This window comes from Magnolia sinica, chromosome 19, assembly GCF_029962835.1.
Source record: "Magnolia sinica isolate HGM2019 chromosome 19, MsV1, whole genome shotgun sequence".
Classification (NCBI taxonomy): Eukaryota; Viridiplantae; Streptophyta; class Magnoliopsida; order Magnoliales; family Magnoliaceae; genus Magnolia; species Magnolia sinica.
The window spans coordinates 58,542,531-58,614,619 of NC_080591.1; the positions used below are offsets into that span (position 1 = coordinate 58,542,531).

Here is a 72,089-nt window from a genome sequence, read left to right on the forward strand (position 1 = left end):
TTCTAATAGAAGATCCCTTAGCCACTTAGCCTCTTTACCTGTTGCAGTCAAGGCTATGAATTCAGACTCCATAGTCGAGTGTGTTATGCAAGTCTGTTTCTTGGATCCCCAAGATACAGTTGCACCTCTTAGGGTGAATACCTACCCTGTAGTAGACTTGTTGTCCTCTACACTTGATATCCAACTCGCATCGGTATATCCTTCCAATACGGCAGGAAACTCTGAATAAAATAATCCTAAATCTTTGGTTGCTTTTAATTAACCAAGGACTCTATTGATTGCATTTCAGTGTTCAGTACTGGGGTTACTAGTAAACCTGTTAAATTTACTCACAGCATATGCGATATCAGGTCTAGTGCATTGCATAGCATACATAAGACTCCCTATAGCATTCGCATATTTTAATTGTGAAAATTTTCTTCCGGTATTTTCTTTTAGCTTAATACTTGAATTAAATGGTGTCTTTGCTTTTTTTATATTTAGATGGTTAAACTTGTGTAGTATTTTCTCAATATAATGAGATTGACACAAAGCATAACTCCCACAATGTTTTTAACTTTGATACCTAGGATGGTATCAACTTGTCCAAGATCCTTCATTTTAAATTCGGAAGATAAAAACCTCTTTGTTTCAGTCACACCTTCCATTTTATTACTTATTATTAACATGTCATCAACATGCTGACAAATAATAACGATACAATTACTATCTACTTTAAAATACATGCATTTGTCAGTTCATTATGCATGAAACTATGAGATAGTATTTTGGAATCAAACTTCTCATGCCATTATTTAGATTTTTAATCCATACAAATATTTAACTAATCTACATACTTTGTTTTTATTTCCTGGTAAAACGAATCCTTCAGGTTATTCTATGTATACCTCCTCATTGAGGTCACCATTCAGGAATGCAGTCTTTACATCCATTTGGTGGATGTGAAGATGATGTATGGAAGTTAGCGCAAATAATATCCTAATGGATATTATCTTAGCTACAGAAGAGTATATATCAAAGTAATTTATCCTTTCTTTTTGTCTAAAATCCTTAGCTACTAGTCGAGCTTTAAAGGTTTGGATAGTCCCATCAGTGTGATATTTCTTCCTAAATACCCACTTACAACATATGGGTCTAGAAGCTGGGGTAAGTTTACTAGTTCTCATGTTTGATTTGACAGTATGGATTCCATTTCATCGTTTATAGCTTCTTTCCAGAAAGCCGAGTCTCTAGAGGATACAGCCTCTTTATATGTTTTAGGATCATCTTCTATAGTCATTACTATAACTATTTTTCTTATAACATTTTCTCTATCTCCTTCTACAAGATGAAAAATGACGTGTTGTGAGTTTATGTAGTCATCTCCTAGACTCTTCTCTATTCTTGTCCTTTGACTCTTACGTACAAGGTTCAAAAGGAGTTTTTACTATTTGTGGAGCTGTGTTATCTAGTTCTCTATTAGGAGTTTGGATTTCATTATCCTTTGACTCCAAGGATAGTGAATTCTCAAAGAACTCAACGTCTCTTGATTCTATTATTGTATTAGACTCTATGTCTATAAGTCTATAAGCCTTACCATTTTATGCATATCCTACGAAGGCGCACTTAATAGCTCTTGGTCCTGACTTAGTTCTTTTTGGATCAGGGATTCTATAATATGCATGACACCCCCATCCTTTTAAATATCCTAGGTTAGGTTTTCTACCTCTCAATGTTTCATAGGGAGATATTTTATATTTTTTAAACAGAATTCTGTTTAGAATAAGGCACGCTACAAGCAGTGCCTCACCCCATAGATTTAATGGCAACTTTGCTCTTATCATCATTAAGTTGACCATTTCTACTAATGTTCTATTCTTCCTTTCAGCTATTACATTTTGTTGAGGTGTGTATGGCATAATACATTAATGTATTAGTTCATGTTCTTCACGGAAGTTATCGAATTCATTTGAGAAGTATTCTCATCCTCTATCACTATGGAGAATTTTTATTTTCTTATTTAGTTGATTCTTTACTTCTGCTTTATATATTTTAAACATGTTCAATACTTCATCTTTGCTCTTTAATAGGTACACATATACATATCTAGAGCAATCGTCAATAAAAGTTATGAAATACATTTTAGCTCCACGAGTAAGAATGTCGTTTAACTCACAAATATCACTGTGCACAAGATCTAATACTTGAGATGATCTTTCAACACTTGAAAAAGGTTTTTTCGTCATTTTGGATCGTATGCACACTTCACATTTATCGGTTTAATTATCCGTGTATGAGATTAAACCATTCTTAGCCATGAACTTTAAGGTACTATACCCTATATGGGCTAGTTTATCATGCCACAGTCCAGCGGATTCAACCATATACATAGAAGTTCTACTTTCATTTAGAGAAAACTTAATCATCCCGTTACAAGCATATCCCTTTCCAACAAAATTCTCATTCTTTGACAGAATTAGTTTACCTGACTCATACACCATCCTTATACCTGGTTTTCCCAAAAGATCCCCAAAAACTAAGTTTCGTCTCATGTCTGGGACGTGCAGTACATTAGTCAGAATCACTTTCTTCCCAGAGGTGAATATCAGTTCGACAATTCCTTTGTCGATGACTTTCGATCGGACTTCATTACCCATTTAGACTTCTTGACCATCAGTCAATTCCTCATAGGTTTTAAAGGCTGATTTGTCGTAGCACACATGTACTAGCGGCAGTATCATACCACCAACCTAGAACTTTGCCTTAGATGGTATTCACCTCAGTGATCATAGCCACAATGTCGCCTTCTTCTACTGCACTTGCCTCTTTTTTAGATTTGCGATATCTGCATACTCGAGTAAGTGACCAGTTTTTCCACAGATATGGTATGAGCCTTTGAACTTTCCGTTCTTCTTTTGGGCGTTTTTCTTGAATTTTCCTTTATTGGGTTTCAGGGAATCATCCTTCTTAGAATTCTTGTTACTAGTTTCTCTACTGCATGTACCTTGGACGAGGTATTCCCGTTATCATTCTTTCTGTCGCGGTTACAGGATTCTTCCTCAATTCTGAGGTGTTTCTGGATTTGTTCCAATGTGTAGTCCTCAGTTTTATGCAGTAACTTTTTTTTATAGTCTTTCCACATCCGTGGCAATTTAGCGATTATAGCCCCGACTTGGAAGGATTTAGGAAGATTGATTTTGATTGTTTTGATTTTGTTTACTATTAACTGCAGTTCTTGGATTTGGGACAGCAGCGGTTTGTTATCTATCATGTTGAAGTCAAAAATACCTGGCAATGAGAAATTTGTTGGTTCCTTCTTCTTCAGTCTTGTATTTGAACTCCAAAGCGGCCCAGATCTCCTTTGTTGATGACGTCTATTGGTACAGATTGTACAGGCGGTCGGAGAGTGCGTTCAGAATGTGTCCTCGACACAAGAGTTCATCTTCGGCTCATTTGGTGCAAGCAGTTACCTGTTCATGTGCGTCTGTGTTGGATGCTTCAGGTACCACTTGCAGATTTGGATCTAATATATAATAGATCTTCAGCGCCGTCAGAAGAAATTTTAGCTTATCTTGTTATCTCGTAAAATTGGTTCTATCGAACCGATCAAGACGTATCAAGTCCTGATTCATCAACTTGATAGATGAAACACTATCGGCTTCCATTAGAATAACGCTTTAAGATTGTTGAAAATTATACAAAATAAAATATTTCTGTAAAATATAGAAACCGAAAATCATGATGATCAAAACTAAGGACAGACTGAAGCATGTCTGAAAACACTGTCTTTAAAGCGTTATTTGCCCCTACTTAAGTGAATTGAGTATGCTGATAGGTTACAAGCAAACTGCTTCTAGGATACGACGAGCCTCGTGTGGATCTGCGTTCCACCTATTGGAACTCTATTACACTCAGTCTGGCATAAATACAATAAAAGAAAAAAAATCCTAGAAGAAAGAAAGAAAAGAAAATATGTGATTTAGACCACTGCACTGATCAAGTATTCAACCACTGGTTTAGTTAAACCATTCTAGACCACACCGTTTGTCATTTCTTCAAGCAAAGGGTTGAACCCTTGCTGTCTTGCTGGAGTATAGGAGAGGAATAGAGGGTTGTTTCAGTTCGTATGGGTTTGATGGAGCGAGTTGAGAGATGGATTGGAAACCCATCTGGGCCTTCCTTTTATAAGCTATCGTGGCTGGAGGTTATGGTTCAGGGAATTAAATCTCATGACCGTTTTCTAGCTGTTGGAGAAAATTAGCCATTTTATGATCGTTTTCTGATTGTTGTGCATGAGGCCATTAAGCTGCTGCATGCTGACTATTGTGAGACAGCAACTAGTCATTTTCTAGCTGTTGGGCTAGCCATGCAGCAGTTTCTGCTGAACCCTGCACTAATGGCACAGCTGTTACAGATCTGCTGCAACAGATCTTTTTTCAGCTCTCTATGTATACTGGAGGATTCTCATTCAGTCCTCTAGTCTCCCCTTCATCCAGCCATCCGCCTTGGCCACTTAGTTGCACCGCGACTCGCACACGTCTCGCTCAAGGTCGAGAAGGAGTGACCCTCTGTGACACGATGCGGAAGTACAAAGTGCACCACTAGCGCCTCTACAGCCACACTGCTAAACATGCCCACGCCCTCATACCGAGTCCGTGACTAAGCCCGAGCGCGCGGGTGTTCCAGTGCTACACGCAAGTTCCATTCTCCTTTGGACTAAGTGTGTAAGTATTATAATACTCCACATCCTTCATACAAACCACAAAATTTTCTCTTCCCTTTCCAACATGGGATTATTCTTAAAAACTCCCAAAAAAAAGCTTTTTTCAAAACTTTTAATATATTCTATTATATTTTATTTTAAAATATATTTTATAAAATTAATATTTTGTAACAGTTACTGTGGGCTCCACATATCCCTTGCCTGGACCGAGTCTGTAAAGGCGAGGCAGGTCGCGATCCGCTTCCCTATTAACAAAATAAATAAATAATGGGACATGCATCGGAAGCTGTCAAAATTACTAACTACCCCTATTTTAAGCAGGTTTCCTAGGGCAGGCTCTCACGACTAGCTTGAAGAAAGGATAAGATCAGATCCACCCGATTCAACAGGTATGTTGCCATATTTTCAACGTGGATCCTAAATATCAGTACCGTTCAAGACTTAGGTTGGCCACACCATAGTGAAAGGTGAAATATTATGCCCAAAAACTATAAACTCACGTTACGCGGCCTAGTTGAATATTTTAATTTTTGAATTTTTAACTAATACATTCATCATGGTGTATTGCGTCAGATTAGTAGCTTGGATTTCATATAAACACTAGGGTGGACTGCACAAACAAATTGGACGATTTAAACGGTGGAATTTCCCATTTTGACTGTTCCCTGTTATGTATCTCATCTGATTTTTGAATGCTCTGATTGTTTTAGTAACATCTAAAAACATGGTTTTACACCTGATGGACGGTGTGGATCTGATACACATGGAGTCCTACATCCACGTCAGTGAACAGTCACGTCCCCGCACGACTATGAGCGGTTCCGCAAGCGTTTTCAATCTTTTAGTTTCTCGTGCATGTTATGTCTGTAGACTCGGACGTGATTGCGAGTGACCCAACTCTGTGGGCCCCACTATGATATATGCGTATATCTACACCATCCATCCATTTTCCGGATTATTTAAGGGAATGATGTACTGAAAAACGAGGAAGATCCAAAGCTCAAGCACTGACCACCCCACGGGAAACAGAAGGGATTGAACGCCTAACGTTGAAAACTTCTCGGGGCCACAGAAGTTTTGGATCAATCTGATATTTGTTTTTTCCCCTTCATCCAGGTCTTTGTGACCTTATCAACTGATTCGATTGCAAATACACATCTTGGTGGGCCCTAGGAAGGTTTCAACGGTCGGTGCCATTATCTCCACCTTTTCCAATGGTGTGGTCCACTTGAGCTTTGGATCCGCCTCATTTTTCGGATTATTCTCTAAAATTATCTGTAAAATCGGATGGACGGGGTGGATAAAATACATGATCACTGTGGGGCCTAGCAGGTTTTCAAATGTGGAAATCATTATCCCCACTGTTTATTGTGGTATTATCCACTTGGTATTTGGATATATTTAAATTTTCGGCTCACCCCCTTAAATTAGATGGAAAACCGGATGGACGGCGTGGATAGACCACATACATACAAGGCGAGCCCAGCTGAGTAACTCATTACGCAATTCGATCTCTCTCTCTCTCTCTCTCTCTCTCTCTCTCTCTCTCTCTCTCTCTCTCTCTCTCTCTCTCTCTATATATATATATATATATATATCCCATTTTGTCCTTTATATTTAAGGCTGGAGCCTCTTCATGGTCCTAAAATGTATGCAGCCTGCAACAAATGATCAGCCCAAACAACGCTGGTTTTGCATCAGGCTGATTTTTGGTATGCAGCGGGTGAACTAAAGGGTCAACCTTATAGATGGATTGGATGTGATCTCTACAACATAGTGGGCCCCACACACTAGATTGTAGAATAAGCTTGGTACAGGAAGTTGCAGAGAACCGAGAGAATATGATAGAGTATATCAAAATACGGTTAGTCCAAACCATTACCACAGTCCACTACAACATGTAATGTAAGGGCCCGTTTGGCCGGGCGGATTGGAAGGGATTGGAAGTTAAATCTCGAGATTGTCCGGTCGTGCCAAACAAACCGGGGGATCTGATCCCAGGATATAGCAATCCCATGTTTCTTAAGACAATCCACTGACAACACTATCATTACCTTTAAATCCCATCCAATCCACCCTAATCCGTTCAAATTTGCCTGGGACGTGTTTGGTTTGAGGGATTGGAAGGGATGGGAAGGTTTAATCCCAGGATTGGCCGGGCGTGCCAAACGACTTGATGTAGCAATCCCATGGATCTTGCACCACTCCACTGACGCAGCTATCATTACCTTGAAATCTGGGCCATCCACCCTAATACCATTCAATCCCTTCCAATCCACCCGTCCAAATGGGCCCTAAGGGATCTCCCCGGTCCATCAGGTTCTATCTTCAATTACAAGATCTGGGGCAGACAATCAACGAGATACATGACCTTGGTTCGCCCATGCGTTTGTCTATCCTCAATCAGGACTCCTCACAAGTTTCAAAATTAAACTCAAGACTCCCGTTTATTATAAATACTAAACTTATTATTCATAGGCGGTCATGAATTCTATTAGACTAAATGGTTTTCAGCCAAAAATAGTAAGTGTCCTGTTTGGCTTAACGATGTTACACAACTCAAGTGTCCTATTTGGCTTAACAATGTTACACAACTCCTAAAACTTACCAAATATTAAAAAGTTATAATCATGATATGATAGAATCTCGCAAATTCTGCATGGGAAACCTGACATTAGGGGTGTACATCGAGCTAAACCGAGTCAAGTTGGGCTCAGCTCGGCTCGGTTTGGTCACCAAGCTGACCCAGCTCGAACTCGACTCGACTCGGTGACTGAGCCAGCATGTCCAACTCAACTCGGCTCAGTTAGGAATCGGATCAGTTCGAGCCATGTTCGAGTTCGAGCCAAATTCGAGCTTTTGAGCCGAGTTTGAGCTCGAGCGTTCGATTCATGTTCGAGTTCGTTATTCGAGCCGAGTTCGAGCTTTCGAGCTTTCGTAGCCAACTCCAGTTAGTCAACATAAGGCTTAGATGATTATTGCCTGTTTTGCCGATATGAGATTATGATGATTATATTCCACAAATATTTCAACTAATATTATGAAATTATGAAAAAACAATTCTATGTATTAAAAGAGAGAGAAATCATACTGGTTGGACGGACGGATCAGCGAGCCTCTGTTGGTCGAGCAGCAAGACGAGCAGAGAGGCGGAGGTCCTCTGGTGGTTGGACGGATGGACAAGTAGAGAGAGGCGGAGGGCCTCTGCTGGTCGGATGAGAGAGAGAGAGAGAGAGGTGAGAGCCGAGAGGAGCGCTGGACTGTTGGTCGAATGCCACTGCCCGCTGGTCGGACGAGAGAGAGAGAGAGAGAGAGAGAGAGAGAGAGAGAGAGAGGGAGGGAGGGAGGTGAGAGCTGAGAGGGACGAGAGAGAGAGAGAGAGAGATTAGAGAGGTGAGAGCCGAGAGGGACGAGAGAGAGAGAGATTAGAGAGGTGAGAGCCGAGAGGGACGAGAGAGAGAGAGAGAGAGAGAGAGAGAGAGAGAGAGAGAGAGAGAGAGAGAGAGAGGTTTGCTGAGGTTGGGCGAGTTCTCAAAAGGGGAATGGGATTGGGAATTTAGGGTTGTTAAAATTATACACACACACACACACACACACACACACACACACACACACACCATACGGCTGAGTTGGGCCGAGTCGAGCCAAGTTTCGATCTGAGTTAAGTTGAACTGGGGTCAACTCGAGATCGGCTCAAACTCATTTTCGAGCTGTAAAAAAACTGCCCGACTTGGACAAAACTCAGTTCCAAGTCGAGCTTTTTGGGCCAAGTCGAGCGAGCTAACCGATCTAGCTCGGTTCATGTACACCCCTACCTGGCATAGCGAGATTGGGCAGCTAAAGTAGCTTCTCCTCCTACCCAGAATCAGGAAGTCGAATAACTTATTCCGGTTTGCAAGATACCAATGTTTTAAGGTTTTGACAGTCCAAATCACTTCGACCTCTGATCGGGCGTTCTCTGGTCCTTGTTGGACAAAGCGAAAATACAAAAATCAACCTCATCTAAATATAACGCGGGCCACAACATCTGAAATTAGAGGTTTTAGAATCGCTTGGGTGTTTTACATGTAAAACAGTTGTAGACAATTCGGTCTAACCTACTTCCAATCGATAGAAACTCACATCCCAGAGTGAAAGAGCGACCGAGGGAGGGGTTTTGGAGTGGAAGCAGGGAATTGGGCGAACAAAAGGACGATTACATGATCGTGTACAGGAGCTGGACGTGAATTTTTCTATACAGCCCATTTCCTCCCCTCCGTGTACAGGAGTGGATTGGGGTTTCAAGGGTTTCCAAGGAAAAAATGGTTTCAAGAGAGAGAGACAGAGAGAGGTGAGACGAAGCGGATTGCGTACTAAGTGCGCTTAGCGTACTGCGTAAACTGTGGGGCCCACCATTATTTATGTATTTCATCCACTCCGTCCATCCATTTTAAAAAATAATTTTAAGGTTACCAGCCAAAAATGAAGAATATCCAAATCTCAATTGGACCACACGACAAGAAACGGTGTGAATTGAACCTCTACCATTGAAAATTTCTTAGAGGCCACGGAAGTTTTAGATCAAGCTGATATTTATGTTTTCTCTTCATCCATGTCTTTGTGATCTTATGAACAGGTTGGATGATAAATAAAATCACTGTGGCACCTAGGAAGGTTTCAACGGTGGAAATCATTATTCCCACTATTTCCTCTGACATGGTCCACTTTAAATTTCCATATGCTTCTATTTTGAACCCCTAAAAGTAAGGGAAGAAATGGATGGACGGAGCAGAAGAACCAAATACATTCTCAGTGGGCCCAAGTGAGTTTACTTGATACGATAAAAGGTTACCAAAGTAACTAAGCATGCAATTCCATTTGGGACGGTATAACTCATTCATGTTTAGCCAATGGTTGGTGCTCTATGGGCCCTACCATGATGTATGTGTTTTATCCATGCCGTCCATTCATTTCTTAATATCATTTTAGTGATTAATCTAAAAAAATGAGCCAGATCTAAATATCATGTGAAGCACACGATAAGAAATAATAGTGATTGAATGTCCACCATTAGAAACCTTTTAAAGGCCACAAAAGTTTTGGATTAATTTGATCTTTGTAGTTTCCCTTCATCCAACTCTTCTTTACATTATCAACAAGTTGGATTGCAAATAAGCACTATTAAAACCTTACGACGGGCTCTTTATAATTTTTAATGGCGAGGCACTATATTACCACTCTTTCCGATGGTGTGGTCCACTAAAGATTTAAATCTACACTTTTTTTTATACCCCGCCCAAAAATAGACTGGAGAAACATATGGATGGCATGGATATACAACACATCATTAAAATCTCACTTTTGCTATTGAACTTCTCAAAAAAAAAAAAAAAATACAAAATACAAAATCTCAATTTCTTTTTTGAAAGATTTTTTTTTCAAAGTAGTGAAAATTTTCACAAATTTTTTAATATCTTCAATTTTCTTTTTCAAAATATCATTTTTTTTTTTTGGAAATCTAATTATTTTTACAAATTATCAACTTTATTCAAAGTTCTTAATTTTTATTTTTTTTTCAAAATCTAGATTTTTATTAAATCACAGTTTTTTTTTTTTCAAAATCTTAATTTTTTTTAAACTTTGTCAATTGTTTTTCTAAGCTTCTCTACTATTTTTTTTTTCAAATTTATAAATTTTTTAAACTTCTCAAATTTCTTTTTCAAAATGTTAATTATTTATCAGTATCTTGTTTTTTTTTAACTTCATTTCCTAAAATCTCAATTTTTAATAAAATTAAAAGAATGTAGAGTGGGAAACTAATGGAAGGCCTGGATACGTAATACATACATCAAGGTGGCCCCCATGGTAACCCCACGTTAATGCATGCTCTACCTTGCATGAGGGAGTTAGGGCAGTGGAAGGGTAAGCAGTTTTAGGCCTATAAGACAGCTAATGACCGTCTCTAATTCAGACGGTCTTTGACTATGTCAAATGACCATTATAAGATAGTTAAAGACTCTCTAATGCAAACGATCTTTGACCATCTCAGATAACCACTATAAGACGACTAAGGACCATCTCTAATGCAGATGATATCTGAATATCTCAGATGACCATTATAAGATGACTAAGGACCGTCTCTAATGTAGACGGTCTCAGATGGCTGCCTATAAGATAGCTAAGGACTGTCTTTTATTCTAGACGGTCGATAACCGTCTTTTCTCCACAGTTACCGACGGATTTTGATCGTCTTAAATGATTTGTAGACGTTCACCATTTATAAGATAATATTGGTTAATATTATAGATGGTTAAGAGCCGTCTGAAATTTTAGAGACGGTTCATAGCTGTCTTTAAACCAAGGGATTTTAGAGACGGTTCACAACCGTCTCAAAATGTCTTATTTTCCCCTTTTTTACGTAATGGAACATAGTGTAACCCTAATCACCCCAAGAATGTCTCAGTGATAGAAGTTCATGTCACACCGTTTCTATCCACTTCGGGTGCGGATTAGCTAATTACAGGTTGAAGTGATGTCACTATATTTCGTGGGCCCCACCATAATGTATGTTTTGTATCCACACCTTCCATTCATTTGGAGAGATCATTTTAGGGCAATATCCAAAGAATGAGTTAAATCCAAAGCTCCAATGGTCCCCGGCATAGAAAACATGTGGACAATGACACCCACCATTAAAAAACTTCTAAAGGCCACAAAAGTTTTACGTCATTATCCCCACTGTGGGGCCTAGCAGGTTTTCAACTGTGGAAATCATTATCCCCACTGTTTTACTGTAGTATTATCCACTTGGTATTTGGATATATTTAAATTTTCTGCTCACCACCTTAAATTAGATGGAAAACCGGATGGACGGTGTGGATAGACCACATACATCCAAGGCGAGCCCAACTGAGTAACTCATTACGCAATTCTCTCTCTCTCTCTCTCTCTCTCTCTCTCTCTCTCTCTCTCTCTCTCTCTCTCTATATATATATATATATATATATATATATATATATATAGCAAATTTGTTTTGTCCTTTATATTTAAGGCTGGAGCCTCTTCATGGTCCTAAAATGTATGCACAAGCCTGCAACAAATACTTAATGATCAGCCCAAACAACGCTGGTTCTGCATCAGGCTGATTTTTGGCATGCAGCGGGTGAACTAAAGGGTCGACCTTATAGATGGATTGGATGTGATCTCTACAACATAGTGGGCCCCACACACTAGATTGTAGAATAAGCTTGTTACAAGAAGTTGCAGAGAACCGAGAGAATATGATAGAGTATATCAAAATATGGTTAGTCCAAACCCATTACCACAGTCCACTACAACATGTAATGTAAGGGATCTGCTCGGTCCATCAGGTTCTATCTTCAATTACAGGATCTGGGGCAGACAATCAACGAGATACATGACCTTGGTTCACCCATGTGTTTGTCTATCCTCAATCGGGACTCCTCACAAGTTTCAAAATTAAACTCAAAACTCACACTCCCGTGGCTTATTATAAATACTAAACTTATTATTCATAAACGGTCATGAATTCTATTAGACTAAATGGTTTTTAGCCAAAAATAGTAAGTGTCCTGTTTGGCTTAACGATGTTACGCAACTCAAGTGTCCTATTTGGCTTAACAATGTTACACAACTCCTATAACTTACCAAAAATTAAAGAGTTATAATCATGATATGATAGAATCTTGCAAATTCTGTATGGGAAACCTGGCATTAGGGGTGTACATCGAGCCAAACAGAGTCAAGTTGGGCTCAGCTCGGCTCGTTTGGTCACCAGGCTGACCCAGCTCGAACTCGGCTCGGCTCGATGACTAAGCCAGCATGTCCAGCTCAACTTGGCTCGGTCAGGAATCGGATCAGTTCGAGCCGAGTTCGAGCCAGTTCAAGCTTTCGAGCCATGTTCGAGTTTGTTATTTGAGCCGAGTTCGAGCCAGATTCGAGCTTTCGAGGCGAGTTTGAGCTCGAGCGTTCAAGCCGTGTTCGAGTTTGTTAATCGAGCTAAGTTCGACCTTTCGTAGCCAACTCCAATTAGTCAGCATAAGGCTTAGATGATTACTGCCAGTTTTGCCGATATGAGATTATGATGATGATATTCCACAAATATTTCAACTAATATTATGAAATTATGAAAAAACAATTCTATGTATTAAAAGAGAGAGAAATCATACTGGTTGGACGGACAGACGAGCGAGCCTCTGCTAGTCGAGTAGCAAGACGAGCAGAGAGGCGGAGGTCCTCTGGTGGTTGGACGGATGAACGAGCAGAGAGAGGCGGAGGGCCTCTACTGGTCGGACGAGAGAGAGAGAGAGAGAGAGAGAGAGAGAGAGAGAGGTGAGAGCCGAGAGGGGCGCCGGACTATTGGTCGGATGCCGCTGCCCGCTGGTCGGATGAGAGAGAGAGAGAGAGAGAGAGAGAGAGAGAGAGAGAGAGAGGTGAGAGCCAAGAGGGACGAGAGAGAGAGAGAGAGAGAGAGAGAGAGAGAGAGAGAGAGAGATAGAGGTGAGAGCCAAGAGGGACGAGAGAGAGAGAGAGAGAGAGAGAAAGAGAGAGAGAGAGAGGTGAGAGCCGAGAGGGACGAGAGAGAGAGAGAGAGAGAGAGAGAGAGAGAGAGAGAGAGAGGTTTGCTCAGGTCGGGCAGGGAGAGAGGGAGCAGGGGTCGGGCGAGTTCTCAAAAGGGGAAAGGGATTGGGAATTTAGGGTTATTAAAAAAATTATACACACACACACACACACACACACACACACACACACCATACGGTCGAGTTGGGCCTAGTCGAGCCAAGTTTCGATCTGAGTCAAGTTGAACTAGGGTCAACTCGAGATCGGCTCGAACTCATTTTCGAGCTGTAAAAAAATGGCCCGACTTGGATAGAACTCGGTACCAAGTTGAGCTTTTTGGGCCGAGTCGAGCGAGCTAACCAAGCTAGCTCGGTTCGTGTACACTCCTACCTGGCATAGCGAGGTTGGGCAGCTAAAGTAGCTTCTCCTCCTACCCAGAATTAGGAAGTCGAATAACTTATTCCGGTTTGCAAGATACTAATGTTTTAAGGTTTTGACGGTCCAAATCACTTTGACCTCTGATCAGGCCTTCTCTAGTCCATGTTGGACAAAGCGAAAATACAAAAATCAACCTCATCTAAATATAACGCGGGCCACAACATCCGAAATTAGAGGTTTTAGGATCGCTTGGGTGTTTTACATGTAAAACAGTTGTAGACAATTCGGTCTAACCAACTAAAATACCATTCAACTTAGAAATTCTTCTCTTTCAATTTTCAATAAATAATAACAATAAGTTACATAACTTTATTAATTACATCTCTTCTCTTCCAATTGCTATTAATTGTTGTGGGTCCACGCTAAATTGGATGAAATGTTCGGAAATGAAGAACCAATCTCATCCGTCAAAGTCTTCCTAAAAGAGAAAATATTAGATGTTGATTTCTCAACAAGTGGATATTTCTCTTTCCATAAAGAGGGACGATCCTTTGGTGATGATAACATCCTTAAATAAGCTCCACTGTTTCTTGGAACATCAATGGCTTAGACCCGTGTTGCAGACATGGTCTTGTGTATGGGCGTTAATCCAAGGCTCGTTATTCATCACATCAAATAATATTACCAATAGGTAGGTTTAAAAATCAAGTCAATCTATGACTTGGGTGGGCCACACCACATACAACATTTGATAGGGTTTACCATCCCATTAAAACATTCATAATCATTTATTGGGGCTCACTGAGATGTGGTTCACACATCCAGCCCATCCATTATGTGTGTCCCACTTGGATGAGGGTTCAGACCAAGTTTCAGCCATATCCAAAACTCAGATGGGTCCCACCAAGTGTTTTAATATATGTTTTAGGCATGTCTTTACATGGTTTTAGATGGTATGGCCCACCTGAGTTACGTATATGGCTGACTTTTTAGATGTCCTATAACCTAATGGAGACCCATCAAATGCACAGTGTTGATGTTTGACACACATCTCGGTGGGGCCCACACATCTCGACCCGATGGGAAGTTCCCATGAGGTCAACCTTATATATATATATATATATATATAGGAAAGCCCCACCATGATCCGTGTCGAACATCCACACCGTGCATTTGATGGGTCCCCTTTAAATTATGGAATATCCCAAAAATCAGCCGTATACAGAACTCAGGTGGGCTAGACCATCAAGGGCTGTCAAGTTGGATTGGGCCCATTTATGTAAAACTACAAGTTTGGATTTGAAGTTTTGGGGCCATCACTCGGCCTCTATGGTAGGCCTCACGTACGAGATATGAGTAGGCCACTACCTGAAACTTTTAACCTACAACAATGATTGGAGATATAATATTTTATCTGGGTCAAAGTGGACCCCATACAATCGTGGAGTGGAACTAAAAATGGGGCCCAACATAGCTATGCAGATATTTCCATGCAGAAATTTGAAATGGTCATGTTGGGCCTCATGCCAAAAATCGTATGTGTGCGTCCAACGGACCACACCCTTTGAGTTTTGAAGGCCACACATAGAGCTACCAAGGGAACCTAATGGCATGCCAAAAGGTGGCCCCATCTGATCGTGGGACACGCCCAAAAATGATCAAAGGTCATTTCTGTACAATTTTTATGTACATCTGTAAGTGCTAGAATGTATAGAGCATACATTTGTTTGTCAAATTTCGCTAAGACAAAATAGCTTATGAAGTGGTCCGCCTAATGTGGATCAAGATGAAAAGTTCAAGACGTAACTTCAAGTCATGAAAGTTCAAAATCTACTAATTAAGTTCAAGACTTTATTGAAATTCAAGTAAAGAAGTAGATCAAGATGGAAAGTTCAGAATCTACTAAAGTTCAAGTTCTACTACACTTCTAGTAGAAGATCAAGTTCCATCCTTAAGCTCTATTGAAGATTCAAGTACCATCTAAAATCATGTGAAGACATGACTAAAACATATAAAAGCACTTGGTGGTGGGACCCACCTGAAAATTGATGCGCCTGAAACTTGGTCTGACCCCTCATTTAAGTAAGACACACATAATGGATGGGTTGGATTTGTGAACCACATCTCGGTAGGCCCAACAAATGATTATGAATGTTTTAATGGAGGGTAACCCCTATCAACTTTTATACGTGGTGTTGTAACGCCTAGGATTTCGAAGGCCGATTAGATACTCGACGCCTTATATCCCGAGTGTCACTTATGCTTTGCGGAAGCAGTGTTCTATAGTTCGTTTTACCTGTCATTTGAGCAATTCATGGAATTAAATTAGACTATGCAAAGTACTCTAGAATAAATGTAAATTATAACGTAAGTAAATCAATCAAGAAGTAAAATATGTTTATCCAGAGTATGAGACTACAATTAAACAATATATACGGTTTTAAAAATATAAAATATATCAACTCAAAAATCTCTTTGACGTCCTGAAAGTGTCCTACATCGGCCCATCCAACTACTAGAAGTACGAGGAGTCCTCCAAGTCTGTGTGAGCCTCATCGAACGCATTGGATTCCTAGTACCTGTATGTACGAAAGTGTCCAGTTAGTGTTTTAAAACATCATCTCAAAGTAGGAGTGAGTAATTAACTCAGTGGTTCCATTAGCATTAAGTTACACAAGTTATCAGTTCCATAGGTGCAATTAATGAAAAGTATCTAAGCACAAAATTCCCAGATATTCTTATTAATGCTCATGCACGGTGATGTGATATGGTGCATGCCCTCGCCGTCCAACACTCCTTCAAGTGACACCATCGAACGTTCGCATATGTCCAACATTCCTTCAATGCGACCTCGACTGCCGAGTCGTCAACCTAATTAATACAATATGATCATGAATATGTTAGTCAAGTATTTAGTTATATCCATTCATCCAGCAGGTTTGGGGAAACTAGGACATGGGCCGTCCTATTTTGCCATGTTATATTAGTTAAAGGGCGGTCATGGACCGTCATTAAAGATGGACGTTAAAAGGACGGTTATGGACCGTCATTAAAGATGAACGTTAAAAGGACGGTTATGGACCGTCATTATAGATGGACAACAAAGTCTGCTATGGACTGAGGTGATGCTGACAAACCATCTAAAACACTGACGGTCTGTGGCCGTCGCGAGCGTTCAGTTAACATCTTGAAAAAGGCAAAGGCTACAGTAAAGCCGTAGCTAAGTATCTATGGCTACGGTTATCATCTGTAGCATGTTCGTAGCAATTACTACCATACTATATCGCTACAGATTAAATCTGTAGGTACATTTTCCGTAGCTCAAATGTACATACAGCTACCGATTATATTTGTAGCTAAAACTACAACAAGAGCCATAGCAATAGGCTAAATGAGCAACAACTACGGTTTCTAGATCAAGAGTAGAGGTGTGCATTTGTGACCCGATCCGGCCCGTTCCGAACAGAACCGACGGCCAAGATCGGGCCTGATCGGGTTGTGGTTTTCAGATCTGATTTTTTTCGGCTCGGGTCCGGATAGACCTCTGTCCGGACCGACTCGACGCGTATACCCGAACCGATGGGACCCGAACCGCACCGAACAGACCCGAACCGATAGGCGAGCAGGTAGTATAAAATATATTTTTTATTTTTTACCATAATTTTCCTAAAAATAGATGGATGATGTGGATAAAACATATAGATTGTATAAAATATGTTGATCTAAGTCATGAGGACCCAGATGAAGGGAAAAAATAAATACCAGCTTGATCGAAAACTTTTATGGCCTACATAATGTTTTTAATGGTCAAAATTTATTCAACACTGTTTTCTATAATGTGGTCCACTTGAGATTTTAATATACCTTTTTTTTTTCCTAATGACTTAAAACTATTTATAAAAATAGATGGAGGGCATGGATGAAATACATACATCATGGTGGGGCCCATAGAGTACGGACGTCCGGTAGCCAGGGGAGTAGCCAGTCCATTTCCAGCGTACAGCTGTAATACGTCTGGCAAGGAGGCGCTCCTTGAGCGCCGTGCTATACGGACGATTCAAAGGAGATCAAAGTTATGGCCCCCACAGTGATGTATTTATAATATCTACACCGTTCATATGCTTTTAGAGATAATTATAGAGTATTATGAAAAAAAAAAAAAATATCCAAAGATCATGTGGCCCACACCACAAATAGCAGCAGAGAATAATTTTCACTGTCAAATCATTTGTGTGGTCCACTTGATAGTTAGATCCGTCTTATTTTTTGTCTCAAGCCTTAAGACGAGGTTGGAAAATGGATGAACAGTTTTGATATAACACATACCCTATGATTAGATGTACAGACCTTACTCACTTGGCTTAAGAAATTACCTAGTACAGCTCCGCTTGCGTAAAAGGCAAGTACTTTGAATCTTTGATTTTCGTGCACTGCACGTAAGATTTAATAAAAACGCTCGTCGCTCGGTACGTTAGATTGAAAGTTCTTTCATACCCATGTAGGGCCCACCTTGATGTGTATGTTTTATCTAAGCCGTTCATCAATTTTTACATATTATTTTAACCATTGAGTATAAAACGTAGGTATATTAAAGGTTAAAGTAGACTACACCACATGAAACAATTTAATTAAATTTATATATCCGAATTCTACTCAACCCGATTCGACTCGGTTTTCCTAACTGAGTTGGACACTGTTCGAGTCACGAAAACCATGCATCGGATCTGTCCGAATCATGTGACCCAGATCCGGCCACAGATCGAATGGGATTCGGGTCAAGCCTTTAGAATTTCGGATCAGGTCGAGTTGAACCTAATCCGATCCGACCAGAACCGATGCCCAGCTCTAATCAAGAGCAATAGCCATAGCAACGTCTATTTTTAAAAAATAAAATAAAATTATATTACTATCAAACAAATTTGAATCCAAAAATCCAAAATTGGATTTGGGTTTTGAATTTCTACAGCTGAGGCCCTATGAATTTAAAAATCCAAAATTAAAGTTACCGTTTTCTAACATTTGAGAGCTAAATTCAAAGAAACAAAACAACCAAATGCTATTTCAAATTCAATCTTCCAGAAAGAAGGGAAAAAAACGGAAAGTGAAAAAGAAAAACCCACTTAGTTCTTTGGAATCCTTACCATCAAACTTGAGTTGTGTTTCAAGATCATGGCTCCCACTCGAATCACCTCCACTACTGTCATCAGGCTGTTTATCAATCAACCGCCTCCTTTTCTTGGTCATCGCTTCTTCAATAATTCAACTCAACAAACATCAAAATACTATCAAACAGATCCCAAACCAATTTCCTAAGAAACCCAACTTCAATTCAATGAAATCATCAATGAAGACGGGAGAATTCTGCATGAAAAAACATTAAAAAAGGAACCTTTTTCTATGGCACTCTTGCTTTGCACCAAGGCCTCAACTCTTCCGGTAAGCTTCCATGTCAAATAATGAAATATGAATAAGCTTGAAAACCAATGAAGGGGGCAAAGATAAAGAGGGTTCGACCGCTACAACAATTGCCTTCACTGCCAACTTCAATACAAATGAATGCAATTGATTAAATTAAAAGCATTTTTGACGCAGGACAGCCCTAATTATGATGCATGCTCATGGACACAATTAAACAGCGGAAATAAAAGGAATAAATGATCTAAAATTCTAACAGTAATCATCATAACTGAGAAAATCATAAAGGAAACATGCAATGGAGCGGGCCATCACTACAACCACGGGTTATGGAATTCAATTACTACTTGGGTTGGATCCGGCGAGGGATGAGACCTCCCGATCTTGCATGGTCACACCCAATCGATCAATGAAGATCATTAATCCGAAGAACCAAGAAGTTTCTCGGATTAGGGATTTGAGAATTTGAGGATTTAGGGTTTAGATCGGTTCTCAAGATTTTGATCAAAGAAGGATTAGCCAAAACTGAAAAATAGAAGGAAGAAAATTATTACCTTGAAGAAGTTGGAGGGGCACAAGAAGAAATTAGAAGAAGAAGATCAAGGGGAGAGAAGCACCATGAGAAAGAAGAGAGGAAGGAGGCAACCAAAGGGTTTACTTTTCATTAATCAATAGTTGACATTCGTGTTTAGGGCTTTATCCCACTTAAATAAGCAAATAAAGACATAAAATTACTAAAATACCCCTAGGATAAGCAAATAAAGATATAAGATTACTAAAAGACCCCTAACTAAGTCAAAAAACGCGCAAATAATATAAGTATGGGAAAGTTTGGGCACTCGATCTTCTTTCTCCAATCTTCCTTCACATGTGTCTTCCCTAAGTGGGGTCTTCTATATGTCCAATCACATGTGAAAGGTCTTCAGCTCCTCAATATTCGTCTATCCACAAGGACGGCACTTGTGGTTGGTGCTTTCTTCGTTGATACACCTTGAATGTACCTGTGTCCGCATCAATTCCCCTCGGGTGAGAAAAACTCGACTCCGACAAGTTGAAACTTTTGTAGCGCTCGAGTAGATATGAATCAATACCTTGCAATGCGTTGCCCGACAGCCACGTAGATTCAGACGATGGTTTGTTTTTCCACCTGACAAGATACCTTTGGAAACCCCCATCTCTCGTGGATACTATCTCATCATCCAAGATTTCTTCAATTGCTTCTTTATGTGTAATGGGTGGAGGAGGTGGTAGAACGGGTTGGGTAGCAAACTCAAAAAAAAGCCATGAAAGGGACGATGTATCAACAATGGGAGTATGGGCACAGACTAAATCTTCCACATTAAAAGTTGGATTACTGCTCATTTCAGGTGGAAGGTCAACCCGATACGCGTTGGACCCAACCTTTTGTAATATCTTGAATGGTCCAGCACTACGCGCTTGTAATTTCTTTGCAGATCCTTAAGAGAATCGCTTTGGCCTTATTCGCACCATTACATAGTCTCCTTTTTGAAATTCTTGCACTTTACGATGAGAATCAGCTGAAACTTTATAATCATCATTGCTCTTATTTAACCGCTGTCTAATATGTGTATGCAAATCATGAATATGGCGTGCGAATGCATCGGCTGACTCAAAAGACCTTTGGGTAACAGACATAGGTAAGAGATCTATGGGCATTCTAGGTTTATAACCACTTACAATTTCAAAATGACTCAACCTTGTAGATCTATTAACTGACCCATTATAAGCAAGTTCAGCAGTTGGTAAAATTAGGTCCCAAGTCTTAACATGTTCACCCACTAGACAACGTAGAAAATTTCCAAGGCTACGGTTTACCACTTCAGTTTGACCACCTGTTTGTGGGTGGTAAACAGTAGAAAATTGCAAACGAGTTCCCATAATGTGCCACAGTGTCTTCCAAAAATAGCTAGTAAATCGAACATCATGATCAGACACTATAGTTTTAGGTAACCCATGGAGACGCACCACACCATCAAAAAAAAGACGAGCAACATGAGACGCATCTGACGTCTTCGAACATGGGAGGAAATGAACCATTTAAAAAAAAACGGTCCACAACGAAAAAAACGGAATCGTGCTTTTTATAGTCTTGGGAAGCCCGAGCACGAAGTTCATACTAATGTCCTGCCATGGAGCATGTGGCACTAGCAATGGCATGTATAGCCCGGTATTTTGCTTTCTTTGCTTTGCCAGCTGACATGTTCAACACTGCCCTAAAACTTTGGCTACATCTCGCTTGAGGCTTGGCCAATAGAAACGATTTTCCACGAGGGCAATGGTCTTATCAAGACCAAAATGGCCAGCTATCCCTCCTGAATGAAGCTCCCAGATGAGGAATTCACGAAGGGACATACGAGGAATACAAAGTCTGTCTCCCTTGAAAAGAAAGCCATCTTTAAGAATATATTCACCCATAATATGCTGGTCACTAGAGAGCGACGCGTAAGTACCCCCAAAATCAGGACATATAGGGTATTCATTTTTCAGTTGCTCAAATCCGACTACCTCTACACTCAAGGAGTTGAGCAACACCACTCTCCTACTAAGGGCATCCGCTGGTTTGTTTTCAACTCTGGCCTTGTGTTTCAAAACATACGAATATTCCTGAAGAAACGCTACCCACTTGGCATGCTTTGGGTTGAGTTTCTTCTGAGAATGCAAATATCTCAAAGTCTCATGGTCAGAAAACAAAACGAATTCTTGCGGTAGGAGGTAGTATCGCCAATGTCTCAGGGATTACACTACTGCATAAAATTCTTTGTCGTAAGTCGAGTATTTTTGTTTTGCCTCATTCAGTTTCTCACTGAAATAAGTCACTGGGTGTCCTTCTTGACTCAACACTCCACCTATACCGACACCAGACGCATCGCACGCTACTACAAAGACTGTAGAAAAGTCAGGTAGACGCATGACAGGAGCTTCCATCATCTTACCCTTAATTTTTTTAAAAGCCTTGACAGCGGCTTTAGACCACACGAACTCTCCCTTTTTCATGCACTCGGTAATGGGAGCCATGATCGTGCTAAAACCCCTAATGAACCGACGATAAAAAGTTGCTAGGCCGTGAAAACTTCACACCTCATGAATGTTCCTTGGTTCTGGCCACTCAACTATGACCCTGACTTTTTCAGGGTCTGCGCGCATCCCTTCAGATGACACTATAAATCCTAAGAACACAACTTGGTTAGACATGAATGCACATTTCTTAAGATTAGCGTACAACTTTTCCTTCCTAAGGACACTACAGACCTTCTTTAAATGTTCAAGGTGTGATTCCTTAGTGGTACTATAAATAAGAATATCGTCAAAGTACACCACTAGAAATTTTTCTATGAACGACCTCAAAGTTTGTGTCATCACCCGCGTGAAAGTACTGGGTGCGTTAGTCAAGTCGAAGGGCATGACCAACCACTCATACAGCCCATCTTTCGTCTTAAACGCCGTCTTCCACTCATCTCCTGGGCGTATACGAATTTGGTGATATCCACTCTTGAGGTCTATCTTAGAGAATATAGTGGACCTGGTCATCATGTCAAGCATATCATCAAGTCTAGATATAGGGAACCTATACTTGACAGTAATTTTATTTATAGCACGGCTGTCCACACACATGCGCCACGTGCCGTCTTTCTTTAGCGTCAACAATGCAGGCACGGCACACGAGCTCATACTCTCTTAGATGAAACCCTTTTACAGAAGCTCATCAACTTGCTTCTTCAACTCTGCATGCGCTGCAGGGTTCATCCTGTAGTGAGGAAGGTTCGGTAGAGTAGACCCTGGGACAAGATCAATGGCATGCTGTATGTCCCTCATAGGTGGCAACTCATTCGGTAAGTCTTCAGGAAATACATCATTGTATTCCTTCAGGACCGAGGTCACCTCACAGGGCAACTCTGATGGAACCTCAGGTGTAATTTCTCTAGCCACAAGGGCATGCACCATAGAATCCTCCTTAGCCTCTTTTTCAAACTCTCTTGCGCTGATTATATGTAAAGACTTAGGTTTGGATTTTCTCATTTCTCTAGGCTCACTTGCCTTCTCATCCTTCTTCTTCCCTAGTGTATTCTCAGGTGGCATGGGATTAAGTTTGATCTTTTTACCATTATACATAAAAGTATACGCATTCGAACGGCCAAAAATCATGACATCATTATCGAATAGCCACGATCTACCTAGGATAACATGTCCCACATCCATAGGTAAAACATCACACCACAGGGACTCTTTGTATGACCCAAACTCGATGGGGATTAAACATTGCTGAGTGACAGGTAGGGATGTCTTGTCAACCCAAGAAACTTTATACGGGTCTGGATGAGGTGTAGATTTCAGTTTTAAGCGATCTAAGGTGCTAGTGGAAATCACATTCTGACAACTTCCACTGTCCACTATCACCTTACAATTCTTTTCACCACACTTGGCAATAGTGTAGAAGATAGTGCTTCGACGCCAATCAGCACTACTTCTAGACTGAGCTAACACACGCCTGACTACTGCAAGCGTTGCTTCTCCATCCACTTCTTCATCAGTAAGTCATCTTTCAGGGTGATACTCTTCAACTTCATAATCACCCTAGTCATCTGCACCCTCGTGTGGCTCGCCTATAACTAAGGCTCTCCCACAATTCTTCGTAGGACACTGATTAGACATGTGGCCAATGTTGCCACACTCATAGCACCTCACTTGGCTCATGTTACTAGGACCGGCACCAAGAACCCCTTTGCCCTTGTCCTCCCTAGGCCTAAGCGGAATGGTCGCCTGTGCCCTAGGTTGACTACCAATATTAGGTCTAGTTCCTTGGAAACTAAATCTAGCACTGGAGTCTCGGGACTCAAAACGACGAACGACAAGAGCCTTCAGATATTGTTCTAACTCCTGCACGACTTGATATGCTTCATCTAAGTCCGTTAAGAGCCGAGTAATAAGCTCGCGCTGAAGATTCGCACAAAGGCTCATCTTGAAACGCGAGAGCGTTACAAGAGGGTGTTCTCGGATATCACATCGCATCACATACTCTTCAAATTTAGCGATGTAGTCAGCGGCAGGCATTGACCCTTGGCGTAAGGATTGTCATTGGTCAAGGAGCTTCTGACAGTATGAGAGAGGAAGGTACTTCTCCTTTAACTTCTCTTTCATCTCAAACCAATGTGTGATAGAGGCTCTACCAACTCTCTCTATCATACGCTCGGTGTTAGTCCAGAAGAGCTTGGCTTGACCCACAAGCTTCATCTTAGCAAACCGCATTTGACGATTTTCTGACATGCCATACCACTCAAAGTAGTGGTCCATGTCAGTAACCCAATCAAGGAACGCCTTGGGATCCAAGCGTCCATCAAAACTCGGGGCCTCAACTCTCACACTCTTCATCGCACGCTCATCTGGATCATAACGGTCTTGATGACCATATGTGGCTCGTACCTCTCGCACCACACCACGACCGTTACCACGATCTCTATCCTCACTACCACCACGTGTGGCAGCGCGTTCTTCAATGATTCCTTCCACTTGGGAGTGCGCATCTTCCCCTACAGCGGGGTTTTCCTTTTGGGATGCCTCTAGTTGCTCCACCTTAGTCATGGTAGTGGTAATTTGGTTCTCAAGGCGGGCAAACTCATGCCTTTGACCCACTTCTAGAGCGGTTATCTTTTGTATGAATTAAGCAAGTTGCTCAGATAATTGCTCGTTATTCATGGTAGGTTGAAGTCCGAAACCTCTACCTCTTCTCGTGGGCATACAATGAAGACTTGAACCAAACTCTACCTAACTAGACTACTAGGTGTTATGACTTTCAAGATGAATGCGATGAATGCAAAACTACTATAAACTGACAAAATTAAGTTGAAACAGGAAACAACTCAAATCTGGAAATTTTCCAGATTAGGAACTTTCTAAACCTGGAACTTTCCTGAGTTAAACCTAAAAATCAAAACCCTAATTTGATAACTCGATCTAGACAAAAACCATGCAAGCCCTAGCTTTGATACCAAATTTGACGCAGGACAGCCCTAATTATGATGCATGCTCATGGACACAATTAAACAGCAGAAATAAAAGGAATAAATGATCTAAAGTTCTAACAGTAATCATCATAACTGAGAAAATCATAAAGAAAACATGCAATGGAGCGGGCCATCACTACAACCACGTGTTATGGAATTCAATTACTACTTGGGTTAGATCCGGCGAGGGATGAGACTTCCCGATCTTGCATGGTCACACCCAATCGATCAATGAAGATCACTAGTCCGAAGAACCAAGAAGTTTCTCGAATTAGGGATTTGAGAATTTGGGGATTTAGGGTTTAGATCGGTTCTCAAGATTTTGATCGAAGAAGGATTAGCCAAAACTGAAAAATAGAAGGAAGAAAATTATTAACTTGAAGAAGTTGGAGGGGCACAAGAAGAAATTAGAAGAAGAAGATCAAGGGGAGAGAAGCACCATGAGAGAGAAAAGAGGAAGGAGGCAACCAAAGGGTTTGCTTTTCATTAATCAATAGTTGACATTCGTGTTTAGAGCTTTATCCCACTTAAATAAGCAAATAAAGACATAAAATTACTAAAATACCCCTAGGATAAGCAAATAAAGATATAAGATTACTAAAAGACCCCTAACTAAGTCAAAAAACGCGCAAATAACATAAGTATGGAAAAGTTTAGGCACTCGGTCTTCTTTCTCCAATCTTCCTTCATATGTGTCTTCCCTAAGTGGGGTCTTCTATATGTCCAATCACATGTGAAAGGTCTTCAGCTCCTCAATATTCGCCTATCCACAAGGACGGCACTTGTGATTGGCGCTTTCTTTGTTGGTTCACCTTGAATGCACCTGTGTCCGCATCAATTTTGTTTGATGCAACAAACATAAGGTATTCATAAATGAATAGTTTTCATTGCCCACCAAACAGCAACCCATGAGCCTAACAAGATTCCTATGTTGAAGCTGAGCCACAAATGCGACCTTGTTCATGGAAAAATATTTAAAATTTCCTAGAACTTCTGTGAAACATGTTTATCACCATATACACTGCAAATGGTCACAATAATTTATATGGAGCACATGGATAGGCCACATCCCATAAATTGTGTTATGTGAATATTTCCTGTTGAATGTGGAATGATGGCTACCATGGTCCATTTGCCTTGACGATTGGGCTATATGAACCATCCATATGACGACATCAAATCAATGGCCCTGATTATGGATTCTTGGTAAAGCTTTTTTAGTGCTTGAGAATATGCAATGTGTGCATGGAAACCTAAAAAATATTGAGAAAATTACCTTGCAAACAATGCAGTTGTTCCCAACAGACATGTCAGCAAGGGAGCAGCACCTAAAAATAAGTTTCGAGCTTCTTTCTCAAGCGTGCTCTTTTTTGACTTGCTGGAATGTCCTCGGGCATCTGCATACATCCATGGAAAGGTATTAGCCAAACATTTGCGTAAATTTTTTTTTTCTCAGAAAAGAACATACAATTATTAAGAAAACAGCAACATAGTGACATATGAAACAACAATTCCAGGAAGTCATATTCTTGAGAGAGATCTGGTTACCTGATTACGACTTGTTTGAAAACATAATGCAATGAAAGGGGGTTCAATGACCAGAATGCTGGTAAAAGTTGCATGAAACTGCTTAACGAGAGCTTGTGGGCATGAATCTGGCTGTGATACATCATCTTTTTCTCCTGATCAACTGATCAGAATTTGGCATTCTCTTACCTCTCACACTGTGAAGCATTTGAACTACATCCACCACCATTTTCGATTCTCTTACTCGCATACAAAACCATTGTTTCGGGAAATTCCATTATGGACTCTCATTTCTCATCAAAACCTGTAAATCTTTACTATTTTCCTCTGAAAATCAGGCATCTTATCAGAATCAGCCACTACTGCGAAAGGTATGGTTGAATGAGTCGGCCTAGAATTATCCTGATCCATGTTTAGACTGGGTTTCAGTATAAGCTTTGCATACATGCATGCAAAAGCAATTGCCAAACAATTGCCAAACATTTGCGTACATGCATGCAAAAGCAAAAGCAATTGCCAAACATTTTAGATATAGTACAAGATAAGGAAAATCTCATGGATGGTGAGGATTGAAAGAAATTGGGCTCGGCACTATAGCTTTCACTCTCGGCCGTCTATTAAACGGTCATGATCCATGATTTTGGAAAACACAATAGCAATCACCTTGCCCAGATGACTCACAGCCGTCTATTAAACGGTCATGATCCATGTTTCCAATTTTCCATAAACAAGACAATTCATGAACCCTGTCAGCAACGCAGACAAAGAAAACTTAAACAGACACCCCATAAGGCAGGATATATTGATAAACAAAGACTAATGGTTAAAAAAACATTTCAAGACAGAAGGATCCTTGGACCTCGAGTTGCTGCAATGTGGCTCGATAGAAGCAGTCGATGACATATCTGCAGCAGAGACAATTTCTTAGTAACAAGAATCTCCTTCAGCCTTTCTTTCTCTGTCCAACTTCCTCTCATTCTCTTCAATGGCTCTCTTTGCTTCTCTAGCTTTCTCCCACTCCTTTTTCACTACTGCTTGGCTCACTTCACTCCAAACCAAAGTAGATTCACTTGGAAACAATCCCTGTCGCAGTGAAAAACGACATATCTCTTATGTTCAAAACCATAGTTCTAAAACTGACTGACTTGATTCAAAACTCAGCTGAGTCAACTCGATTCGAGCTGAATCTCTAGGAAACTCAGTACCATGCATTACACGATTGCAACTTGGTAAGATCGTCGAGTCGCTTGATCACTCACTCATATTGTAATTCAATTCATAAAGACTACCAAACACCAAATTGTAATATAAAACATTGTGGTTTTGTACTATCTTTCCCCCTGGCATGCCACTTCTGTAGGATATTCTAGCTAAGAAAATTGTAAACCAGCTATGATGAATATACCCCAAACCAAAAAAATAAAAAAATAAATCAGGTTGATCTACTCACCAAGTGGGCCACACCTGGATGTAGAGTTAGATCGACGGTTGTCCATTGATTCCAATGGTCTGGCACATCTGATGAGTGGCCTGGCCTGATTTTGGGGCCAGGTGATCTTCATGGTGGGGCAATTTGGGTGTGTGCCATCGAATCAAATTGCAGCTATTCACATTGAGGGTCTGATTGCCAAATTGCAACTTGTTACCTTAAAGTCAGATTAGAAAGAAACCCAACTGCAATTTGAGGGCTACCTCCTCACAATGATAATTTGATTGGCTTATGCATCCGAACGGTGAACTGTTTGGCACAAGGACAAAAAAAAAGTAATTAAAGGAAACAGAGATTTAAGACTTATGGGCACATGCACGGACTATAGATTCAAACGTGCTTCATCAGCTTCCACCTACAAAATAGAAAAAATAAGAGTTCCAAAAAAAAAAAAAAAGGATCATACAAACGAAGGTTATTTTTTTTATTTTTTTATTTTTTTAAAAAAACTTACAGTTATTTCCTTCACAAATTCAAAATTACCCAACTTTTCCTCATAGAATACGTCCTTCAAATCTGACAAATTTTGAAAGCAAGGATCACTTCTGAGAATTAAGTTTGAGAATATAAACAACTTGAGCAGTACAACAAATTTGAATGAGTATCACATTGTAGATAAAGCACCAAATAAGATTTTGGTTTCATCCTATCATTTTATACAAAGTACAGAGTCCAGGCCACAGCTCACCTGCTTGTCTTCCAAGGTACTGATTTTTCCATCCCGAAACAAGAGAAGTGCAATTAACATGAATGATCAATGTCACCAAGTAGGACTATATAAATTGAACTTATCTTCTCCAGAACAAAAACTCACCAGCACAGTAGCTAGTTGTTCCACTAATTATCAATGTCACTATGTAGGACTATATAAATTGAACAACAACAAAATGTAGTTTGAGCATCCAAGTGTGGAATTCTCCAGACAAAAAGGTGGAAATGGTCTAAAAACTCATATGAATGGAATACCTTCTCATTTCCAGAACTACGGTGCATTTATGTCAGGTGACTGAACAATTGTAGGAGGAAGCCTTCTGCATGATACAAATGAAATAAACACAATTAAACCCTTGTAGCATGTTTGTATACATATAACATATCTATATAACATAAATAAATAAATAATAAATCACAAAAAAAAATAAAAATAAAAATAAAAAATGAGATGATGATGCAACTGTTGCCCAGGCCCAGAAGTCAGTGTGATCCAGTAATCAGATGGCCAATACATGTAGGAGAAGATGGATATATATACTCCTAGCCATATCCCAGAGAGAATAGGATTGGACTTCAGGAACCCTCACACAAGTAGTGGCCTGCCAAAGGAAGAGTCAGTAGCAGTGGTCTACACTCAACAAAGTAAAACTCACAACAATTGGATAGTCAAACAGTTTGTCTCATCATCCACATTGTGGCCCACCATATCAACATAATCAAGACAGTTTCATCACCAACTATGTTATTGGAGAAAAGTGCAGGAAGCCATCTGGATACTACTCTTTATGATCTCCGGACTGTTGATCTGGTGGTGCTTCTGCATATGCATTATGGCAAAAAAATCAGCCAGATCTGTCGTTCATTTGATCCAATTCGTTTTTCTTGTACATGTGCTAGTGTGGCATATGTTTGATGCAGGGCAATTGATCTGGTGCTGCTTGCGCATATGCATGGCCCAAAAATCAAGCTGGACATGTCCTTGGCTGAGTTCATGTATAAGATGGTTGAGGAAAAAAAAATGTCCAACAGTCCACACCCTTAACATACATGTTCCCCCAGCTGATGACAGGACTGTTCTGATTTTTGCACACAACACATGGTGGGGCCCACCAAACAAACGGTGCATATGCAGAGTTGATTCCTGATAACCACCCCTGTGAGCAGCTGTAGCAGTTTTTGCCATCCCAACACCCCCAGTTACAAGAACTACTCTTTCTTAATTGAAGATAATTCAAGTTTGCATAAATCTCCAAAAACATATCTATATGAACATAGTAATGAGAAAGAAAGAGAAATCAAAGCAAATGTCTCATTGAAATCCATGCCCATACCACTGTTTAGGCACATTTTTCAGTTAGAACTGGTTGTCTGGATCGCTTCCAACAGAAGTTCAGCAGTGAGAGGCTTCACCAAAACAACTCTACTGCAGATTCAATTTCACTGTGTTCCTCGCCATCCATCTCACCTAAAACAACAAACCACAAATGAAAAAGAGATTGATTTCTAGTTTAGAACTTCTCTAAGAACTAAGGCATGTCTGAAAACATGGATTCCACGCCAAACAATGAAAAAGGGAAAAGTTTCAGTGTGAGGCATGGTGTATTAGAGAATCCTCCATGTCTAGAGCCTTGGCAATTTGGAAAGGGATTATTTCTATGAAGTCAAATTTTGTTGACGGAATGGGGTTTGCCCTCGGGAATGGGGAGAATATTAGTTTTTGGGACGACATTTGGGTTGGTGAAGAGTCCTTGCAATCTTTGTTCCCGAGAACTGCTCGCCAGTCCACAGTTCATGACAATCCAGTAGCGCCTTGCTTTTCAATTTGTAGTGAGGCCGTTATGTGGTAAACATGTGTGTGATCTAATCAATCCATTCAAGTGGCACAATCATGTAAATGCCCTTGTTTAACATGAACCTGAACCAGAACCACTGGAAACCAAGGTCCAAAGACCCAATGGGTACCAAAGGATAGTTGAACCCAATCAGTTCCAGGTCCAGGTTCTCAGAAACAGACCCGAACCCAACCTGTTGACAGCCCTACATACACTGTGTATGGCATGTACATACATATGTCCACATAAATGGGTATGCGGGAATGTAAGCATACATTTTTTTTTAAAATTTTAAATTATTTTTTTTTAAAAAGCAAAAGCTCAGACAGGCCTACATTTTTCCTCCAATGTATGTGCTAGGCGCCCAACAAAAGCTAAAATGGCAAAACTTTCTCAAACAAGCTAAAATAAGTACTTGCAGACATTTGAAAACCAACATCCCCCTGCAAACTGGAAAGCAGAAGAATAGCATCATTTCTCTCTGGATACTTTTAAAAGTGACGTACCTATGTCTCTTCTATTTCTTCTCTTCCTTCTCGGCTTCAGCAGCCTTCTTCAACCTTACTCCCATGTGACGCTCATTCATCCGTTCCAAGCAAAGCTTCTGATATGTGTTGAATGACTTCATTGCCTCGGTCACCTTAACAAACTCAACTGTTGGCTTCTCAAGAGTGATGGGCATGTATGGACCCTGGACCTGGGTAGCTGAGGCCAGCTCCACTGCACTAGAATCTCCATTCTTGAATTTGCCAGGTCGCCTTGGGAAAATAACCAGCTTGGCCTTATATTCTTTCAATCTTTGAACATTGGCTTGAAGCCCTTCCAATGATTGATTCTTACGACGGTGATCGACAGCAATCCCTGTTGTCATGGACAACTTCTTTGGAATGTAAGCATACATGGTATGCCTGTGCATGTGCATTTAAATACTGTGGGATATGTATGTGTCTGCATCAATGCATCAGCATAGACATGCGCATAGGATGCACTGCATCCAATTCCACACATTTCATCTTCATTCCCGTTCAATCTACTTATAAACATGTGAAATGGAACGGAGATCGAACACCTGCTCTGCGAAAGAAAGCAAGGAAAAGCAGTGGCGATTGTGTAAAGTAGGGAAATGTGGGGAGAACGGAAATAGGGCATTTTTTACCTTGGTCTTCTTCATCTTTGCTATCACCGTCATCTTCACCGTCGGAGTCAGCGTCAACGGCCTCATCATCGATGAACTTCATAACTTTGGGCCTTTTCTTTCTTCGAGAACCGGATTTTTCTGCAGCATCGGAGGATTTGGAAGCGGATTTCCTCTTCCCTGTGAAGATTTCCCCGCTATTTCCTTTCCCTTCAGCGCCATTTACTTCCAATCGATAGAAACTCACATCCCAGAGTGAGAGAGGTACTGAGGGAGGGGTTTTGGAGTGGAAGCAGGGAATTGGGAGAACAAAAGGACGATTACATGATCGTGTACAGGAGCTGGACGTGAACTTTTCTATACAGCCCATTTCCTCCCCACCGTGTACAGGAGTGGACCGGGGTTTTGAGGGGTTTGAGGTAAAAAGGGTTTCAAGGGCTTCCAAGGAAAACGGTTTCGAGAGAGAGACAGAGAGCGGTGAGACGAAGCGGATTGCGTACTAAGTGCGCTTAGCGTACTGCGTAAACTCTGGGGCCCACCATTATTTATGTATTTCATCCACTCCGTCCATCCATTTTAAAAAATAATTTTAAGTTTGCAAGCCAAAAATGAAGCATATCCGAATCTCAATTGGACCACACGACAAGAAACGGTGTGAATTGAGCCTCTACCATTGAAAATTTCTTGGAGTCCACGGAAGTTTTAGATCAAGCTGATATTTATGTTTTCTCTTCATCCATGTCTCTGTGATCTTATGAACAGGCTGGATGATAAATAAACGTAGCTGTGGCACCTAGGAAGGTTTCAATGGTGGAAATCATTATTCCCACTATTTCCTCTGACATGGTCCACTTTAAATTCCCATATGCTTCAATTTTGAACCCTAAAAGTAAGGGAAGAAATGGATGGACGGTGCAGAAGAACCAAATACATTTCTCGGTGGGCCCAAGTGACTTTACTTGGTAGGATAAAAGGTTACCAAGGTAACTCGGCACGCAATTCCATTTGGGACAGTATAACTCATTCATGTTTAGCCAATGGTTGGTGCTCTATGGGCCCTACCATGATGTATGTGTTTTATCCACGCCGTCCATTCATTTCTTAATATCATTTTAGTGATTAATCTAAAAATGAGCCAGATCTAAATATCATGTGGACCACACGATGAGAAATAATAGTGATTGAATGTCCACCATTAGCAACCTTTTGAAGGCCACAAAAGTTTTGGATTAATTTGATTTTTGTAGTTTCCCTTCATCCAACTCTTCTTTACATTATCAACAAGTTAGAATGCAAATAAACACTATTAAAACCTTATGACGAGCTCTTTACAATTTTTAATGGCAAAGCACTATATTACCACTCTTTTCGGTGGTGTGGTTCACTTAAGATTTAAATCTACACTTTTTTTTTATACCCCGCCCAAAAATGGATTGAAGAAACATATGGACGGCATGGATATACAATACATCATCAAATTTTCACTTTTGTTATTGAACTTTTCGAAAAAAATAAAATAAAATTTCAAAATACAAAATCTTAATTTCTTTTTCAAAAGATTTTTATTTCAAAGTAGTCAAAATTTTCACAAATTTTTTAATATCTTCAATTTTCTATTTCAAAATATCATTTTTTTTTTTTTAGGAAATCTAATTATTTTTACAAATTATCAACTTTATTTAAAGTTCTTAATTTTTATTTTTATTTTCAAAATCTAGATTTTTATTAAATCACGGTGTTTTTTTTTTTTCAAAATCTTAATTTTTCTCAAACTTTGTTAATTGTTTTTCTAAGCTTCTCTACTATTTTTTTTTTTTTTGCAAATTTATAATTTTTTTTAACTTCTCAATTTTCTTTTTCAAAATGTCAATTATTTATCAGTATCTTGTTTTTTTTTTCGAACTTCATTTCCTAAAATCTCGTTTTTTAATAAAATTAAAAGAATGTAGAGTGGGAAACTAAATGGAAGGCTTGGATACGTAATACATACATCAAGGTGGCCCCCATAGTAACCCCACGTTAATGCATGCTCTACCTTGCATGAGGTAGTTAGGGTAGTGGAAGGGTAAGGCAGTTTTAGGCCTATAAGACAGCTAATGACCGTCTCTAATTCAGTTGGTCTTTGACAATCTCAAATGACCACTATAAGATAGCCAAAGACCGTCTCATATGCAAATGATCTTTGACCATCTCAGACGACCACTATAAGATGGCTAAGGACCGTCTCTAATGCAGACGATCTCTAAACATCTCAGATGACCACTATAAGATGGCTAAGGACCGTCTCTAATGTAGACGGTCTCTGACGGTCTCAGATGACTGCCTATAAGACAGCTAAGGACCGTCTTTTATTCTAGACGGTCGATAACGGTCTTTTCTCCACAGTTACCGACGGATTTTGATTGTCTTAAATGATTTGTGGACGTTCACCATTTATAAGACAATTTTGGTTAATATTATAGATGGTTAAGAGCCGTCTGAAATTTTAGAGACGATTCATAGCTATCTTTAAACCAAGGGATTTTAGAGACGGTTCACAACCGTCTCAAAATTTATCTTATTTTTCCCTTTTTCACGTAGTGGAACATAGTGTAACCCTAATCACCCCGAGAATGTCTCAGTGATAGAAGTTCATGTCACATCATTTCTATCCACTATCCACTTCGGGTGCAAATTAGCTAATTACAGGTGAAGTGACGTCACTATATTTCGTGGGCCCTACCATAATATATGTTTTGTATCCACACCTTCCCACCCATTTGGAGAGATCATTTTAGGGCAATATCCAAAGAATGAGTTAAATCCAAAGCTCCAGTGGTCCCCAGCACAGAAAACACTGTGGACAGTGACACCCACCATTAAAAAACTTCTAAAGGCCACAAAAGTTTTATGTCAACCTGATATTTGTGTTTTCTCTTATTTCACGTCTTTTTTAACTTTTGAACAGGTTGGATTTCAAATAAACATTATGGTGGGCCTCAGGATAGTTTCAATGGTGGGAATCACTCTTCCCATTATTTTCTGTGGTGGATTTCAAATAAACATTATGGTGGGCCTTAAGATAGTTTCAATGATGGGAATCACTCTCCCCACTGTTTTCTGTGGTGGGGTCCACTACAACTTTTTATCTACCTCATTCTTTGGCTCATGCCTTAAAATGATATCTCAAAATGGATGAACGGTGTGGATACAATACATACATCATAGTGGGGCCCACAGAACTTGGTGACGTCACTTCAGTAGCCGACTCCCTACTCAACCTGTCAGTATCTAATCGCGTCCATCCACTTCCATATTAAAAGGCCTAATGGACTCCAACACTAGCTGGACGCGGATCAGCTATGGATAGGTTACGTCACCAAGACACCCAGATCCATAGCTCAAGTGGCAGACTGAGTGAAAGATACCTCGTTTCAACACTGAGGTCTTGGCATCGATTCCCTAGTGGGGTGGCTAATAGTGAAGTGTGATCTGACAATGGGTGTACTAACAAGCTAACCCAAAAAAAAGAAGTTACGTCACCAAGTTCCATGGGACCCACCATGATGTATGTGTTATATCCATACTATCTATTCACTTGGAGATATCAATTTAAGGCATGAGACAAAAAATGAGTCAGATCCAAAGCTCGAATGGACCCACCATAGAAAACAGTGGATAGAGTGACGCTAACCATTAAAATTTTCTAAGGGCCACAAAAATTTTTGATCAAGCTGAAAATTTTTTCCCTTCTTTCATGTATTTCTTAACTTATGAAAAGGTTGGATCTCAGATAAACACCATAGTGGACCTTAGGAAGGTTTCAACGGTGGGCATCACTCTTCCCACTATTTTCTATGGTAGGGTCCCTACAGATTTGGATCTTACTCATTCTTTGTCTAATGCCCTAAAATGATCTCTCCAGATGGATGGCTAATGTGGATACAACACATACATCATGGTGGTACCATGGAACTTGGTGAAGTTACTTCAGGATTAGGTCTAGCTACTACTCAACCTCTAGGACCGTTGGTGTCTAATCCGTGTCTGATGTCAGCCTCTGTTCCCATGCTTTGAGGAGCTTCTCTATGATGTGGCACCCAGAAATCCTCAACTGCCCTTTGGTTTTAATTCAGGTGGTTAGATCTTTAAAATCCACACCGTCTATCTGTTTTACTAGCTCATTTTAGGACAATTCAAAATTAAAGCATATCAAAGATAAATCAAGTGAACCACACCACAGGAAACAGTAGGGATAATGTGTCCATAGTTAAAGCTTTTCTAAGACTGGGGGTCATCTTGATGGATTTATTTTATATATATATATATATATATATATATATATATATGGGAAAAGGCACTATGCGCTCAACCTCACGAGTCTGTCCCATGAGGTGGAGCTGTGTGGGCTCCACCGTGATGCATTTCGAACATCTACCCCTTAGTCAGATGCAACATTCCATCGTGGGCCTAGGTCTCAAAAATCAAGTCAATCCGTGACTTGTGTGGGCCACACCACATACAGAAGTGGGGAGGGGTCGTGCACCATTAAAACATTCATAATCATTTTTTGGGCCCACCGAGATGTGGTTTGCAAATCCAGCCCATCCATTATGTGTGTCCCACTTGGATGAGGGTTCATACCAAGTTTCAGCAGCATTCAAAACTCAAGTGGGCCCCACCAAGTGCTTTTATATGTTTTAACGATGTCTTCACATGATTTTAGATGGTATGGCCCACCTGAGTTCCGTATACAGCTGATTTTTGGGATATCCCATAATTTAGAGGGGACCCATCAAATGCACGGTGTTGATGGTTGACACGCATCACGGTAGGGCCCACACAGCTCGACCTCACGGGAGCTTATCGTGAGGTCGATCACATAGTACCTTTTCCCTATATATATATATATCCATGTTGTCCATTCGTTATTACTGCTCATTTTAGGTGATGAGTTTAAAAATGAAGCAAATCCAAATTCCAAGTGGACCACACCACAGGAAACAGTAGGGATTCAACGCCCACCATTAAAAACATCTTGCAAGCAACAAAAGCTTCGGATCAAGCTGATATTTAACTTTAATGGTGGATGCCCAATCAATATTGTTTCTTAGGGTGCGGTCGACTTGAGAGTTGGGTCTGCTTAATTTATGAAATTATGCCTTGAAATAAGCTTGAAAAGTAGATGGACGGTGTGGATATATCAATGTGAGCCCCGTGGAGGGCTGCACTGTGTTTGTTCAGGGCCAACCGTAGTGTTTGTGAGAAATCCACCCTGTCCATCCATTTTTGGAGATCGTTTTAGGACATAAGGCAAAAAATGAGCGAGATCCAAGACTCAAGTGGGCCATACTAAAGGAAAATGTGGGTAAGGAAATTCCTACTGTTGAAACCTCCCTGAGTCGAAAGTGATGCTTCAATTGCATCTATACTGTTCATAGCATCATTCCTACTGAGATGAACTGAAAACCCAAATATTATCTTGATTTAAAACTTCTATGGCCCCACGAAGATTTCAACTGTGGACGTTCAATCCTCACGTTTTCAGCTCACTTGAGTGTTGGATCCATCTCCTTTTTGGCCTCTTGTCCTAAAATGATATGGAAAAATGGATGGACAGGGTGGATTTCTCAAAAAAACCATGGAGGCCCCACCTAGGTTTCCAGCACAATGCTTTTACAGAAAATGCGTGAGAGAGAGAGAGAGGAGAGAGAGAGCTGGTGGGGTATTTTAATAGAAATTGGATTGCTACTTAGTTACTCGGTATGCTCTTATCATTCTGAGTAAACTCTGTTGGGCCCACCATGAATGTATGTGATTTATCCACGCTGTCCATCCATTTTCCCAGCTCATTTAAGGGGTTAAGACCAAAATTGAAGAATATCCAAAGCTGATGTCGATTGTACCACAGGAAATAGTGGGAACCCCCTAGTGATGTTTCTTTGTCATCCAACCTGTTCATAAGATTAAAAAAAGCATGGACGAAAGGTAACCTTGATCTAGAACTTTTGTGGCCCTCAAGAATTTTTCCACGGTAGACATTCATTCAATTCACACTATTTCCCGTAGTGTGGTCCATTTGAAATTTGGATATATTTTATTTTTGGGCTCAGGCCCTTAGATTATCTGATAAAATGAATGAAATGAGTCGATAAAATATATAAATCACGATGGACCCCACAGAGTTTACTCAGTATGCTTCCGCTTCCATTTTTGTTAGGTAAAATAAGGTGGGCTTGCTCTCGTAAATGGGCCATAAATGGGTCGTACAGTCGCAAATTTCTCGTACCGCGGGAGCTCACCTGCGAACCAGTTCATACGAACTATATACCAACTTTTTTGAGAACTCATCATATCTGATGAGTCTCGAAAATCTAAACGGTCCACATGAATCAGAACCTCATGAAACCCTTGGTATCAATTTTTACTTTCAACAAAAACTTCGGTCGGCAATGAAAAATGTAAACAGTTTCTTCCCTTGATTTGAATTTCTCTTTGATATAGCCCACCAGAATTTAGATCAGGGTGAAAATTCACAACCTATGGTTTCATGGATTCCGCATCTTATGGACCGTTCAGATTCGACACCCATGACACGTGCGCAAAGGTGCGCACGTGCATAGGTGCGTAGGTGAGCATGCCCCTCTCTCTCTCTCTCTCTCTCTCTCTCTCTCTCTCTCTCTCTCTCTCTCTCTCTCTATATATATATATATATATATATATATATATATATATGGTATCCTTGGAGGATTTATTTTTTAAGCTTATTTACGGTTAGGTTTGCCAACCCATTCAAGTGGGCCCTACCGCAATGTGTATGTAAAATTCACTCCGGACATTAGATGCAGTATCCCGCGTTAGGCATAGGGTCCAAAAGTCTACGCTATTCATGATTCAGGTGGGTTGCACCTTGACCTATTTTCCAAACAAACACATAGCACAAACAGTGAACTAGCGTTAAGTTCACTGATTGTTCACTGGTTTCGTAGTGAGGCACTCACCACCCTTTACATGGTGTGAAAACTTTGTGGTGTCCACCATGATGTATGTGTTTTATCCACGTCCCATCTATTTTTCCAGATCATTTTAGGTTTGAGACCAAAATTCAAGTATATCCAAAGTTCAAGTGGACCACCCCACAGGAGACAATGGGAATTGAATGACTGCAGTTGGTACACAATCCCATGATCAACGGATCGGTCTGAGCATGAGCAAGCAATCTACATAAGTGGTCTGGATTACCTGCCCTAACAGACCCTATCACTGTTGTAAACCATGTCCCAAAATTACAATCCAAACTACAAAGAAAACATGCTCAAGCAATCTACATGAGTGATTTGGATCCCCTGCCCTAACAGACCCTATAACTGTTGTAAACCATGTCCCGAAATTACAATCCAAGCTACAGAAAATTTTGGTATGAATTTTATACATTTATTTTCAATTTGGTTCCTTTGTTTGCTACAGATAGGGATTTCATATTTGCCTATTATTCTAAAAGTAAAAATGAATTTTATTTTATTTTTTTAAAGAAAGAATAAATAAAAATTTCAAATTTCTTCTGACTGTTGAGGCATCTCGAACCGGCAAAGCGGACAAACATGGTTAATCTCCAACCATTGAATTATGCATTCAACATCAAAAATATGTGAGCACGGCATCCGTATGACCTCCATCCCTGTAGAGAACTCATTCAGACAAATTGTACACTTGATTTCCTTGTTATCTCCTTTGTTGAATGTCATCCTCTTCAAAGCTTCCACTGAAAATCTTGATGCTGGGACCGCTCCTGCCGTCCTCTGATCAGCCAAATCAACTGATTCTCTTAAGACATGCGCTAGTGTTTCTTCTTCATCCTCTTCATCCTCTTCATCTTCTTCTTGAAACACATTCAAAACCTTAAACTCAGTAACAACATGTACCATCTTCTTTCCAACTTCATGGGCTTTGTTCGCAATGTCAGTAATCTTCAAGGCCACTGATTCAAGACAGTCTAGATGAATGTTCATGTATGAAACCATCTCAGTAAGACGGCTTTTACACATCTCAACTTGCAAGAAATAGCGGAGCTCGTAAGAGAACGTCTCCACCTCCCTACAAACTTCTGTCTCGACATGATTCGCCCATACGTCTACCCACCTAGAACGTTCTTTCTTGTGAATTTCCATCGATAGGGTGGGTACTTGGGCTTCAGATGGTATTTCAACTGATTTTTCATGGATACTTGGCCAATAAAAACACGTGATATTTCCATACATTGACATGTAGGATTCATCAACGGGGAAAGGGAAGTTGAACTCATCGTCGGACGATGTGTCGACGGACATGGTTGCTGTTGTGTATTCACCTGAATTCATGAGTCGAGAGAAAGACAGGAAAGAGAAGTTGGACATTCAAGAGAGAGAGTAAATAGGGTTAGGAAAGAAGGCTTCTCTTCTTTATCCATACACGTTGTTTCTAAGTCCACACGCGTTTATAATTCAGCCAATGCACCCCCGCAAGGACGCTGATTTCCTGCGAAAGCCTTTCGCTGGAAGCTCCTGCACTGAAACCCTAGTTGAGGCTCAACGTGATATTTTTGAGAAATCTAATCCGTCCATGCGTTTTTTGAACTTTTGAGGACTCGAGACCAAAAATGCTAAGGATCCAAGACTCAAGTGGGCTACACTACAGTGATGTTTAAATTGCATCCATACCGTTCGTAGCATCATTCCTATTGAGATGAACTGAAAACACAAATATTATCCTGATTTAAAACTTTCGTGGCCCACGAATATTTCAACTATGGACGTTCAATACTCACGTTTTCGGCCCACTTGAGTCTTAGATCCGGCTCAATTCTAGCCAGTGTCATAAAATGATCTCAAAAAATGGATGGACGGGGTGGATTTCTCACGAAAACAACGGTTCGCCCCACGTAGGTTTTCAGCGCAGGAACTTCCAGCAAAGGCTTTCTCAGGAATCCGCGTCCCCCCGCAACAGATTGGCTACTGCCCCTGCCACCGGCCAATGGCTGGTGGGCGGTGCTCTGTGGGCCCCATCATGATGTATACGTTTCATCCATGCCATACATATATTTTTCTAGATCATTTTATGCCATGAGACCCAAAATGAGTTATATCCCAATCTCAAGTGGATTACATTACTAGAAAAAGTGTTGAATAAATGTTGACCATTAAAAACTTTTTGGGGGCCATAAAAGTTTTGGATCAATCTGATCTTTTTTTTCCCCTTCATCTGGGTTTGCATGATCTAATCAACAGATTGGATGTCAAATAAACATTACAGTGGGCCTTAGGAGGATTTTAATGATGGATATCCAATCACTATTGTTTTCCTGTGGTATGGTCCACCTGAGATTTATATCCCCCTCATTTTTGGGATCAAGTTATAAAATGATCTCTAAAAATGGATGAACGGAATGGATGAAACATATACATCATGGTGGGGCCCACAAAGTACCGACCACCGGCCACGGGGCCGCAACTGGCGCCAATAAGGTACTTCCCCGTCTGTTCCGAGCTCGGGACTGGCGGAGGCTTTGAGGGCCACCGAGGTCCACCGTTATGTTTTCATTTTATCCAAACCGTCCATCCATTTTTCCATATCATTTTAGGGTACCGAATAAAAAATAAGATAGATCCAACACTCAATTGGACCACACCACAGGAAGCAGCGGTGCTAAGGTTGCCCACCGTTGAAACCTTCTTAGGGTCCACCGTGTTTTTTATTTTCCATCCAATCTGTTGAATTGAAAAAACAAATATGTAAAATGGATGGACGGTGTGGATAATTAAAACATCATGGTGGACCCTCAATACGAACGGTTCAAAAGAGATCAAAGTTACATGGGCCCACAGTGATGTATTTATTATATCTACACCATTCATCTATTTTAAGAGATCAGTTTAGAGCACTATCCAAAAAATGAAACATATCCAAAGATTATCTGGACCACACCACAAATAGCAGTGGAGATAATGATTTTTAACCGTTAAAAAATTTGTAGGGCCTACCATAACATTTATTTTCCATCCAATCTGTCCATAAGGTTACAAAGACCTGAATTAAGGGGAAAAACAAATTTCATATTGATCCAAAACTTCTGCGACCCCAAAAAGGGTTTCAATGGTAGACATTCAATCCCCCACTGCTTTTTTTTTTTTCAGTGTGGTCCACTTGATAGTTATATCTGTATTATTTTTAGTCTCAAGCCTTATGATGAGCTCTCCAAATGGATGAACGGTTTGGATATAACACATACCTTATGATGAGACCCACGTAACTTGCTGACGTAAATACAACGCTACATGGATTTCTGCTAAAGGCTTTTGGTGGGAAATTCTTGGTCTGGGAGCGTAGGTGGGCCCACCATGATGTTTGTGAGAAATCCACACTGCTTATCTGTTTTGTGAGCTCATTTTAAAATTTATAAGCAAAAACTAGCCGGATCCAATGCTCAAGTGGGCTGAAAATGTGAGGATTGAACTTCCAAAGTTAAAAATACTTGTGGGGCCATATAAGTTTTGAACTAGGATAATATTTGTGTTTTCAGCTCATCATATGAATGGTATGTAAACATCACTGTCAACCCCAGGGAAGTTTCAGCCGTAGAAATTTCCCTACCCACCTTTTCCTTAAGTGCAGCCCACTTGAATCTTTGATCCTGATCACTTTTGGCCTCAAGTCCTACAATGAGCTCAAAAATGGATGGATGGATGGGGTGGATGTTTAAAAACATCACCGTGGGTCCCACCTAGGTTCCCAGTGCAGGAACTTCCTGCAAAAGCCTTTCGCAGGAAATCCGCGTCCCGTTAACGGGAGTTTCCTATCCCATAGAGTTTCTGCAACAGAATACCGTGGATCCCACCACGTTGTCCGCGTTAAATCCCCACCCCGTCCATAGGTTTATCTAGTTCATTCTCTGATGACAGCCCAAAACTGAGGCTGACCCAATACCAAAATGTACCACAACACGGGAAATAGTAGAGAGGGAAACGCCTACCAATTAAACTTAATTTCCTGGGTTCGGTGATGTTTAGATGCCATCTAAACTGTTCATTAAGTAGTTCTGATCATGATGAAGGGAAAACACAAGTATCAGCCTGATCAGAAAATTTTGTGGGCCCCACTAAGTTCCAACAGTGGTCGTCAATTACAACTTTTTCTTGTAGTATGGCCAATTAATTTGGGTATTTGATAAGTATAGTTTTTTAGTCTCATCCTAACATGTCCCACCGAAATTGATGGACGGAATGGATTTTACACAGGCATCCAGGTGGGCCCCACGGAGCTTTGTTCCGCAGGAAATACATTGGTGTTACAAGAAACTCGCGATCCAACTGCATATACCAGCGGGGTAGAGAAGAGTAGCCGTAGGATTCGGATTCGGTAGTAACCCCTCCATTACCGATAACTGGTTACTAGTCGGTGCTGCAAAAGCTCTGTGGGCTGGCTATTATGTTTGTATTTTATCCATGTCCTTCATCCATTTTGGATTACTAGTTTAGGGCATGAGCCCAAAACTGAGGTAGATCCAAATCTCAGGTCGCCTACACTACTGGGAGACAGTGGTGATTGAACACCCGCCATTAAAAAGTTCCTGAGATATGTGTTATATCCAAACCGTCCATCCATTTGGCGAGCTCGTCGCAAGGCTTCATAAAGAAAACAAAGATAGATCCAAAGATCAAGTGGACCACACTGCAAAAAACAGTGGGATAGAGAGTCTACCATTTAAACCCGTTTGGGGCTAAGAACTCTTGGATCAATATAATATTTGTTTTATCTCTTCATTTAGGTCTATGTGACCTTATGAGTAGACTGGATGGAAAATAAATATTCCGGTGGGTCCTGCAAATGTTTTAAGGGTGATGTAGAGCGGGTCGCGGATAGTTTCATGGCCAAGATGGATCAGAAAAGGCCCGGTCGACGACAGAAGTGATCCAGACCATCGGACCTTAGATCGGGCGTACCTCACAATCTGAAATGAGTTATTTGACGTAAAATATATGATTTTGGGGTAGAATGAGCTACTTTAGCCAACCAACCTTGCTACGCGGGATAGGCCAGAATTGCGAAAAACTCCTTGATCGATAATCGTTTTCCTATTTTAATTTCATTTTTACTATAAGTAGTAAGCTTTATTTTGATTATAACTCTTCATCCGTCGGGCTTTAGGAGTTGCGCCCAACGTGAAAAGAGCTTAGAATAATTAGGAGAACGGTTTGGTGAAGCCAAATAGGACACTTACTATTTTTGGCCGAAAACATAATTAGTAAGTTTCCTATTTTTAGTAAGTCGCGGATTCTAGGAGTTTGAGTTATAGTTTGATTCTAATTTCTTTTCCATTGCTTGGTACCCTTATTTAAAGGGTTGTGAACTCGTTTTTAATAATTGATTAATCAATTTAGAATTTATTAGAATTTATTTGTATGTTCTGTTTTCTTTCCTTGTGGATTCGAGAAGTCTCTATGAGGAGTCCAGAGAAGTTCCGTGGATTCAGAATAGTTATCCTCTTGAGGAAGACGGTGCTCAACCTCACATCCTCCCTTGCGTCGAAGGGTGAGAATCATTGTCCCTACTTCTATTTGTAGTGTGGGCCATTTAAGTTGTGGATGTGACTCATTTTTGGGCATGCTTTAAAATGATCTCATCAAACGGATGAACAATTGGATATAATAAATACATCATTGTGGTGGCATGACATGTACCCACACCAGCAAGGTCGATGGTGGCTGATACAGCTTATCCAAAACTTGAGTGGGCTTAAAGAAGGTTTTAATGGTGACCGTTCAATCACCACTTTTTCCTATGGTGTGGTCCACCTGAGATTTTGATCTACTTCAGTTTTGGTTTAATAATACAAAATGAGATGGAAAAATGGACGGCATGGATAAAACACATGCATCATTGTGAAGCCCACCACAACGACCAGTACCGTAAGCTCCCACGGTGGAGCTCTCAAGAGACATGGTCTATGGGTTTTATCCACACCGTCTATCCCTTTGCCATATAATTTTAGGATACAAGCCCAAACATATATAAGACTGATCCAAGGCTCAGGTGGGGCCACGTCCATGTAATGCCCCGTGTTTTCAGGACCCGAGTATATGACCCATTTCCCAAGAACCCGAGTGTTAACTTAAAAGGAGCCAAATTCCATATATAATCTTTTTCTTTTATCAGAGTTAACAGATAAGCGTAGAATGGACAAGTCAGCATAAAGGAATATTTTCATTTACATTTAGAGTATACAAGAGTTTGCCCATAATGACTTATACAAACCAATGCCTCCACGTTAATATTACAAGATTTACATACATGAGGAATATATAAAAACATATAAACGAAAGCCGTAAGATCGCATAGCTTCCTTGGTAGGTACAATTACGCATCCTTGACTATTATACAGCTCTATCTGAATCTGAGTATCACTTAAGCCACCCGTGCTACCTATACGGTTATATATTCGATGGATGAGTGGCCAGCTCAGTGTGAATTCTCTTTAAGATTACACACCGCCGCCTTAGCTAAGCATAGTTAAGAACAACAAGCATTTAAAACAACTAAAATGCAGTCTTATTTAAATGAATGGATGCGTGAATGCACATCGACCTGGGGAAGTTCATCCAGTCAGACTTGGGCTCATCACCCATGCACATCAACCTGGGGATGTTCATTCAGTCGGACTTGGGCTCGTCACCCATGCAACCATCGACCTGGAAATGCTCTTCCAGTCGGACAAATAGGTCGATAGTCGGTGGTCTGGGAGCTAGCAAAGTAATCCCTTAATGCTCCTAAGGGAACATGCTACAACATCCAGAATTAGCCACCTGTCATCGCCAATATGCTATGGATGCATGATCAGCCAGCCTGTTATTATTCCAATTACAATCAACCATTTTAAGTAACTCAATGGTCACTACGGGGGCTCGTCACCCAGCGTAGGCCGACAGTTCGGGCATAGTGTCCCATTACCACCATCCCCGGCTCATGAGATTTCTCCCACCTTAGGATGCTTAATGAAACCCATCGATCAGTGGTCAATCAAATTAATTGAGTAGGGAATCTCATGTCCTACATAACCTCCAATCGAGGGTTCATTCGATTCCACACTCCATCATGTTACATCCTAAGTATGGGTTCACATACACTAGAGGGTTTACCCACTAATAAGTGTAGTGAATATAGGTTCATAATGACTTACAACAATTCATATGAGAATATACTGCTATAGCATGACAGGCATATGTTAAGCATAATAATCAAAACAGGTCATGATGTGAACTATAAATTAAAATGAGAGCTATCATGTAGCAACTATCGCATGCAATCATGTTTCACAATTATCAATCGTAAATCATATATAAATCATATAAGAGATCGCATGCTATGAATTAACAATTTTAACATTTGATAAAGACTATAACTTAAACCAATTTGGAAATGGAAAGCTTAAGGGGAAAAATCATCACCTTATACTTTGAATCGCCTACCAGTGTTGCTAGGGAGTGCGTGTTTCCTTAGAATCAAACCCTATCATGAGTTATAAATTTATACGGTTAGGTTCAAGCTTACACACTATTTAGGGTTAAGGTCTCAACCTAAGATTTAGATTACATAGCCGGGTCAAACATTGATACAGGTAAGATCCAGGTAACATTGACCACACTCCACATGGAATATATGTATAGTGATCAAACCAGAGATCATGTGGGCTCCTCAAATCAAGTGGGATGAAAAACTTCGGCCAACCGGCGTGCAAGATTAGGATTTATTTGGCAATAATACTAATAAGAGAGGGGTTTTATAGCAATGGATGAAAAGATAGATATTTATATATTAAAATCAGGAAGTGAGAGCCAGACCTTTTAATGTGGCCGAAATGCAACCGGTTTCAAGAGATCCGCACTGGAACTGGAATCGAAATTTTAAAACAGAAAACTGCATGAGATGAACTAAAATATCGATCAAAACAGGAGAATTTGAATCCAACTAAACGGGAGAACGGCTAAATTCTAATAATGGTGGGAATTGGAGTTCAGATCTGGGGTTTTACCTGAATCTTTCAGCTTTCTCTTTCTCCCACGTTTCTTCTTTTCTTTCTGTCGTGGCTTATACTAGTGGGACGGGAGGTCTTTTGTAAACATGAGGACCCGTGCGTATCCTTCACGCAACTGGATGATTGGCTGAACTTACACAGAACAATTGCCACTACCGGTTTCAATGGAAAACGGCTGTCCTTGTGTGGCTGGTGCACACACCACGAGTTGTATAGAGTCTTTCAATTTTTGAGCTTTTGGGTTTTGTCACGTAACTAACTGAATGGATGGTTCAGATCATCCTTAGGGACGATCGTGGTGGGCCACAACTCGTCCCAGTGGACGGTCGTCCGTGAATGCGGAAGGAAGAAAGGATTTCCTTCGCGTGAAATCTAGGCTAGCCTTAATTTTGGTGATCCTCGGGAGTGTACACATTATGTGTACACGCACCACCAATGTGTGGGGCCTTCAATGATGATTAGTGAGATCCATACCGTCTGTCATGTTTTATGGGTCCTATTTAGGCCATCTGACTATGGGTGGTGCAAGATCAAAACTCAAGTGGCCCATGCTAATGGGGTACACCCCAAATCTAAACTACAAATCGTTACACTGACGGTTTTCACAGGCATTGTTGCAGTGTGCGAGAGAGTTTCTTTTTCAAATTGGTCCTTGAGTTAGGAGGGTCCACTGAGGGTAGGGATCATCCCATATGGAGTGGTGAGATCTATTGATGCTAATCCTAGTTGGAACGTGATTGTTTTAGGAGGAAGAAACAGAGGCAGTTCGTTTTGAATTTGAATACGTACTTATTTCGGAAGGATTCTAGCTTGGAGAGTTATGACTTATTGTAGCATTGAGTGGGGTCCACTTTAATGGCATTCCCATAGATCTAATCCGTTCATTAGTTTTGTAGGGTTGTTTTAGGACAGGGGCCAAAATATGGTGAGAATCCATTGATCAGGTGACCCACACGGGGGGTAGGGAAGTGGGGTGAAACCCATCATTCCGTTCGGTTTAATAGCTGTTGTTACAGCTAGCTTGTGTGGAAAAATGCCAATCTTGTTTGATTAGCTGGGGTCCACTTGTGATGATCTTTCAAAGAATCCATGCCATTCACCACTCTTTACATGTCGTTGTGGCCCACAGCCCCAAGTTTGAGTCAGATCCGCTTTCCCGGTGGGCCACACGATCCTTTGATGCATGAGGTATCATTCACCGTTTAATCCCATCCTTCTTTGTACGTGGTTGCCATGCAATTGGTATTTACAAATTTACCCTTCCCCTTGCTGTATCTCCTGTCATCCGTTCCTCCCTACTGTGCTATCCAAAAGAAGTGAAACTTTACCAATCATCCTCATTTCTTAAGATCTCTCAACCGATTAAATTTGGGGCCCGATCTGTCAAGGATGGCCGAGATGCTCTTTTATTGGCTAACACTCTCCGAAATTAGAAACAGTATTTGTACACCTTTGATTGACGAGTTACCGGGTAGTTTCGACCTATGTCCTAAGATCTTTATGATGGTCGGTTCACTGCGACATTCATGTGGCCCGTTTGGCGGATCCAAATATGATGGATGGTCAGATGACTAGCTAAAAAATAGGGGACTTGGTGGTTAGCACCCTAACCATATATGTAGGTGGATGTACGGTCAAATTCGTATACGAATGGTCAAAGAGTATGTTTTTAGAGTAATTCGGGATAGAACATGACTATCGTTAGGATCGAGTGACTTTCTCACACATGTAGGTTTCTCATATTGTAATTCTAATGATAGGTTAAGTATATTCATATGGTGTGAACAAGATGAACGGATCAGAATCTTAATCTGATAAGTGTACGGACGGATGTAGAGATCAAGTAGCTAATTTAATGTGATCTAAGGGCTGAAATTTGATGTATACAGTTAATTTATAATAATTAGACCTGGTATAAAACTTCACATGAAACGGATCATGAGAACCATGTGAATTTGAATTCAAGGTATAGGCTGATGGCATTTTTGTAATTATTGTTAATCTAAGAGTTTTGTGAAATCTAACAGTTCTACTTGGTTATACGTCTATTTCTAAACAATTCTTACAAAATAACTTGCATCTAAATCATTATGGTTAAAGAGTTATTCATTGATTTAGTCAAGGGAAGGTATATGTATCCGACCACATGATTAACGGTCGGATGACTTGATTTATGGATGAAGGTCATTCCAAGTGGTCAGATTCAGGTTTGAGGATAGATGCAAGGTGAGAATAGTTAAATTGGTATCGTACTCATATATATGGTAGACTAAATTTATGGTAACACCCGAGGACTTTCAATACTTGGGTATTGAAAAGTGAATTAATTTGGTATTTTTATGTTACGTTCATCCAGGTCTACTTGACCTTGCGGATAGGTTGGATGGGAAATAAACATGTCGGTGGCCCTAGCAAGTTTTCAACATGGGCCTCATCATCAAGGCTGTATCTGTGTGTGGTCCAGTTGAACCTTAGATCTGCCTCATATTTACATTAATAACCTGAAATGATATGGCAAAATGGATGGACGGTGTAGATAAAACCAATACATCACGGTGGCCCCTAAGTGGTCCACATCAGATGAAACTATACATGTGAATGTGATGACAACCTTACATTTGGGAGGGGGAAGACCATGGTCTGTCCTTCATCAAACCCATTAATTAAGTGTAATCAGGACCCACCTGACCCATGGATCAATCTGATTCATGGGTCAGAGCATCAATAAACGTGTGTGAGCTTTATCAACTTCACTACCCTTGTGTAAATAGATCTGGACTGTTGCAATTAGTGGGGGCCACTAATTTGATGACTCGATGCCCTTAAAATAAAAGAGTGCACCTGAAAGCTGATAACCACCAGATCGATGACCCATTTTCTCATGATTGAGATAAGAACACAGCTAGTGCTCTTTTAAAAGAAAGATCTCATACAAGTGCGACCTATCAGCACATTTAGCAATAATTAGAGCTTTCAACCGCCGGGTTGTGTGGGGATGAGGTCCATACAAGCCCGGCTTTCAAAGTAAACTCCAGCCCCATGATGGCCTGGCGGAAGCGGATTGGCTGGTGTACCACACGCCAGCCATATAGCTGATGTATTTACGTCAGCAAGTTATGTGAGTCCCATCATGAGGTATGTGTTATATCCAAACCGTCCATACATTTTGCGAGCTCGTCATAAGGCTTGAGACTAAAAATAAAACAGATCTAACAATCAAGTGAACCACACTGAAAAAAGCAGTGGGGGATTTAACTTCTGCCATTGAAACCCTTTTGGGGTTCACAGAAGTTTTCGATCAATATGAAATTTTTTTTCCCTCTTCATCCAGGTCTTTGCGACATTATGAACAAATTGAATCGAAATTAAACGTTATGGTGGGCCCTACGAAAGTTTTAACAGTGAAAATCATTATCTCGGCTGCTATTTGTGTTGTGGTCCAGTTTATCTTTAGATATGATTGATTTTTTGATACTTTAAAATGACCTCGAAAAATGGATGAACGGTGTGGATATAATAAATACATCATTGTGGGGCCATGTAACTTTGATCTCCTTTAAACCGTTCCTACAACTCGGACCTCGCGGAGCGTCAGCGCTCGTCTTCGCACGACACGTACCTGGTACACCAGCCAATCCGCTTCCGAGCCTGGCCGGTGACTGTCATGCATGGCCTGTGCCCAAGTCCTGCAGGCCATGCTCGATTGTGCAAGATATCGATGAAAATGCCCTTCTTGAAAATTTAAACAGGCTAGGCCGTGCCAGGTTCCGTCTGGGCTATCTGGCTCTTATATCCATCCCAAGCCCGGCCTTAAATATAGGTCATGCCCACGGGCTTAATATACAGCCCGAAGCCCAATGGACACAAATTACCTGTGCTATGTGTGACTACCATCATATCTTTCGTCTATGTTAATTAGGAGATGAGTCTGAAATAAGGCAGATCCAAAACACAAGTGAGGAATGGCAAAGATAATAGTAGGGAACAAGAGCTCCTATTGAAACCTTGTTGGAGCCACAGACGTTCTAGATCAGGCTAATGTTCTCATGAACGGTTTGATGGCATTTATACGTCATGGTAAGTCAGGGGAAGGTTTCAACAGTGTGTGTTTCCTAATTTTAGGTTTATATCCAGCCGTTGGCTGGCAAAAGCCCAACATAGCTTTTGATTCTCAAACATATAAAGATATATAGAACTTTTTAGTTTTTAATTTTTTAGGTTAGCTTGTTAGTACACACCCATGTTAGTACACACACTCCATGTTAGCCACCCCGCTAGGGATCGACACCAAGACCTCAAGTGTTGAAACGAGGTATCTCCACTCAGTCCGCCAGTTGAGCTATGGATCTGGGTGTACGATATATAGTAGAACTTGTGCAGATGGTTCGCCAATCAGATCATGTGGGCCACTATTTAAATTTTAAAGTTTTTTTTTGGTGGTTCTCATTTATTTTTTATAGTATGGCCCACATGATGATTGGATAATAAGGTGGGCCTAAACAGGTGAATAAAAAAGTTGAATTTTAAAAGAAAATAAAAAAGAAGAAGAAGAAGAAGAAGAAGCTAAACAAGCTAAAATCAAATAGAATATCATACATATCAGTAAAAAATTGAGAATACTGATTATAGAAAAAATAAGAATACTAATAAATCAGCTTTCTTGCATGTGCTTTACCGGCATCTCAAATCGACAGACTGGGCATACGTGTCTTTCCTCCAACCATCGGATTATACATTGGTCATGAAAAATATGGGAGCAGGGCATACGTAATATCCCAACCCATCCCAAGAATTCAACTTGACATATTACACACTTACTATCATTAGATTCCAGTCCATCCCTTCCAATGCTTCAATAGAAGATCTTGATACAGGAACCACCGGGGACCCTGTCAAAATCGTAGCCATTGAATCCGCATCTCCATCATCTTGCACCAACGACGATGTTACTATATTAATCTCCGCGCCCACATGTAGCTCCTTACAAGCTTTCATGGCCCGCTCTGCCATACCGCTAGCACCAATGGCCAAGATCTCTGCAGATAATTTACGGGCCATTGGATGAACATTGAAGTACAACATAATAGTTTGGAAACGTATGGTGGATTTATTACGTTGGCAGTGTCGATGAAGCTTGTCTTCGAAAATCTGCATATTCTTAGAAGCCTTTGAATCCTCGATTTTGTATATGTATCCATGGGAGGTGGCCGTGAATCGCTGGGACCGCTCGTTCAAGGTGATTTTGATGGCGAGAGAAGGTTCTTTCTTTTCTGCAGGCACTTGTTCGATAGAGGCACGCATGCGAACTGAGCAGCGGCTCTGGGCATTGGCGTTGGAGAAGATGGTTTTGGTGTCCTGGTGGAATCGGATGTCAGCTTCTTCACCCAATGACATAGCTGCTTCTGTAGTAAGAGAAAGAAAAGAAGAGAAGGAAAAAAGAAGAAGTGAGAAGTGTTTGAAGATTAGCTGATGGATGAGTTGTTATATTGAATTATTTATAGAAACAAAGAAGCTGAAGTTTGTAATTAGCAACTTCATTCTGGTGGTATTCAGAAGGCTTATATATTGCAACTTTGGACGCGGCTTAAGTGGATAGGATCCACCGACCTGCATGTTGGGCCCGCCGTGATATATGTATCTTATATCTACACCGTCCATCCGTTTCATAAGCTTATTTTAGGTTGGATCAGTAGATCCAAAATATTAGGTGGACCACAACACGAGAAACATTGGTGATTGAACACTTACTATTAAAACCTACTGCCACCCACCGTAATGTTTATTTTCCATCCGTGCTGTTGATAAGGTTACGCATATCTGGATGAAGTGAAAACACAAATATCAGCTTGAATGGTGTGGTCCATCTGAGGTTTGGATCTGTTGTATTTTTTGTATTGTTTCATAAAATGAGCTGGAAAAAAGAATGGACGGCATGGATATGAGACAAATACATCAAGGTGGCCCCAGAGCCAGGGTTCCACCGAAGCCGCGTCCAGAACTGTCTACTCCCCGTCGCACGTGCTGACGTTACGCGCTTATGAGTTTTAGAAACTTACATCTTTTCCTAATCGTAATATGAGTCTATGATTATGACCTCTATTTCTTGGAAAAGGATCGGCTTACTGCCTTGCCCTGGCCAATGCCTAGCGGTCCGTGCTCTGTGAGCCCCACCATGATGTATTTGTTTCATCCATGCCCTCCACCCATTCTTCCATATTATTTTATGGTATGATATAAACAATGAGGTTGATCCAAATCTCAAGTGGACCACACAATGTTGATTGAACGGACACCATTAAAAACTTCTTGGGGGCCAAGAAAGTTTTTGGATCAAGCTCATATATATTTTTTCCCTTCATCCAAGTCTATATGACCTAATCAACAAGTTAGATATCAAATAACCATTATAATGGGCCCTAGAAGGCTTTTAATGGTGGACATTCAATCACTAGTGTTTTCCCATGGTTTGGTCCGACTGAGACTTAGATCTACCTCATTTTTTTGAATCAAGCCTTAAATTATCTTTCAAAATGGATTGACGGCATGAATAAGACGCAAACATCATGTTAAGGTCTACATACCAACCGCCACTAGCCACCTGGCCGGTGGCAGCGTCACTAGCCAAACCGCGTCCCTGTTTACTGGAAGTTATGATACTGAAGCTGCCGAAGCTTAACACACGGTAATTAAAAAATTACACGTGTCATACATTAGTTCAAATAAAACGGGAGCGGTTTATAGGTGAGGCCCCCGGCTCCACTAAGGTGGGTGGGCCCCATAGTCATCCCCTGACTATGGGGCCCACTGTGATGTATGTGACTACATCCACTCGGTCCATCCGTATTTTAAGTTCATTTTAAGGTAGAAGGCCAAAAATGAGCTTTCAATACTGATGGACAGCATGAATGTAATCACATACATCACAGTGGGCCCTGTGGCCCTATAGTGAGGGGTCTCACCCACCTCAGGTGGTTCCAAGGTCTCACCTAATCCGCTCGGGAAAATATTGGTCATTGAATGCTGATCATTAAAAACTTAATAGGCCTGCTATAATGTTTATTTGCCAGTCAATGATATAATCTGGATCACATGCATTTTTGCCACGTGGCCCCTCTTTAATGAGGCTTGGAACATGCCCAGTGAAATTAATAGGAGGAAAGTTTGATACTCTGATAGTGATGGCTGATGATACACAGGTACTAACGGCTTTCACACAAGAATATGCAACTTGAATTAACATGTCCAAAATGTGATTTCCTGACATTGGTCTATATTTAATTATTTGTTTAAATGAAAAATGTGAACGACTTAACAGAATAATGAAATGCCCCTGGATCAGAGGACATGATCACAGTAATGTTAATGGGCTGATAGATCAGAGGTTATGATTAACACATCCAGTGGGCCACACCCCGGAAAGCAGTAGGTAGGTGATTTCCACCGGGATGAAGGGATCACAACAAATATCATCCTGATCCAAATCTTCTGTGACCCTAATAAGGTTTCAATGTTGAACGTCCATCTCTCACTGTTTATTCTGGTGGGGTCCACTTAATCTTCGATCTGTTTCCGTTTTGGAATCTCATTGTAACATGAGTCGGTGAAACTGATGAATGGAGTGGATTTCACCCAGACATTGAGATGGGCCTCACGGAACTTTTTGTGTTACGGGAACTCCCGTACCAGGTGTTACAGCGTCACTTGGATGTTACTCTCCTGCTACGCTGGCATATGCAGTTGTGGAATGTTTCACCGGTGGTAATTGAATTATAACGGTTTCGTCTCGTGTGCCTCACTTGAGTTTTGGATCACATGGCTTTTATTAAAATGAGCTTGCAAAACGGATGGACGGAGTGGATTTCTCACAAAGATTACAGTGGGCCCCACCTTTCATTCCAGCGCATGAACTTTCTGCGAAAGCCTTTCGCACGAAATCGGCGTTCCTGGAAACTTGGCGTTACTGCAGTACTTGGAAACTCCATTCATATAAATAAAGAAGACGAGCCTTTCTTCCTAACCATATTTGCACTCTCTCTCTCTCTCTCTCTCTCTCTCTCTCTCTCTCTTCAGCATCCAATTTCTCTTTCTCGACTCAAGAATTCAGGTGAGTTCACGACACCAACCATGTCCGTCGTTCAAGAAGACTCGGTCACACCATCCCATGCTGAATTCGACCCTTCCACCACCGTTGAAGATGAATTCGACATGCTCGCTGCCGTTGAAGATGACTCGGACACGTCCTCCGACGATGATGATTTCTCCATCAATGAATCATACAGGGTCCCCCAAGGAAATATCACCCGTTTTTACTGGCAAAGTGTCCATGAAAAATTGGATGAAATAGTATGTGAAACCCAAGTGCCCACACTATTCATAGAAATTAAGTTGAAAGAATACCATAGACGGTTAGATCCATGGGGACATCGATCAGAGCCCATCGGTGAACAGACGGAAGTTCGTAGGGTAGTGTTTGAGACATTCTCAGACGATCTCCACTATTTCTTGCAAGCAGAGACATCTAAAAGCCGTATTGCCGAGATGGTTTTCCACTTAAACATTCATACAGAGTGTATTGAATCAGTGGCCTTGAATGTTAGTGAGATAGCAAAGAAAGCCCATGAAGCAGGAAAGAAGATTGTACATGTTGTAGCTGAGTTTGAGATTTCAGAGATTTTTGTATTGATTGAAGAAGAAGAAGAAGAAGATGAAGAAGCAGATGAAGAAGAAGATGAAGAAGACGAGGAAGAGAGACTGGCTAGGGTCCTAAGAGAATTAATGGATTTGGCTTTTGAAAGGAGGGTTAGTACAGTCCCAGCATTAAGATCTTCAGTTGAAGCCCTGAAGAGGATGAATTTCAATAAAAGAGAGTCAGATGAGATCAAGTGTACAATTTGTCTGAATGAATTTTCTACAGGGAAGGAGGTCATATGTATGCCATGCTCACATATTTTTGATAGTGAATGCATAATTCAATGGTTGGAGATGAACCATGTATGCCCGATTTGCCGATTCAAGATGCCGCCTCAACAGTTTGAAGAGAATTGATATTTTTCTTTATTCTTTTTACCTCCATAGATAAGCATGCAGGAAGTCTTTAAAAACCGACTCTACCGAAAATCAGATAAAGGAATGCCTGTGGTTTTGCAAAGAATGAGTCTTCATAAGCAATTTCAGGACTTTTCGAGATTGTGCTTTCTGGCAACGCTTTGGGTCTAATGAGGCAAGAGAATGAACTGATTACACAAGCAGTAATGTAGAATGGATTATTAAAAAAGTAATTCTTTATGTTGTGGAATGGGCTCATTGTATAGGTGTTTTGAAAGATATATTTTATTTTATTTTCACTATTTTTTTTAAAAGAAAGCTTTTATCAATAAAATGGTTCTAATTTTAGATCTATCTGAATATATCAGTCTGATCAGATAGACTACATTTGCGGGAAATGGGGTTATATAGTCCAAGCTCAGTCCAAAGTTGCTTGTTCTTTTATTTTTTTCGTAAAGCAACCGAGCAATACTCTCATTTGGCTCAGCCCTAAGTTGTTTTGGTCTTTTATATACCTAAGCCGCCAAGTCCATTCCATAGCCTGAAATGTGTATCCAAGCCTGTCCCAAAATACTTGAACAGGCCAAAAGCCCATAGGTTGGCCCAGCCAATTGAGAGCCGTAGGTTCCTCTGAAGAGATGGGTCACACATCCAATCCGTCCATCATGTGTGCCCCTCATTTTCTCCATACCTTGTATCATCCAAAAATCAGGTTGCCCACCACGATATTTGAGTAGGCATCTCCATCCTCTGATTGATGGACCTTCGTTTCTGAAATTTGGAAAGTTGGCATTTTTCCACCTAAAGTGTCCGGTTGAGGGCCACCGGTGGCAAATCGAGATAAGATTCTCTGTTAGGCGTGAATTTCATGTCATGATGAATCTATAACGGGACCATGATTTGGACAGTTTAGATTAAGCCATTTGTATCTATTATGCAGTATGGCTGTAGCTGAGCTCCGGGTCCTCTATTAAGAAACTTGTGTTACGTACCTAAGGGCAAGATACAACAACTTGGGGTGTGGTACGGTCTTTCCGCCCCCACATTCCATCAGTGCAGGACATCACTACCTTGAAATCGTAAGGCCCTACCTGGAAAAAAAAAAACCAGGTCAATCTGATCATTAGGTGAGCCACACCCCTTGTAATCAATGGATAACCGTTGGTTTGAATTGACATATAGGCGTGGCCCACCTAATGGACAGATCATCCTGATTTTCGAGAAGGGTGATCTTCACGGTGAGGCCTTCCGGTTTCGTGTTCATGAAGTCAGACATATGTGGCATGCTGGCAGGAAAGATGGTACAGCACCACAAGTAGTGGTACCCTTGGCTATAGGTGATCAATGCTAAGTATCGAGTGTGATGCATACGTAAGACTAATGCATGAACATGGGGCTCATCTACATGTCATTCAACAGGCTAAATCTGCAATTGTTAGGAATTGATATTTGGATACACCGAAAATATAAAAAATAAATCAAAAAATATTTCACTAGGCTGAATCACGTATAAAATACGCTGTCTTTAAAGTATGATTCACCCCCTTATCAACTGCTAATGGGTTACAAGCGAATTGCTTCCAGGATAAGATAAGCCTTATTCTGGATCCAGCGTGCGCGGAAGAGATCTTCTGGCAGACTCAGACAGTAGAGATTTTCAAAGTATTTTATAAGGGAGATTTGGATTGCATCTGATTTGATGGGAGAGATGGTGTTTTGAGATGATAAAATTGGACTGGAATGGTCCAGTTTATATAGGCATCAGGTAATGGACCATTGCTAAACGGCTATCAATGGTTCAAAACGTTTGGATTACGTTTCTGACCGTTGATCATTAACTCCAGCCATTTCTAGTCGTCGGATCAAAGGATCTGACCGTTGGATCATTATGGTCCGTCCGTTTTCAGACCGTTTGGCTTTCAAGTGCAAAGTCTGCCATCTATCGCTAATACAACCACACTGCCTACGCCCACGCTCGAGCTCACGCGCGCGTGCGTGTGTGTTCCAGTGCTATACCCGAGTATTACCTCCTCCAAAAACTCCAAGTAAGAATACTCTTCACAACATTTCATATAAATCACACAACCCTTCTTTGCATTTCCGATGTGGGACAAAGCACAGGCACTGCACTTTTTAATTCAAATAATTCAAAAAGTGTTTTGGCAGGAAAATCCTAAAATTTTGAAAAAATTCGAATTTTCATTTTATTATTTTTTAAAACCACTGATTTTCAACAGCAATAGTGTTCAAAATCCAAGCCATTCATCAGGCGGGTACTATTGTAGAGATTCCTTTTCCCCAAAATCAGACTAGTTGAGGCATCAGATAGAAAATGATTTTAGAAATAAAGAACGGCTTTAAAAAACTAACCTCTTTTCTCTGGCCATCCATTTGTTTCATAAACCTTATCTCAATAACGAGAGGATATGATCATTTTTATTATTTTTTTTAAAAGTCGTCTGCATGGTGAGACACATCTGATGGACGGTCTGGATCTCGCAGGTGAGACCTGCTTTGGCACCTGGGTGGCATGTGCATGGGCTCCATTGTACACGTTGGTGGGGTTAGCAAATCTCACACACAACACTCGTCATATACATGTACAAGCATCCAGACCGCCCAAATCATGAACTCATGTTTGATAGGAGCGTAGATGAAAGTCACACTAATCAGATGATCCATCCACCATACAAACACTGCATACAAACATACATCAGAAGTCAATCCTGTCTAAAACGTGCGGCCCACGGTAGATGGAGCAGGAGCGATTCCCATCTCGTGGATAATACAATTGGCTGACAACATCCTACTTGTAGCCGGAAGGGCTGTGGTGCCCACCACGATGTGCGTGTTGCATCGACGCCGTCCGTCAGTTTTGCCCGCTCATGTTAGGACATGATCCCAAAAACGAAGCTGACCCGAAACACCACCCGAGAGAGTGGGATGGAAACGGCTAGGGTTGGGCCTGTTTGGCCGGACCGATCCCACGGTATTAGGAGGGATGGGATCACGATATCCCGAGATATGCATGCATTACAAGTCAAACTGACCCAGTGAACTTGTCCTAGGATATAAGCCCATGGATCTTAAAACAATCTACTGACATCACCATCACTACCTTAAAATTGATCGAATTGGACGGATTGGAAGGTAAAATCCTGAGATATGTCGGGCGTGCCAAACAGACTCGGTGAACTTGTCCCAGGATATAGCAAACCCATAAATCTTAAACCATTCCACCGACATCACCATCGTTACCTTTAATTCCATCCCATCCCTCTAAATCCCTCTTCATCGCTTGACCAACCGATTACGAGGACGTAAAAGCGCTGAGATATCGAGTGCACAATAGATCACTTCTATGATCATAACCTCCCTTCCATAAGCTTCCTCTCTCTCTCTCTCACACACACTTGATAGCCCTAAACCCTTTAGTAAACCCTTGTAAAGCTTTAGAAAACCCTCTTGCATTACCTAGAAAATCCCTAGGAACCCTTATTTATAATTTAGGCAACTCCCTTCCGCACCATGGCGAAAACCGCCTTAAATTTATGCAGTCCGCACAAAATCCGGACATAAATCTACGTAACCTCGATTGGTTGAGCAGAGTCCTCAACTGGTCGAGCGAAGCCTCGACCGATAGAGCAAACTCCTCGACTGGTCGAGCAGCGCGGAAGAATAAACTCAATTGGCCGCTGGACTTTGAGTCAAGCATCACCCTCGACCGGTCAAGCAGGGCACTCGACCGGTCTAGCGACAAGGAGAAAATCCTCATCAAATCTCTCCCTTTTTGACTTAGGAGGAATTCACCTTCTTGAAGCCAGTCCGGTTTCTACAAACCTCAAACTTGCCCTTGAGCAAAGCCTTGGTCATCATGTCTGACCCATTATCGTCCGTATGGACCTTCTCAAGCTATAACACATTCTATTCTAAAGTATCCCTGATCCACTGATATCGAATCTCTATGTGCTTCGACTTGGAGTGCTGACTTAGATTCTTACACAAGTGTATAGTACTTTGACTATCGCAATAGACCACGTGATATTCTTGCTTTAGGCTAAGTTCTTGTGGGAACCTCTTCATCCAAAGCATCTCTTTACATGCCTCTGTGACTACAATATACTTGGCCTCTCTTTTCGACAATGCTACGACCTTCTATAACTTACTCTGCCAAGAGATCGCTCCCCCTACAAACGTGAACATAAACCCCAATGTAGACTTCCTAGAGTTTATATCACTTGCCATATCTGCATCTTGTAGCCCTCTAACACAGATTTTTCGTCACCATAGTATAGGCTCAACCTGGATGAGCCTCTTAGATACCGCAGTATCCACTTCACCGCTGTCCAATGCTCTTTGTCAGGATTGGCAAGATACTGACTGACAACACCAACCGCATATGCTATGTCTGGGCGTGTACACACCATAGCATATATCAAACTTCCTATTGTTGACGCGTAAGGTATCTTCTACATCTCATCCACATCTACCTTCGTCTTGAGACACTGCCTGTCGCTCAATCTGAAGTGATCATCCAGTGGAGTACTGATCGACTTTGCTGCATTCATATTAAACTGATCTAGGACTTTCTTAATATACCGCTCTTGTGACAACCAAAGCTTCCTGCTGCTTCTGTCACGAGTTATCTCTATTCATACGATCTGTTTAGCTGAGCCCAAGTCTTTTATCGCGAATGACTTGTCCAACTCCTGTTTCAGCCTGTTAATCTTCTTGATGTCTTTTCCCATAATGAGCATGTCATCAACGTATAATAGCATAACTAAGAAATCACCATTTGAGAACTTGTGCGTGAACACATAGTAGTCCGACTTCGTTCTGTCATACCCATGCTCTAAAATGAATGAGTTGAACTTCTTATACCATTACCTTGAAACTTGTTTCAGCCCATACAAGTTCTTCCTCAGCCTACACACCATATACTCTTTGTCTTTGACTTCGAAGCCCTCTGGTTGGTGCATGTAGATCTCTTCTTCCAGTTCACCATGGAGAAATGCAGTTTTAACATCTAATTGCTCTATCTCCAGATCCATACTAGCTGCCAACCCAAGCAACACCCGTATGGATGTCATCTTCACCACTGGTGAGAATATCTCCTCGAAGTCTATACTTTTCCTCTGACCGAACCCTTTCACTACAAGTCTGGCCTTGAACCTCATTTATGAATTCTTCGACTCAATCTTCTTTCTGAACACGTACTTGTTGCTTAGAGTTTTTTTGCCCTTAGGTAGTTTTACCATATTATAGGTGTGGTTCTTATGCAAGGATTTCATCTCCTCTTGCATAGATTTCAACCACCCCCCTTATGCTCGTCAGCTAGGGCCTTATGATAATCTTTTGGCTCTCCCCAATCAGTGAGCATAATGTACTCATGCGGTGAATACCTTTTGGACAGCTGTCTGTCCCTAGATGACCTCCTCACCTGTAGCTCAAAAGGTGGATCAAGTAGGGGCTGCTCCCCCAGTCCACCTTCTTTAGGAACTCCCTCGTCCTCTACACCTTGTTGTACTCACCCGTCATCAGGCATCATGGGAGGAATAACCGGATCTATATCCTCTTGCTTACTTGAACTGCGCTGGTTCTTCTTTGACTTAGCAATGTCTTTTATACACTGATCTTCAAAGAAAACCATATCTCTGCTCTTGACGAGCTTCTTCTCGGTCGGATCCCACAATCTATAACCGAACTTTTCATCACCGTACCTCAAGAACACACACTGCCTGATCTTCATATCGAGCTTGGACTTCTTGTTCTTTAGTACGTGAACGGATGCCATACATCCAAACACGATGAGACAACTATACGATGGATCCTATCCAGTCCACACCTTCACGGGTACTTCTCCATTCAACGGGGCTGATGGAGACCTGTTTATCAAATATACTACCGTATGCATTACTTTTCCCCAGAACGTCTTGAGCAACTTCGCATGGGATAAAATGCATCTGATTATCTCTATAATGGTGCGATTCATTTGCTCAGCCACACCATTATGCTGGGGGGTCTTGGGAACCGCCTGTTCATACCGTATACCCAGGGACTTATAATACTCATGAAAGTCACCGATGTATTCACCACCATTGTTAGTGTGGATACACTTCAATGATCTACCCGTCTCTCTCTCGACTATAGCATGAAACAATTTAAACACACCAAAGACCTCGTCCTTAGATTTCAAAGCATAAACTCAAACCCTCATAGATACATCATCTATAAAAGTGACAAAATACAATGCCCCACCCAAGATTTTTGTCCTCATAAGACCACAAACATTAGAATAAACCAAATATAATGCATGCACTTTATTAACATGAGAAGCATATTTAACAAATGAAATTCTGTGATGTTTCCCTGATAAACAATCAATACAGGTTTTAAGAGGTATACTTGTCACGTCTGGAAGAAAACGCTTATTTGCTAGTACCTGAAGCCCTTTCTCACTCATGTGGCCTAGACGCCTATGCCACATGTCAATAGCTGAATCTTCCGCTGTGTTCAACCCACCCTTCCACATAGTGACACTTGTCGTGCAACACTTCTTTCCTCTGGCTGCGATCAATGAACTCTTGATAAGCTTCTAGCACCTACCAACAAATCGACTTTCATAGCCATCATCATCCAACCTTCCTGTCGATATCAAGTTGAGGCGAAGGTCTGGGATATGCCTCACATTCTTGAGAACCAATTTGTAGCCCACATCGGTCTTCACACAAATATCACTGACCCCTACGATCTTCAATACGCCAGAATTTCCCATCTTCACGGTCCTAAAGTCACTTGACTTGTAGCTTGTGAAGAAGTCTACGCGTGGAGTCGCTTGAAACGAGGCTCCTAAGTCTATCACCCAGTCGGTGTCCTGACTCGTAACCATGAGACAAACATCGTATTTTGCTGAAAGAATAACTACAACGTTGTCATTTAAAGTGACCACAGTGGAGTCTGATTCATCTTCCTTCTCATTTCCTTTTCCTTTCTTGTCGTTCTTATTCTTACAACATTTATTCTTATAGTGACCCTTCTTGCCACAATTCCAACATTTAATATCCTTCATTGTGCTCGACTTGCCTCTTGATTTATCTCGGGCCTTCCCACCCTTTCTGTTCTTTCCTCTCCCTCGTTCTTGTGTCATAAGGGCCTATTGCTGAGTAGACCCCTGCGACTTCCTCCTTTTCTCCTCATTGAAGAGACAATTAGTTACTTATTTCATGGATACCTTTTCGTCTAGCGTGGAGTTACTTAAAGACACTACCAATGTTTCCCAATTATCAGGCAATGAGCTAAGCAATAGCAGAGCCCGTAATTCATTGTCCAAGAACATCTTCATAGCGGAGAGCTAGTTCAATATATTGCTGACCTCATTCATGTGCTCAGTCACAGAACCACCATCTTTACACTTGAGATTCACAAGTCGTCGTATCAGGAAAATCTTATTGCTGGCTGTCTTCCTCTTATACAGCCATTGCAATTTCAGTCATAGGCTAGTGGCTGAGGTTTCCGTAGACACATGGTGGAATACAGAATCGTCCAACCATTGTCTAATAAACTCCACAGCCTTTCGGTCCAATTTTTTCCAATCATCATCTATCATATCCTTTGACTTTACTGATATGCCTTGAATTGAAGAATAAAAGTCCTTGTAATAAAGCAAATCCTCCATCTTAGCCTTCCATATGATCCAGTTAAAACCATTGAGACTGATCATCCTTGATGAGCCACCTTCCATAATTCAGAACCGATCCATCCCGTTCAACCAACCTCGATTTGATTGGTCACTCACGTTGGCAGCCGTTGCACAAAACCTTAGGATCTAGCCTCCCAAAACACCAGAATTATGGGATAATAAAGTAATGAAATAAATCAAAGCACAAACCACATGACACAAGAGATTTTTACGTGAAAAACCCTCAAAGAGGTAAAAACCACGGGACCTCGTCCAGATCAACAATCCAATATAAAGTAGAACATTACAACCGATCACAAGCACACACTGCTTGGATCAAACCTTCTTCACTCACGCAGGAGTGGATAAACAATAAAAGAATAAAAGAAAAACGGAGAGATCTCACCGATTACGAGGATATAGAAGTGCTGAGATATCAAGTGCACAATAGATCACCTCTACGAGCATAACCTCTCTTCCACAAGCTCCCTCCTCTCTTTCTCACACACACACACACACACACACCTTTGATAGCCCTAAACTCTTTAGCAAACCCTTGTAAAGCTTTAGGAAACTCTCTTGCATTACCTAGAAAAGCCCTAGGCTAGGCAACTCCTTTCCGTACCATGGCGAAAATCACCTCAAATTTACGCAATCCACACAAAATCCAAACATGAATCTACGTAACCTCGACTGGTCGAGCAGAGTCCTCGACTGGTCAAGAATAAACTCAATTAATCACTTGACTTTGAGTCGAGCACCACTTGATTGGTTGAGCACCACCCTCGACCGGTCAAGCGACGAGGAGAAAATCCCCATCATAAACAATAATCTAAACCGTCCAAAGCATAGCATAAAAGGAACATTGATCATGAATGAGTTCGTTTTGTATCAGCATGTGTGGGCCTTCTCCATGTACTGGATGCTACGTGAAGCTTTAGGTTAGCGGATGATTCTAACCATTGATATGTAGGGAGATCGTAGCCATCTGATCAGTGACTTTCAAATGCGGTGAATAAATTATCTAATATGGGTAGTTTTGAAACACAAACCATCTATGGATGGAGAAATGAAAAGCCACTGGAGTCATCCTTCCGAGAGTGGACGGTTGTGAAGGGCATTAGCTCATTAATTTGGAGCCCACTAAATTGACGGTCAAGATCCTTAGGCGTAGTGCTCTGCTAAAGGGCTATGAAGTTGATACCATAATACCATTAGGTGATAATTAGGTAGACTCGATCTAGATAGCGTGTTGTATTCTAGATCAGTATGGTTAATCTAGCGAGCCCCACTGAATATGGACGGTGGTCAAAACATCAATCTGGATATAAATTCATAACCGGTCAATTTGATCAAGAAAGGCTGCTTTGTACTTTTGGCCCTTGTCCATGATCCAACGTTAGGATTCTCTGCGCCGGCCTAAGTACTTTTGGGTCACACTACAACAAATAAGACCAACAGCAGCACTTTACGTGCCTCTTGCACCGGCGCTGTGTAAAACAGGGCCCAGGGCCACGGATGCGGATTTCCTGCAAAAGCCTTTTGCATGCGCAAGATTCTGTGTGGGGCCCACTACGATGTTTGTGAGAAAGCAACTCCATCCATCCGTTTTTCGAGTTCATTTCAGGACGTGACCAAAAATGGGGATGATCAAAAACTCAAGTGAGCCACACGAGAGGAAATAGTGGGGATTTAGTGACCACCGTTGAAACATTTATATGGCTACAAAAGTTTTGTATTGGTTTAATTTCTTAGATTTTTCACTTCATCTCAGTGAAAATGACCTTATAAATGGTTTGGACGGAATATAAACATCAAGATGGTCCTGGGAAGGTTTCAACGGTAGGAATTCCTTTCCCCACTGTTTCATCTGGTATGGCCCACTTGAGTTTTGGATCCTAATCATTTTAGGTCTCATGTCTTAAAATGATCTTAAAAAACGGATGGACGGGTTCGTCTTTCTCACAAACATCACAATGGGCCCCAACCAGAATCCGGCACTTTACGTGCCTCTTGCACCGGCGTTGTGTAAAACAGGGCCCAGGGCCACGGATGTTTTACCGTGTATATATATATATATATATATATATATATATATATATATATATATATATATCACTACGCCAAAACTGTGAAAAAAGGACGGTCCAAAACCGTCTCAAATGACCAAAAAGGACGGTCATGGACCGTCGCAAGGGCCATCAAATTTTAACGTGTCGTATTACTTAAAGGACAGTCGAAAACTGTCATTTTTATTAACGAAAAAAAGATGGTCATGGACCGTCCTAAAAAAGGATGGTCCAAAACCGTCTCAAATGACCAAAAAGGACGGTCATGGACCGTCGCAAGGGCCATCAAATTTTGACATGTCGTATTACTTAAAGGACGGTCGAAAACCGTCATTTTTATTTATGAAAAAAAGATGGTCATAGACCGTCTCTGATAAGCCTTCAAAGGACGGCCATAGACCGTCCTTTAAAAGGACGGTCATGGACCATCCTTAAAAAGGACTGTCATGGACCGTCTCTTATGGGCCTTCAAAGGACAGCCATAGACCGTCCTTAAAAAGGACTGTCATGGACCGTCCTTTTTATGAGGGTCAATATACACCTGTTACAATATATTTCATCGTATTCTTCCTAATATACACCTGTTATATAATATATTTCATCATATTCACATTCACATCCATCTAAACAACCCAAACTACGTAAATCCAACATAAACTACATTCATCCAAACATAAACTACATCCATCCAAACACAAGCAATCTTATCCACATTACATTCATCCACACATAAATACATATAAGTTTAACATCATAAATAAAAAAAGAAAAAAAAATCAGCAACAATTTTCTTTTTGTGTCTTTCACCTGAAAAAAATATTAAACTAACAAAACATTATAATTCAGAATCATGAAGAATTGCATAAACTTCTTCAAAAAAAGTGGGCACTTTTTAAAAATAAAATTGATCATTAAAATAGGTTTAGGTTTAGGTTTTAGGTTTTAGGTTTAGGTTTAGGTTTAGGATTAGGTTTTAGGTTATAAGTTTAGGTTATAGGTTATAGGTTAAGGTTTAGGTTATAGGTTTTGGTTTAGGTTTAGGTTAAGGTTTAGGCTTAGGTTATAGGTTTAAGTTAAGGTTTAGGTTTTAGTTATAGGTTATAGTATATAGGTTATAGCTTTAGGGAATTGAGAATAGGTTAAGGTTAAGGTTTAGGTTTAGGAAATCGGGTCCGAGTTCGGGATCAGGTTTAGGTTTGGGTTATCAAGTTTAGGTTAGGGAGTTGAGATTAGGATTAGGTGTAGGTTTAGGTTCAAAGATTTGAGAATACATTTCGATTTTAGGTTTAGGTTTAGGTTTTAGGCTTATGTTTAGGTTATAGGTTTAGGTTATAAGTGCAGGTAATAGGTTTAGGTTTATGTTAGGTTATAGGTTAAGGTTTAGGTTTAGGAAATCGGGTTCGGGTTTAGGATCGGGTTTAGGTTTGGGTTTTCAAGTTTAGGTTTAGGTTTAGGTTAGGGAGTTGAGATTAGGATTAGGTGTAGGTTTAGGTTTAGGGATTTGAAAATACATTTTGATTTTAGGTTTAGGTTTAGGTTTTCGGGTTAAACTTAGGTTATAGGTTTAGGTTATAGGTTTAGGTTTAGGTTAGGTTATAGGTTAAGGTTTAGGTTTAGGAAATCGGGTTCGGGTTCGGGATCGGGTTTAGGTTTGGGTTTTCAAGTTTAGGTTTAGGTTTAGGTTAGGGAGTTGAGATTAGGATTAGGTGTAGGTTTAGGTTTAGGGATTTGAGAATACATTTAGGTTTTAGGTTTAGGTTTAGGTTATAGGTTATAGGTTTAGGTTTAGGTTTAGGTTAAGCTTTAGGTTTAGGTCATAAGCTATAGGTTTAGGGAATTGAGAATATGTTAATGTTTAGGTTTAGGAAATTGGGTACGGGTTCGGGATCGGGTTTAGGTTTAGGTTAAGGAGTTGAGATTAGGATTAGGTGTAGGTTTAGGTTTAGGGATTTGAGAATACATTTAGGTTTTAGGTTTAGGTTTAGGTTTAGGTTATAGGTTATTGGTTTAGGTTAAAGTTTAAGTTTAGGTTTAGGTTTAGGTTTAGGTTATAAGCTATAGGTTTAGGGAATTGAGAATAGGTTTAGGAAATCGGGTTCGGGTTCGGGATCGGGTTTAGGTTTGGATTTTCAAGTTTAGGTTTAGGTTTAGGTTAGGGAGTTGAGATTAGGATTAGGTGTAGGTTTAGGTTTAGGGATTTGAGAATATATTAGGTTTTAGGTTTAGGTTTAGGTTATATGTTATAGGTTTAGGTTTAGGTTTAGGTATAGGTTATAAGCCATAGGTTTAGGGAATTGAGAATAGGTTAAGGTTTAAGTTTAGGAAATTGGGTTCGGGTTCGAGATTGGGTTTAGGTTTGGGTTTTTAAGTTTAGGTTTAGGCTAGGGAGTTGAGATTAGGATTAGGTGTAGGTTTAGGTTTAGGGATTTGAGAATACATTTAGGTGTTAGGTTTAGGTTTAGGTTATAGGTTACAGGTTTAGGTTTAGGTTTAGGTTAAGGTTATAGGTTATAGGTTTAGGTTTAGGTTTAGGTTATAAGCTATAGGTTTAGGGAATTGAGAATAGGTTAAGGTTTAGGATTAGGAAATCGGGTTCGGGTTTGGGATCGGGTTTTGGTTTGGGTTTTCAAGTTTAAGTTTAGGTTTAGGTTAGGGAGTTGAGATTAGGATTAGGTGTTGGTTTAGGTTTAGGGATTTGAGAATACATTTAGGTTTAGGTTTAAGAAATCGGGTTCGGGATCGAGATCGGGTTTAGGTTTGGGTTTTCAAGTTTAGGTTTAGGTTTAGGTTAGGGAGTTGAGATTAGGATTATGTGTAGGTTTAGGTTTAGGGATTTGAGAATACATTTAAGTTTTAGGTTTATGTTTAAGTTATATGTTATAGGTTTAGGTTTAGGTTTAGGTTAAGGTATAGGTTTAGGTTTCGGTTTAGGTTATAAGCAATAGGTTTAGGGAATTGAGAATAGGTTAAGGTTTAGGTTTAGGAAATCGGGTTCGGGTTTGGGATCGGGTTTAGGCTTAGGTTAGGGAGTTGAGATTAGGATTAGGTGTAGGTTTAGGTTTAGGGATTTGAGAATACATTTAGGTTTTAGGTTTAGGTTACAGGTTTAGGTTTAGGTTTAGGTTTAGGTTATAAGCTATAGGTTTAGGGAATTGAGAATAGGTTAAGGTATAGGTTTAGGAAATCGGGTTGGGGTTTGGGATCGGGTTTAGGTTTTGGTTTTCAAGTTTAGGTTTAGGTTTAGGTTAGGGAGTTAAGATTATGATTAGGTGTAGGTTTAGGTTTAGGGAAAGGTTAGGTTTAGGTTATAGGTTTTGGGATTTGGGAATAATTTTAGGTTGTAAGTATAGGTTAGGGAATTGATAAAAGGTTAAGGTTTAAGTTTAGAAAATCGGGTTCCGGTTTAGGTTTGGGTTTTCAAGTTTAAGTTTAGGTTTAGGTTAGGGAGTTGAGATTAGGATTAGGTGTAGGTTTAGGTTTAAAGATTTGAGAATACATTTAGGTTTTAGGTTTAGGTTTAGGTTATAGGTTACAGGTTTAGGTTTAGGTTTAGGTTAAAGTTATAGGTTATAGGTTTAGGTTTAGGTTTAGGTTTAGGTTTAGGTTATAAGATATAGGTTTAGGGAATTGAGAATAGGTTAATGTTTAGGTTTAGAAAATCGGGTTCGGGTTCGGGATCGGGTTTAGGTTTGGGTTTTCAAGTTTAGGTTTAGGTTTAGGTTAGGGAGTTGAGATTAGGATTAGGTGTAGGTTTAGGTTTAAGGATTTGAAAATACACTTAGGTTTTAGGTTTAGGTTTAGGTTATAGATTTAGGTATAGGTTAGGTTATAGGTTAAGGTTTAGGTTTAGGAAATCGGGTTCGGGTTCAGGATCGGGTTTAGGTTTGGGTTATCAAGTTTAGGTTTAGGTTTAGGTTAGGGAGTTGAGATTAGGATTAGGTGTAGGTTTAGGTTTAGGGATTTGAGAATACATTTAGGTTTTAGGTTTATGTTTAGGTTATAAGTTATAGGTTTAGGTTTAGGTTTAGGTATAGGTTTAGGTTTCGGTTTAGGTTATAAGCTATAGGTTTAGGGAATTGAGAACAGGTTAAGGTTTAGGTTTAGAAAATCGGGTTTGGGTTCGGGATCGGGTTTAGATTTTGGTTTTCATGTTTAGGTTTAGGTTTAGGTTAGGGAGTTGAGATTAGGATTAGGTGTAGGTTTAGGTTATAGATTTAGGCTTAGGTTAGGTTATAGGTTAAGGTTTAGGGAATTGAGAATAGGTTGAGGTTTAGGTTTAGGAAATTGGGTTCGGGTTCAGGATCGGGTTTAGGTTTGGGTTTTCAAGTTTAGGTTTAAGTTTAGGTTAGGGAGTTGAGATTAGGATTAGGTGTAGGTTTAGGTTTAGGGATTTGAGAATACATTTAGGTTTTAGGTTTATGTTTAGGTTATAGGTTATAGGTTTAGGTTTAGGTTTAGGTATAGGTTTAGGTTTCGGTTTAGGTTATAAGCTATAGGTTTAGGGAATTGAGAATAGGTTAAGGTTTAGGTTTAGGAAATCGGGTTCGAGTTCGGGATCGGGTTTAGGTTTGGGTTTTCAAGTTTAGGTTTAGGTTTAGGTTAGGGAGTTGAGATTAGGATTAGGTGTAGGTTTAGGTTTAGGGATTTGAGAATACATTTAGGTTTTAGGTTTAGGTTTAGGTTATAGGTTACAAGTTTAAGTTTAGGTTTAGGTTAAGGTTATAGGTTTAGGTTTAGGTTATGGTTTAGGTTTAGGTTTAGGTTATAAGATATAGGTTTAGAGAATTGAGAATAGGTTAATGTTTAGGTTTAGGAAATCGGGATCGGGTTCGGGATCGGGTTTAGGTTTAGGTTAAGGAGTTGAGATTAGGATTAGGTGTAGGTTTAGGTTTAAGGATTTGAGAATACACTTAGGTTATAGGTTTAGGTTTAGGTTATAGATTTAGGTTTAGGTTAGGTTATAGGTTAAGGTTTAGGGAATTGAGAATAGGTTGAGGTTTAGGTTTAGGAAATCGGGTTCGGGTTCAGGATCAGGTTTAGGTTTGGGTTTTCAAGTTTAGGTTTAGGTTTAGGTTAGGGAGTTGAGATTAGGATTAGGTGTAGGTTTAGGTTTAGGGATTTGAGAATACATTTAGGTTTTAGGTTTATGTTTAGGTTATAGGTTATAGGTTTAGGTTAAGGTATAGGTTTAGGTTTCGGTTTAGGTTATAAGCTATAGGTTTAGCGAATTGAGAATAGGTTAAGGTTTAGGTTTAGGAAATCGGGTTCGGGATTTGAGAATAGGTTTAGGTTATATGTTTTGGTTAAAGTTATATGTTAAGGTTAAGGTTATAGGTTTAGGTTTAGGTTAAGGTTATATGTTTAGGTTTAGGTTAGGTTATAGGTTTTTGGTTAAGGTTTAGGTTATAGTTATAGGTTTTGGGATTTGAGAATAGGTTTAGGTTATAAGTATAGGTTTAGGTTAGGTTATAGGTTAAGGTTTAGGTTTAGGAAATCGGGTTTGGGTTCAGGATCGGGTTTAGGTTTGGGTTTTCAAGTTTAGGTTTAAGTTTAGGTTAGGGAGTTGAGATTAGGATTAGGTGTAGGTTTAGGTTTAGGGATTTGAGAATACATTAGGTTTTAGGTTTAGGTTTAGGTTATAGGTTATAGGTTTAGGTTTAGGTTTAGGTTTAGGTTTGGTTTTGGTTTTGATTTAGGTTATAGGTTATAGGTTTAGGTTAAGGTTTAGGGAAAGGTAATAGGTTTTGATTTAGGTTATAGGTTATAGGTTTAGGTTTTAGGTTTAGGTTTAGGTTTTGATTTATGTTATAGGTTATAGGTTTAGGTTAAGGTTTAGGTTTAGGTTATAGGTTTTGGTTATAGGTTATAGGTTTAGGTTAAGGTTTATGTTTATGTTATAGGTTTTGGGATTTGAGAATGGGTTCGGGTTTAGGTTATAGGTTTTGGGATTTGAGAATGGGTTCGGGTTTAGGTTATAAGTTTTGGTTTAGGTTATAGGTTTTTGGATTTGAGAATGGGTTATGGTTTAGGTTTAGGAAATCGGGTTCAGGTTCGGGATTGGGTTTAAGTTTGGATTTTCAAGTTTAGGTTTAGGTTTAGGTTAGGGAGTTGAGATTAGGATTAGGTGTAGGTTTAGCTTTAGGGAATTGAGTTTAGCTTATAGGTTTAGGGAAAGCTTAGGTTTAGGTTATAGGTTTTAGGATTTGGGAATAGTTTTAGGTTATAAGTATAGGTTTAGGTTAGGTTATAGGTTAAGGTTTAGGGATTTGAGTTTAGGCTATAGGTTTAGGTTTAGGTCTAGGTTTAGGTTTAGGGAATTGAGTTTAGGTTATAGGTTTTGGGATTTGAGAATAGTTTTAGGTTATAAGTATAGGTTTAGGTTAGGTTATAAGTTAAGGTTTAGGGATTTGAGTTTAGGTTATAGGATTAGGTTTAGGTTTAGGTTTAGGGATTTGAGTTTAGGTTATAGGTTTAGGTTTAGGT

The 72,089-nt window shown here is 40.4% G+C and overlaps 3 protein-coding genes and 3 long non-coding RNA genes across 7 annotated transcripts; 1 reads left to right on the forward strand and 5 right to left on the reverse strand.

The window, feature by feature from the left end:
* Positions 1–18,733: 18,733 nt before the first annotated feature.
* On the reverse strand, positions 18,734–27,235 carry LOC131235459 (uncharacterized). 2 transcript variants are annotated; one of them, XR_009166141.1, is made up of 3 exons: positions 26,623–27,235; positions 26,351–26,471; positions 18,734–19,000 (listed from the first exon to the last, which is right to left on the reverse strand). It is a non-coding gene; the product is annotated as an uncharacterized LOC131235459 (long non-coding RNA). The 2 variants fall into 2 exon arrangements; XR_009166142.1 differs by having other exon boundaries at positions 18,998–19,080.
* Positions 26,325–28,033, forward strand: LOC131235460 (uncharacterized). Its single transcript, XR_009166143.1, has 2 exons — positions 26,325–26,434; positions 27,258–28,033. It is a non-coding gene; the product is annotated as an uncharacterized LOC131235460 (long non-coding RNA).
* Positions 28,034–28,545: 512 nt separating this feature from the next.
* LOC131235076 (uncharacterized) lies at positions 28,546–30,366 on the reverse strand. The gene is made up of 3 exons (XR_009165922.1): positions 30,136–30,366; positions 29,539–29,621; positions 28,546–29,121 (listed from the first exon to the last, which is right to left on the reverse strand). It is a non-coding gene; the product is annotated as an uncharacterized LOC131235076 (long non-coding RNA).
* A 640-nt stretch (positions 30,367–31,006) lies between these two features.
* On the reverse strand, positions 31,007–31,552 carry LOC131235314 (large ribosomal subunit protein eL13z-like). Its single transcript, XM_058232457.1, has one exon. The coding sequence runs from the start codon at positions 31,550–31,552 to the stop codon at positions 31,154–31,156; it is 399 nt and encodes a 132-aa protein (XP_058088440.1). The 3' UTR covers positions 31,007–31,153.
* A 30-nt stretch (positions 31,553–31,582) lies between these two features.
* On the reverse strand, positions 31,583–32,203 carry LOC131235315 (uncharacterized). Its single transcript, XM_058232458.1, has 2 exons — positions 31,793–32,203; positions 31,583–31,710 (listed from the first exon to the last, which is right to left on the reverse strand). The coding sequence occupies exons 1-2, from the start codon at positions 32,139–32,141 to the stop codon at positions 31,667–31,669; spliced, it is 393 nt and encodes a 130-aa protein (XP_058088441.1). The 5' UTR covers positions 32,142–32,203; the 3' UTR covers positions 31,583–31,666.
* Positions 32,204–39,300: 7,097 nt separating this feature from the next.
* Positions 39,301–40,077, reverse strand: LOC131234637 (uncharacterized). Its single transcript, XM_058231562.1, has one exon. The coding sequence runs from the start codon at positions 40,075–40,077 to the stop codon at positions 39,301–39,303; it is 777 nt and encodes a 258-aa protein (XP_058087545.1).
* Positions 40,078–72,089: the final 32,012 nt, after the last annotated feature.

Excerpts from the sequence above, each read along its gene's own strand:
- LOC131235314 (XM_058232457.1), bottom strand. The coding sequence starts at position 31,552 with ATGCACAGGCATACCATGTATGCTTACATTCCAAAGAAGTTGTCCATG.
- LOC131234637 (XM_058231562.1), bottom strand. The coding sequence starts at position 40,077 with ATGTCCGTCGACACATCGTCCGACGATGAGTTCAACTTCCCTTTCCCC.
- LOC131235315 (XM_058232458.1), bottom strand. The coding sequence starts at position 32,141 with ATGGGCTGTATAGAAAAGTTCACGTCCAGCTCCTGTACACGATCATGT. Across the intron at positions 31,711-31,792 it reads CAAAGATGAAGAAGACCAAG|AGCAGGTGTTCGATCTCCGT; the intron begins GTAAAAAATGCC and ends TTTCTTTCGCAG.